General features: G+C 45.8%; 4 protein-coding genes and 2 long non-coding RNA genes across 9 annotated transcripts; 3 read left to right on the top strand and 3 right to left on the bottom strand.

The window, feature by feature from the left end:
• The first annotated feature begins 4291 nt into the window (after positions 1–4291).
• Positions 4292–12138, top strand: LOC109734655 (uncharacterized). Its single transcript, XM_045233026.2, has 11 exons — positions 4292–4437; positions 4544–4806; positions 4890–5020; positions 5384–5616; positions 5753–5929; positions 6453–6553; positions 9313–9471; positions 9665–9717; positions 9804–9861; positions 10869–10989; positions 11491–12138. Exons 1-11 carry the CDS (start codon positions 4425–4427, stop codon positions 11697–11699), a joined length of 1518 nt encoding a protein of 505 aa, XP_045088961.1. The 5' UTR covers positions 4292–4424; the 3' UTR covers positions 11700–12138.
• LOC109734654 (protein DETOXIFICATION 18) lies at positions 12075–15864 on the bottom strand. Its single transcript, XM_020293856.4, has 7 exons — positions 15484–15864; positions 13492–14036; positions 13310–13396; positions 13162–13218; positions 12788–13026; positions 12581–12699; positions 12075–12459 (listed from the first exon to the last, which is right to left on the bottom strand). The coding sequence occupies exons 1-7, from the start codon at positions 15781–15783 to the stop codon at positions 12331–12333; spliced, it is 1476 nt and encodes a 491-aa protein (XP_020149445.1). The 5' UTR covers positions 15784–15864; the 3' UTR covers positions 12075–12330.
• Positions 15865–19895: 4031 nt separating this feature from the next.
• LOC109734653 (glutamate--glyoxylate aminotransferase 2) lies at positions 19896–25319 on the bottom strand. Of its 3 annotated transcripts, none has more exons than XR_012202596.1 (12): positions 24518–25319; positions 24305–24422; positions 23914–23995; positions 23724–23811; positions 23467–23625; positions 22881–23054; positions 22515–22646; positions 21875–21940; positions 21599–21663; positions 21402–21493; positions 21095–21348; positions 19896–20264 (listed from the first exon to the last, which is right to left on the bottom strand). XR_012202596.1 is itself a non-coding variant. In XM_020293854.4 (12 exons), exons 1-12 carry the CDS (start codon positions 24701–24703, stop codon positions 20144–20146), a joined length of 1440 nt encoding a protein of 479 aa, XP_020149443.1. In that variant the 5' UTR covers positions 24704–25319; the 3' UTR covers positions 19896–20143. The 3 variants fall into 3 exon arrangements, 2 of the variants coding, with proteins under 2 accessions (XP_020149443.1, XP_073364612.1); XM_020293854.4 differs by having other exon boundaries at positions 21095–21251; XM_073508511.1 differs by having other exon boundaries at positions 19896–20367; positions 21095–21251.
• Positions 25320–31866: 6547 nt separating this feature from the next.
• On the top strand, positions 31867–37556 carry LOC120973366 (uncharacterized). Of its 2 annotated transcripts, none has more exons than XR_006670053.2 (11): positions 31867–32545; positions 32652–32735; positions 33074–33279; positions 33699–33788; positions 34147–34324; positions 34428–34575; positions 35248–35325; positions 35742–35846; positions 36246–36279; positions 36895–37018; positions 37105–37556. It is a non-coding gene; the product is annotated as an uncharacterized lncRNA (long non-coding RNA). The 2 variants fall into 2 exon arrangements; XR_005768100.3 differs by having other exon boundaries at positions 35747–35846.
• A 1989-nt stretch (positions 37557–39545) lies between these two features.
• Positions 39546–40639, bottom strand: LOC109734642 (protein C2-DOMAIN ABA-RELATED 3). The gene is made up of 3 exons (XM_020293843.3): positions 40357–40639; positions 40155–40250; positions 39546–40056 (listed from the first exon to the last, which is right to left on the bottom strand). Exons 1-3 carry the CDS (start codon positions 40465–40467, stop codon positions 39778–39780), a joined length of 486 nt encoding a protein of 161 aa, XP_020149432.1. The 5' UTR covers positions 40468–40639; the 3' UTR covers positions 39546–39777.
• A 17501-nt stretch (positions 40640–58140) lies between these two features.
• Positions 58141–59519, top strand: LOC120974558 (uncharacterized). Its single transcript, XR_005769932.3, has 2 exons — positions 58141–58774; positions 59109–59519. It is a non-coding gene; the product is annotated as an uncharacterized lncRNA (long non-coding RNA).
• Positions 59520–70434: the final 10915 nt, after the last annotated feature.

Here is a 70434-nt window from a genome sequence, read left to right on the forward strand (position 1 = left end):
AATAGCTTTTTGCGTTGATGTAAATTTTGAAAAATAATCGAAGGTTACCTCAAAGCCTTGATAGAGGCCCTTGAAGGCCTCCCTTATACCGGCCTCTGTGGACCGGTAACTTTGCAGCGTCGTGCCTAGAAGGACGCGGTGCTCGACAACGATGGAGGATCCTGTCATGGATGCCTCCATCTCATCCGTCCACCCTGCAGACGTCTGCTCTTCCGTAGGCCGGGATGGATGGGCCACCTCGGTTCTCCCCATCATAGGAGGAGCGGCCGCCGTGGTAGGCCGTCGGGGTGGCTTCGGGTCGATGGGGGCCGAAGTTGTCGTCTGCCCCAGTGTCCTACTCCGTAGAGATGGGGTTCTTCCCCAGCGGGGTCCTCGGAGGCCTCCGCCTCGGCCATGGAGACATCGGCGCTGCCCCCCCATGGTAGGCAATGGCGGGGCTTGCTAAGAGGTCGCCTTCCCTAGCCCATCATGGGAAAGAGGGGAGGGGTGATGCTCCTCCGATGCGCTGGGTGGAGGGAGCCCACTCGACGACGATTTGGCGCTGATGTGGGAGCGTTGTGGGCTGCGAAAAGACGAATAATCAAATAAATTTAGAGAAATAAGGAACCAGCGTGCATACGACACATACAAGATTAAGGTGTACCTCCTTGGCAGCGTCCTCAGCCGGCGTGGCTCGATGAGGTCGTCCTCCGTTTTGAAGGAGATGATCTCGGCCACAGCAGGGTCCTTGCGGGGTGCGGCGTCGACGGACTTCACAAGGCGACGATGGTTCGGGCGGTGTTGGCCTCCGCGGCGTCTTTAGACGCCACCCTCTTTCTCTGCAGGGAAGAAGAGCCCTCCTCCCCTTCTTCTTTCTCTCTCTCTCTCTTTCCTCCTCGTCGGATGTTCTCGGACTTAGCGTCTAAGGGGTCTCGGATCCGAAGACCCTCCGTTTTCTTCTCCGGCTCCATAGCCTTGGCCGAAGCCTTTGGGGCGCCACAGCCAAAAGGGCATGTAGCTCGGGGGTCTTGTTGTCTTTGGGTAGCGACACAACGCATTTGATGAGTGCCGCCCTGGACGCCCACTTTTGAAAATGGAGGGGGAAGACTTAGAAAAATGCGGAATATGGAGTTATTATTTAACATACGAAATGATGGTTACCTCAGAGGGGCCACATGTGGCGCTATAGCCGCTGTCTGTCCCATCTTCAGGGAATTTGTTTTGGGACGGCTTGAAGAGAGCTGTCCCACATCCCATCTATGTTGGTGTGGAAGAAGTTCCGCAGTGTTGCTAGGTCCTTGGGCTTGTAGAGCCACATAGGGCTAGCCCGGAGCTGGAGTGAGAGGATGTATCGCCGCAGCATCACATCCACCACGTCTACTAGCTTGAATCTCTTCTTGAGGCCTCTGATCCTCTCTTGAAGAGCAGTGACCTCGTCTGGGTTGCCCCATTCTAGGCCCTGCTTCTGCCAGGACATCAACTTCCTCGGCGGTGTACCCTTGAAGGCAGGGACCATGGCCTGGCCTGGGATGAGCGGTTCAGTGATGTAGAACCACTTGCGCTGCCAGATCTCCGCGGTCTCGATGAACATGCCCTCCAGCCAGTCTGGCTTTTGGAGCTTGTTGATCATGGCACCGCTACATTCGGCGAACTCCGCGCCGCTGCTCTTCGGCTTAACGCAAAAGGTCTTCAGCCATAGGCCGAAGTGTGGCTCTACGCGTAGGAATGCCTCACACACTATGATAAAAGTGGTGAGGTGCATGATGGAATTTGGGGCTAGATTGTGGAAATCTAGCCTGTAGAAGAACAAGACCCCCCCCCCCCCCCCCCCCGCATAAAGGGGTGTAGGGGGAATCCCAGACCTGGATGAGGGTGGGATGAAGATGACCTGCTCCCCAGGGCTGGGAGTGGGGACACGTTTGCCGGGCTCTGGGCCCTACGGCAGGAGTCGGCAGGAATGTATCCCGCCACGTGGAGCCCGACGATGGTGGCGTCAGTAACCTTGGAGGCCACCCACCTTCCCTTCAGATCTACATCGGCCATTGGCGCGGGAAGCGGAGAACTGGGGAAAGTGTTAAGCTTGGAAAGGGGATTGGGGGTGTGGAAACTTGGAGAATTTGAGTGCCGGAGTAGAAGGAGAGCGTGGGAGTATGGATTTTCCCCTCCTGCTCTTTATAAGTCAGTAAAAGGCGAAGCGTCCCCTCCGTTGCGCCGCAAAAATTGCCATGTTTCGGATGTCCATGCCATTATGGCCACTTTGGGTGAAATAATTGATTGATGATATCCCCTAAAACGCGGGGCACATCTGTGTTTGGGCGCGACATGCCAATGAGAGGGTTGCCTCGAATCGTGATTCAAATAAGTAATAACTGATGCATATTGTGTCACGGGTGGTGACGCTTTGCAAAAAATTGTCAGTAATTGACTGCTGAACACACCTATGCTTCCAGTCTTCAAGACTACGCATGCCACACACTTTAAATAAGTGAAGATGCGTTTTGGGTAGTGCGTGGTCGGTTGATCTTATCCCTTGTCAGAAGGGCGGTATGATACAATTGGGGATCTACAAGCTTTGTGCAGATGCTTGGCCTGGGGCAGGACCTTCCTACTAAGCCGTAGATCATCCAGCCAAAGACATTATCCAAAAAAGATTATCATCCTCGGCTTCGAAGACAAGTTCGGGGGCTACTGACAGTCCTGGACTAGGGGGACCTAGCCTAGCTGGCCTAGTCCATGGGCCGAGCTGACAACTCGTTAATGAGGAAGGACTCCGGAGGCCTCTAACCAGTGCATATCGAGCTTTACCGAGGACTTGGCGTGTACTCCAAGAAGATCTAGTAGATTTGGCATGTAATCCTTAGATGGCAACCGACCATGCATAACCCTAGATACCCCTGGTGCCTATATAAACCAAAGGGTTTAGTCCGTAGAGGATACTTGATTCATTCATCATCATACCCCTAGGGTTTACACCACAACTCACGATCTCGAGGTAGATCAACTCTGTACTTTTATGCACTCATAATATAAGCAAGAGCAGGACGTAGAGTTTTACCTCCTTAAAGAGGGCCCGAACCTGGGTAAAAACACCGTGTCCTCTATCTCTTGTTACCCATCAATCCGATCTCACAGCTCAGGCCCCCCTACCCGAGGTCTGCCGGTTTTGACATCGACACATACCTTGGCCTTGCCGGCGTACCCAAAAGTTCCCATATGATGTGGGTACTTGTTCAATTTGGCAATTTCGCTGTGTTTCTGACTTTTTCTTTAAATTTCGGCGTGGTCTTTGCCACACAAACTCATCCCACACACATGGCTGAATTTGAAAATAACATTGTAAGGGAGCTGCATTCTGGCAAACGAACTTCGTCGTCAAGGTGGACTTCCATCCAGGGAAATATTCCTAGTGGTAAGAAGAGTTGCTCACCTAACATCCTTCACGTGTTCCATATCTACAAGGAGGTACATCATGATCTCGTTGACGATCGGTTGCCAATGATTATCCGATACTGATTTCCATTTCTCAACGTGCATTGTACTCGATCACGAACCATAATCCCAACAACCTTTTGAACTTATTTATAGCAATATCCGATGACAGTGGAGTGCCCATTGTTGAATTGACATCGGTAATCCTAAATATGGATTCCGGCCTTTGGGCAACTCCTCTACACCCGATCACCGTTTTTTCTCGCATTTGTCTGCATGAAATTGGATATGGGAAAGCAGAAAAGGAAAAAATACAAACCCCTCACTGTCTGAACTTGCTGGGGTGGAGAGTCATGGTGGTGACAGTGGATATGGTAGCGTAGATGCTGTTGGCATTGACTGTGGCGGTGGATGAGGGCAGAAGGAGTCAGCAGCGATGGAGCTGACAGAGATGCAGAAGGAGCCAACATCTTTCTTTTCCTTTTTAGTTTTTCTTCAGCAAATTTTTAATTTTCTTTTGGATTTTTTCACCTTCTGTTTTTTCTTTTATTGTTTTACTTTTTTTTTAATTTAGAAACAATTTTTGAATGCATTTTTTTAGTTCATAATTTTTTTGAATTCATGATTTTTTTTAATTTATGAATATTTTCAAATTAATTAACATGTTTAAATTCACAAATATTTGGCTTGTTCGCAAATGCACCACACGGGACGGGCCATAAAAAAGAAACATCAGATTTGTTTTTAGGCAAAAAAGAAACATCAGATGCAATAGCACCATCTATCAATGTGGGTTGCTAAAAAAAATCTAATCAATGTGGGTGGGCCGCAACAATTGGCCCGTTTCGCAACGAGGCCGCGCGTTGTCGGTCCGGTCCGGGTCCGGTCCAGACAAGAACCAGGTGTCCACCCTTCCCGGCGACAACAACGCGCCGCACACCGCACTCCCTGTTCCGCGCCACCGCCGTCCATCCCCCGCCGCCTCTCAAGCTGACTCCAAACACCACGCCAGCGACATGCCGCCCAAAGGTTGGTACTTTTCCTCTTCTCCACTAGGCACTCCTCCCCCCCACTTCCGCACGAACGACCAACTTGTCGCGCTACGGCTGACCTCGACGCGATTGATTGGCTGCAGAGCTGCCCGGGTTCTACTACGACCCGGACAAGAACCGCTACTTCCCCACCAAGGGCCGCATCCCCGGCGCCGCCACCCGCCCTCCTCGCCCTCCGCCGCCGCCGGCCGAGCCCTCGCCTCCTCCCACAGCACGCAGGAAAAGGGCGAGGCAGTCCGAGCTGCTGCATGCCAGGGAGATGTACGGCGGTGGTGTGATATTCTCCAAGAACAACAAGTCCACCTTCAAGCAGCAGTGCCAGTACACACAGGCGTCGCAGCCGATGGTGCTGATCCGAGCTTCTCTTTTGCTGCAGCTTTCCCTTTCGTTTCTAGCAATATATGCTGATACCATAGCGCTGCTTGGTAGGTTTGGAAGTACCAAGGCACAACCTTAGTGGCTGATAAGGCACTGGAGGAACTGCACGCCATGGTTCAGACACCGAGTGGACTGCGTGAGTCCAAGCTATTAGCGACCGGCAGCACGAATGGTTCAATCAGGTGAGGTTTGCTACAGTACTCAGTTTCTGTCCGTGTAGTGAAAGGCTTTAGAACTTGACAATTGATTGTCGGGAGTATCGATGTACCATCAGCTGAGGTTATCCTGAATTCTTGATACCATACCGCCAGTGTGCTCACTGCTCAAACATACTCCAACGGCTAACAAGCTATGCAATAATGGATTTTGAAAACGAAATTACTAAAACACAAATACAACAATTTCTCTTTTCTTGAAGACAGAACGTGCATGGCTTTATATAAGTTTAAAAAATTGTTGGATTCTTTGATATTCAGTTGTTCTCTTTGAGTATAAGCATGACCATACTGGTGTTTCATGTCGCATGACATATTTTTATCTGGCAGATTATTTGGGTTAGGAACTGCTCTAGAGAATTTTGAGGATGGGATGGAGTTTTTACCTCAGCCTGTTTGGACTCCCTTGGGAAAGCAGATAGCAGCAGTGAATTCTCCACTTGCAAATATCTGGTCATCTGAAACAGCGTTCTCAAACTTCTCATCCAGTATATCTTGCATAAAAAAGTTCGGGCGCAACTTCCATGATGCAGCCAGCACCAACTCATCAGTTCAGCAAGCATTGTATCCTCAAAATGGTTGCTTCTATTATGCATATTACTGTTGTCATAATTACATGTGTTTCGACTTGTGCATTTTATGTTCTGTACTATTGCCTGGTAATTGAACATGAGCTTGGGTTACTTGACATCATAAACATGGTGGCTACTCTTGGATCTGGAGGATCTGGTGGTTCTGTTTATATTATGGATATGTCAACTATTGACTCTGCAACGGTTTCACGGAATGCCCATGAAAGAATTGAAAGAGTTGCTTCATTTGATCGTACAGTATGGACTGCTGATTGTAATTCTGATGGCACACAAGTAGTTTTAGGTGAGTTGGCTGACTGGACTTCAGTTTAGGCCATGCCCAAAGTTCCCCTGTTACACAGAGTAACGGATTTTTTTTTTAATAATCCTTTCAGCAGTACTTACTATGGATCAGAGGTAGTAGTAATAACACTATGAAGTTTGCTGCATTCAGAATCTTTGATAATCTTTTTAATGTATTGATATGGCAAGATCATTCTATAAGAATTTATACATAGAAACTGACTACAATTACACAGAAAGATTAGCTTGCTATTATGAGTATGTATAATTGCTCCCACCATAACTTTGTTATACGTGTTCATTGAATTTTGAAGTCATTTGTTCATTAGGTGGAGGTATTGTAGTAACTTGTTGTCACAACTTAGCTTTTTTAGAACTGTAGCAGCTTTGCAAGTTGTCTATTTTATACAAGGAAAGTGCAAGGTCCTTTTTTCTTGGAATTATGGGAGTAGGCAGTGGAGGAACTTCTTCTGTATCAATTAAGCTTGTGGATTATTAAGCATTTTTGCTCATATTATTTCTAGGTACAAACACTGGCGCTGGTTTGCTTAATTTGGAGACAGGGACGTTATCATGGCTGTATCGTTGTAAAAGTGACATTCTTTCCCAGCAATTTGTGCACTCGGTAACAAATTATTTTAAATGTGTACATTTCAACTTAGTAGGTTTCATATATCCAATGGTCTGTTAGGTGTGTTGTTAGGAGCTAGGGTTCTGCCGGTTCTAGGGCGGAGATTGTAGGGGAAGGACGGAGGAGGAGGAGGACGAGGGCACGGCGGCCGGCGGCTGGGCGCCGTCCTTGCTTGGTGGAGAAGAGGCGGCGGCGGCGCAAGAGGCAGCTAGGGTTAGGTCTCCCGGCTCCCTAAGGGAAGCCGAGCAAATAATGATTGCTTCTTGCTTGATTAGATTGATACATCTCCTCTCCTTATATAGAGAGGTTTACTTGACTCCTAAGCAAACGATCCTAATAATGATAAGATAATTGGGCTAAGCCCCTAATAACGATAAGATAACTTGGGCCACAACCCACTGGGCTAAGCCCCTAATATGCCGGTCATAACACTTCTCCCTGCCTGCACAAACAGCTCGCCCTCGAGCTGTAAGGTGGGGAAAAGCTGGCTGAACTCCTCGAGGTGATCAACCAGCGTCAAACACCTTCACGACAGCTGGGGCGGCCAGGTCGGCGGCGACGGCGTCCTCCTCAATGTAGTCTGCAGCCTCCAGGTAGAAGAGTCGCGGGCAGACGTGGCCGGGCGTGTAGGGCTCGTCGCAGTTGAAGCACAACCCTTGGCGGTGATGCTCGAGTAGCTCGGCCGAGGTGAGCCGGCGGAAGCCTGAGCAGGCCGACCCTGCGCGGGAACATCCGGCCAGGGTAGCGGCCCAGCGGCCCAGGACGGTGATGCCTGCTGGATGGCCACCGCGCGGCGCTCAAACGCGCGGGCGTAGTACATGGCCGTCTGGAGATCCCGGGGTCCCCGAAGCTCCACGTCCACGCGGATGTGATCCGGAAGTCCATCGACGAAGTGGTCGGCCCGCTGCTGCGCCGTTACGCCCGACGCGTGGCATGCCAGGGCCTGGAAACGGTCGGCGAAGTCCTGAACCGTGGAGGTGAAGGGAAGGCGGCCTAGCTCTGCCAGGCGGCTCCCGCGGATCGGTGGCCCAAAACGAAGAAGGCAGAGCTCGCGGAAGCGCTCCCAAGGGGGCATGCTGCCCTCGTCCTGCTCGAGGGCGTAGTACCAGGTCTGTGCCGCGCCGCGGAGGTGGTAAGAGGCGAGCCAGGTACGCTCCGAGGCAAGGGTGCGCTGCCCGTGAAAGAACTGCTCGCACTGGTTGAGCCAGTTGAGAGGGTCCTTCGTGCCGTCATAAGTGGTGAAGTCCAGTTTGGCAAACCGCGACGGTGTCTGAGTCGGAGCGTCATGGCCGACTGGCTCAGAGGTGCGAAGTAGCGAGGATTGGGGCGCCCGGTCAGCATGGCCGCGGCCCGTGAAGTGCCCCACCGAGCCGGAGGGATCGCTGAACTACAGAGTGGGTGCCGGCGGGTCTCCAGCCGATGTGTAGACGGGTGGCGGCGATGATCCGGTCAACCAGGCCGGTATTGGGGACGGCGACGGCAGGAAGCGCACTTGCTGGATCGGTACGCCTCCCTGTGTGGGTGACCCGGGCCCCGTGCTGGATGGTGGCGGGGCCGGCAGCTGCGGCTGCGGCGGCACGGACCCGGGTGGCGTGGAGGGCGCAGCGAGGGCCGGGGCCGGCCACTGTGGCCATGGAGGCGTGGCAGCGGGCGGCGGTGGGGCCGGCAGCTGGGGCGGCGGCTGCCCGGACCCGGAAGGCGTCGGAGGCGCGACGATCGCCGGGCCGGCCACTGCGGCCAGTAGGGGGTGATGGCGGGCGGCGGCTGACCGGGCCAGTGGTGGTGTAGAGGCCCGATCGGCGCCGTGGTGGCCGCGTACCAGGGCAGGGCGGCTGGCCCGGTCGTGGCGGCCGGCGGCAAGGGCGGGGGCTGCCCGTAAGGCCCGGCCAGGTAGAGGCGGATGCCCTGGACGGCGGTGACGAGGTCATTAAGGACCCCAGTGATCTCTGCTGGGGAGTAGACGGCGGCAGGTGGCGCGGTGACGGGCAGCGACTGGCCGGTGGAGGCCCCCGCAGAGGAGCCGAGCGGCGCGGTGGAGAGGGCGGCGGCGGTGGACAGCGGCAAGGTGGGTGGTGGAGCAGACATGATCGGACCCAAGCTACCTGATACCAAGGTGTTAGGAGCTAGGGTTCTGCCGGTTCTAGGGCGGAGATTGTAGGGGAAGGACGGAGGAGGACGAGGACGAGGATGAGGGCGCGGCGGCCGGCGGCTGGGCGCCGTCCTTGCGTGGTGGAGAAGAGGCGGCGGCGGCGCAAGAGGCAGCTAGGGTTAGGTCTCCCGGCTCCCTAAGGGAAGCCGAGCAAATAATGATTGCTTCTTGCTTGATTAGATTGATACATCTCCTCTCCTTATATAGAGAGGTTTACTTGACTCCTAAGCAAACGATCCTAATAACGATAAGATAATTGGGCTAAGCCCCTAATAACGATAAGATAACTTGGGCCACAACCCACTGGGCTAAGCCCCTAATATGCCGGTCATAACATGTGTATTGTCAGGAGAGTCACCAAAACTTTTTGTCTTCTATGAATAGCTGAATAAATTCCCCATGCCTCTGTTTTGCTATATAGAGCTCTAGACGTACATATATTTGTATGAGTTCTCTAGCTGGTTCCTGAACTTAGAGCTTTCATCTGTGATTTGATTATTAAATGGTTGCTGTTGCTACCAAATTGCCACGTTTTTGGCGTAGTTACTACAACATACCTTGCCTGTCTCCACTATGCTCATGTAATTTTGCTCATTTTGTTCAGGGAAATGTGGTGCTATGTGGCCTACGGAATGGGAGCATAGTCCCTGTGGATGTGCGGGAAAGGCACAGTAATCACCCTACTGGTCGATCTTCACCTAGCACTGCTAGGGGGACAGTTCCCATGCTGTCTGCAAGGCATAATGGCAGAGGGAGAAACCAGGTAAATACCACTATTAGCACACAGTGTGTTTAATGTAGCCATCAAAAGTTACCATCTCGGCATTGTTCAAGTTTTTTTTTTTGTACTTTGACATATCACTAGAATAAAATGATATTTTGAATGCCTAACTAGGCAATTCAGCCCTACAATGAATTATCATATGATTGTGGTTTGGGAATAAAAATCCTTGCAGGCTGATAAGGCAAAATCATCTAGGGTTATCTCTATGCCTTCAGCAGTTTGCAGGTAACCATTATTATTCTTGGCTTGCTGACACTCTAGTTTGGACATGGTCAAGTTTCTTGGTGCTAAAAATTGATATTGTTACCCAGCCTGGTTTCTCTGTCGTCGGATGAACACTACTTCTTAGGGAGCTCCATGGATGGATCGGTAAGCTCGTTCTTAATCATTTTTTGTGGTATCAATGAATGAGTAGATGTGCTCAAATTTTCACAGGATTTATTTGCCACTAACTATAATATTTTCTTAAAACTCAGTGCAATTTAACAAGATGATTTTTTTGCGGGGGTAACAAGATGTTAACTGCAGTAATAGATAAAATGAGGCTGAGAGTAGCCCCCCGACACATTATTTTAAGATAGTGAGAATACAAGATACACTGGTTTATTTGCCCCGTGAAATAAATCAATGAGATTTAGTCCTCCCCAAAGGGGTTATTGCCCAGTTCCCAGATGTTAACTAATACTCCCTCCGTCCCAAAATAACTGTCTCAACTTTAGTACAACTTTGTACTAAAGTTAGTACTCCCTCCCTCCCATTATCTAAGGCGTCTTAGTTTTTCTAAAAAATCCCAAAATCTAAGGCGCTTTAGCTCTCTTGTACGGTTAGACTGCCACGATTTTTCCTCACCTACTTTCTCTCGTACGGTTAGCTATCGAACCAACTATTTTTGAGCGCATGAGAGGTGTTGAGGCTGGAAAACTGGATCTGTCAAATGGGTAGTTAGAGGAGATCGTGGAGTCTTTTCGCATGCAACTGTACGACTCAGAAACCACCACTATGCGTTAATTCTCGTGCAAAACACTTAGGTGCCTAATATAATGGGAAGGAGGGAGTACAAAGTTGAGACCCTTATTTTGGGACGGAGAGAGTATTAGTTAAAGTTTCATGTATTAGCAGCATAATGAGTTAAAAAGTCTACATGTTTCCTGCATCTTCATTACAAATATTAGCAGCATAATGAGTAGACGCTTTATTGTATGCAGCGAATTTCAAATTGATACAATTTCAGCATTTTGGGACAGATAAATTATACAGTATTATTTAAAATGAATTATAATTCTGTCTTATCTGAAATTAACAGAGCATTATGCTTCTCTGAGATGGTAACAAATGTTTCATGCAGCAGCTTGACTTTTGTGTTTTCTGTTGTACAGATCAAGCTATTTGATCTCCGTCTCATTCAGAAGGGGGCTATACAGTCTTATGCAGGGCATGTGAATTCACACAATAATTTACCACTTGTTGTTGATCCATCTGAAACCCTACTTATGTCAGGTAAATTTATTATTGGTTCTAGGCATCATTGTGGTTGTTTTTGTCATATACTGCTACAAAGAATGTGTTTTGAGGTTACCTATCGAAACTGAACGTGTTTTTTTGGATCGATAAAAACATTTCGATGTATTATTTGCATTTTCACTCGAGTGCCTCACTTCATACTCCAGTTTGTGAGCATTAGACTTAAATTCGATAAATGTCAGCAGCTATGCTTGTTCATGCAGTGTGCCAGTAACAGATGCATTGGTATTAACAAGATCCCCACTCTGTATGATATACAAGTGTAAGAGGGCTTTGGCATTCCTGGAATTATTACAACATCGAATCATGAGTTTGCGAAAGCTAAATTTCGAGAAAACTATGCTGTTACTAGCTGGTTCATGTTTACTTTATTAGGCTATACAGGACAATGAACAACATAGTGACATCTTTATGAACGTGCATGGCTATAACATTCCTGGCAAATTGCCATTTTCAGCAAATCCTTATTCTTGGCAGGTGGGGAGGACTGTACCGTCCGTATTTGGAGCATCAAAACAGGCGAGCAAATATTTGCCAAGAGTGTGGCTGACACTCTCTTCACTGCACTTTGCTGGCCAGAAAGCAACCTTAACTTGGATGGTTCTTCTTCGCTGTTTGATCTAAACCACAGTTGGGGGGCTTGGATGGGATCACGTGATGGCCTGTTCTACATGCATGGTACTTAAACTGGCTGTGCACTGATACAAACTCTGGAGCGGACGGATGCAATTACTGCTTTTTCTTGGGGAAGACGCATCGAAGACGATTGATCCTGTTGGTTCACCGAAAAGTGTGCTCAAGCTGGTGTCGCTGGAGAGATCTCAGCGGTCGTAGTTGATCCTGTTGTTTCTGGAAGCGAGGGTTAGTTATATGGGATCTGCTCCTCATAGAGTAATAGTGATGATGATCATGTTGTTTCTCTTAGTGATAGGTAAGTCACCTGTCTAGTTGGGTATCTGAGTTACCTTAGGAAAGCAGACCATATTGTATCATATGCTTTTTTTAGCATCGCTAGTTAGTCAGCAATGTGATATTTTCTGCAATGCTAGCAAACAAACATATTTCTGAACTCTGTTTGTATTCTAGCATCATATATTCATATTAGCAAACACTGCTTCGGAGGTATTGGTACACCATTCCAGATCTTTTTTATCACACAAAACTGGTGCAACATTTTATTCAGCTCTTCCTACTTGCTACTAGCTACACCCAGGCATGTTCAGGGTATGTTGCTTGGTACTGTCTACATTTACAGCACTTCATCTCTCAAACTTCCAGTTCCATGTTCAAGTTAAACCTAACGAGCTTTATAAATTCTCAACAGATAAGGTCGCCCTCTTTGCTGTTTGTCGCCAGTTCCAATCTTTCCCACTTTGTTCGGAGCGTGATGAACAGGAGAACGGCATTCTGGCAAAGGAGACCGCATATCTGACCCATCCACAACCCCTGAAACAGGTAATTGCACATGATCAGTGAGGAGAACAGTAGTTTGTACTTTGTAGCGGTGGTTTGTGCACAACAAACATGCCTGAGATCGATGCTGAATTTCAGAAAGACATGTCTGTACCTTAGTATGAAAGCCAAGCTTGAATCCAAGTAGGAGAGACAATGGCAAGCCTATTATGTAGAAGGCCACCAAGTTGGTCCATGCGACCAGGTGCTGCCAACCACAGCCTCTTGAAACCCCTACAAGTTTATCCACAGGTTACTGCCAAATGACCTTCACCTGAAACAATAAGGCTGAAACACTTTTAGAGAGATCCATTGAACTAACCTGACAGGACTCCCTGCGTGGAGTCCAGCACCACTGACCCAATGAGAAATGGAGTCATCGAAGCGAATGCACTTATCACTGCCTCACTCTTGCTGAACAGCCCGGCCCACAAATTATGGCCAAGACCTAGGAGCAGAAGAAATGTCACTCCCAGGAGTAGGGAGAGCGCGAGCGTCACCTTGAGTGCCTTCTTTGCCTTGTCAATATTACCTGCTCCCAGCTCATTCGATACCCTTGTGCTGTTGAAATGAAACAGCACTTTTTAAGTCAGCATTGTCAACTTAATCTTCTTAAAAGGATATTTTTTTTCTTTTTGTTGCAAAATCCTCAAGGGTTGATGACATGGGTGTCATCAGTTATCGTAGCAGTATTACCTGATGGCAGCAGCGAACCCGTAGGTGATCATGTATGAAATTGATTCCGTGTTTGCACTGTCAGGTTGCATCACACTGATGTTAGCATTTTATGGACACATAAACATGATCTTCAGTACTCAATATGAAGGGAGAGAAAGATAGTTACCACATCGCAATAATAGAAGTGCTCATTTGAGAATCTGGCATCAGCCCAGCAAGCAACACCAATATCTCAAACGCCCAGTACTCAAAGCTGCCATTTGTAGGTAACCATCATATATTCTCAGTATGGGGTTATATTAAGAGGCGATCAATGAATGGATCTGGGATCGTCGTAAGTGTACTGACCACACCATCATTGCAGAGGGAACAGCTAACTTGAGGCCGGGCAGCACGTACTGAAACGCTTCTGTTGAAAATCCACCCCAGGTCTGCTTGAATCTCGTCGACAACATCACATAGGATGCGAGCATAATGAAAGATAGCCAGAGAGACAGCGAAGTTGACATGGCTGGGCCTGCGAAGCCGAGCCCCAGGTAGTGCACGGAGGCATGGGTAATCCCGACATGGAACACAAGTGGCAGGAGCGAGAACGCCACCAGTGGCATCACCACGGACTGTGTCTGCAGGAACCTGAGGATACACTGGATGAAGCCAAAGGCAAACTGTGCCGGGATTGTGTATCTTAGGAACACCGCTGCCATTCTTGAGACCTCGGGGTCTTGGTGCAGGAAAATGAGGAGTGGCTCGGTGTAGAGCCACAGGAGCGAGACGAGGACCGAAAAGAGAGCCGACGTGATGATGGATGCCTGGAGGTACACACCCAGCATGCGGTACACCTGTGCGCCATAGCCTTGGCCGCAAAGCGTCTCCAGAGACCCGCTTAACCCAGTCTGCATGGGAACAAGGTAACGTTAGTCAGTTCATCAGTATGCGCTGTTCCCTTGGTTTCTCTACTAAAATCATCTGTATTGACGTAAGGTTATGTAGTAAACTGAAGGGATGGAAACATCTAACTGTTGCATAGTTGAAAATTCAAGGCTGAAGAAATTACAGCAACATACTACACTTTTGCCTCCGTTTCGAAAAATAGTAGTACTAGTACAGTTCAGGATTTGACTTCCTCAGTTGTCTCAACCTGTGACCATGTGCTGTGTTTATTCTGAAACCTGACATATGCTTAATTCCTGGGATCCGGAGAAAGGGCAGGTGCAAATCTGTCTACATTGGGGATAAAAGATCCATGATAATCTTACAATGGTCCTAGCCTGACAAACATTTGCATATTATAGCAAAGTATACTGAAGAGCTGACTATATGCTTCACAGTCAATACTACCTTTGCAACCACAACACACTACTACTGAGATATATATAGCCATGAATATAGGAGTTGACTGATGTACTGAAATGACACAGCATGGCATTGCTTTCATCTCAAGAGAAAAAAGGGACTATAAATTTTTGCTGCACTTCGATGTTTCCTTATGTTGAATTTGAATGCGCAAGGACTTCTCTTTCTGAGAATAAATGCGCAAGGACTAAAGCGACACATTTTAGGTGCTAACATATAAATACATAATAGGGGTTTTAGAATTTGTCTGGTCCAAGTCCTCTGTATCCTTGTCTAGACAAGTCCTCTCTTTGAAACATTCTTCTCAAAAAGAAGTGTCAATGCTGGAAGTTTATATTGCCCTTTGACTGCAAAATAACCTAACACTGAAAGAATATCATGTCAGTTTATTAATGCATTTATTTATTTCTCCTTTAAGAAAGCATGTTCACAATCTAATCATGTGCAATGGCTACGATTCCTTTTACACCAAAGCTCGTGAAAAGCCTCAAGTAAACGTCTCAATCCAAGATTGAGAAGCCATTTGCGTCATTTACACCATAACTAATGTATTCCCTCCGTCCCATAATGTAGGACGTTTTTGACACTACACTAGTATCAAAAAACGTCCTACATTATGGGACGGAGGGAGTATTTAGCAAAGCTTAGGTAACCACTATAGACTCTATATAGTAGTGTAAGTGTTCATTTATTTTAGCTTTGGAGGCAGATCTAGTAAATGATACTACAAAGAATGATGGAGCATATGTTTGAGTACCTCTGGTCCAGTCTATGACAGGGGCAACTTAATTGAGCAATGGAGAGACTATGGAGTGGTGGCAGTAAAATATGAAGAGGATGGCAAAGGTGGGCAAGGAAAAGATGGTAGGTAAACATTGTTTTCGATGCAAACAGGGACGGACGGCGAAAGGGGCAGAGAGGAGGAGTGGGATCAGATCAAATCAATGGAGAAGAAGGATGAGACAAAATATATGGTAGAATTGGTACCATGAGCGCGATGCCTGTGACGGTGGCCCACGAGTTGCCCAGCGTGGCGCCGGCGAGCTCGAGGTCGCCGATGCGGCCGGCGTACATGACGGAGACGAGCGGGATGGCGTAGAAGGCCATGCTGGTGGCCACCATGGGCGCCGCGAACGCCACCTGCCCCGCCGCCTCCTCCGCGTCCCACAGGCACCGCCACCACCTCCTTCTCCCTGCTGCTGCTGCCGCCTCTCCGTCGCCATTATCGCTTCTCCTCGCCTTGATCTTCCCATCCAGCAACGGAGCAGCTACCCCTTCTTCGCCCATTCCCTCCCTCTGCAGGTAGCTTGTGCTTTGTGATGTGCGTGTGGAGCAGCGGGAGGTCAAGCAAGTGCAGGGAGGACAGGGCACGTTGGTGTTGGTATATAAGAGCATCCCCAACCCTTGGCCCCCAAGGCGGCTCGTAAAATCGCCGTCTTGGGGCGAATCGGCGCTAAAATCGGCATGGAGGCTTTCGGGTTCCCAGCCGCCGGCCCCAGGGTCGCCTGGGGAGGCGTCTTTAATATTTTTTAAAAAGAAATTCGGCTAAAATTCGGCAAACGGGACAAAGATTCAGCTAAAATTCAGCGAACATGACATTACTTAGGCGACTTAAATAGTTTTTTATATAGGAAACTACAATACTTAAAGAAAAATAGAGGCCGCAACCACAGGCCGAAGAACGCGCTGAGCGCGGCGAAGTCACCGCCGTCGCCGCCATCGCCGTTGTCCTCGTCGTCCTTCTCCTCCTTCATGCGGCCGCCCTTGCTGGACCCCTGCCCGGGGTCGCCCTGGCGGACCGGTGGCGGCGCGTCGTCGTCGCTGTCGTTGTCGAGGACGACAACGCCTCCCTCGTCGCGGCCACGGCGCCGAGCGGCGAACTGCTCCAAGGCGAGGCGCTGGCGCTCCAGCTCCGTCCATGCCCAGTCTTCGCGCGCCCACTTCAAGACCGCCGCGTCGGAGAACCCTGGCTCCGTCTTCACGGCGGCGAGCCCGGGCTCAGTCTTCACGGCGGCGGTGAATCCTGGCTCTGTCTTCGGCTTCACGAAACGGGGAGGAGCCGAGGAGGAGGCGCGCCCGCCCTCGTTGATGACGATGCCGGCACTGCGGGTGCGCCGGCGGAGCGGCGTCTCCGCGGGCTCGGCCTTGACGCTGAATAGCGCCGGCGACCCGGAGGAGTGTGAGGAGGAGCGAGAGGAGGAGGAAGAAGAGGACGCCGTCCTCTCGGCATCCATTGGTCGCCGCTCCGGACCGGTGCGGCAGGGTACGTCAACGGCGGGTCGTTGCCGCCCTCGAGGTGCCGGAGAACGGCGTGGAGAGTGCGGCCGGGGGCGGCCCTCGCTGTTCTTGGCCCCCGCACCACCGGCGCCCCGTTGGTGGAGGCCAGCCGCTCCGCCTGCCGGCGCTGGAAGTACGCTGCCCACGCATCGTGGTTGCCGGCGGCGTACTGCAGGAGGCCCGCTGCTCCTCCGTCAGCGATGCCCGCACGCGGTCAACCTCGTCGCCGAAGTAGTCGGCGCGCGCGGTGACGTCGGGCAGCGGGGGAATGGGGACGCCACTGGCGCTGAGTTTCCACCGCCCCGGCGCGCGCATGTCGGGAGGTGCCGGGACGTTGGCCTCGAACAACATGTAGGCTTCCCAGTAGTGCAACGAGCGGCGGCCGAAGCCATTGGCCGCCGCCCCATCGTCGGGGAACCTCTCACCCATCTTCGCGGCTGGGCACGGGGAGAGAGGGGAGGAACGTCAGCGGCGGCGGCGCACGGGGAGAGAGAGAGAGAGCTCGACGGTGGCGCACGGGAAGAGAGAGAGCTCGGCGAGGTGCGGCCACAGGCGAGGGGAGGCGCTGCTTATATAGCGCGGGGGGGGGGGGGGGGGGGTAAGCGCCGTGTGTACGCTTGGCGGGAGGTGGTGCGTCGCCGCACCGCGCCGCCCGTAAGGAATCAATGAAAGGCTGACCGGCGGCAGTCTTGGCATTGATTCCCCGTGGAAAACCGAGGCGTTGTAAGGACGACGAGGCGAGTGTCGCTGACTCAGCGGGCCCGCAGTTTTTTCGCGCCAAAATCGCTTGTCCCGGCGCCCACGGGTGCCCCAGCGCACCGGGTTTGGCCTGGGTCTGCCGGCGACAGTTTCGACCCAAACCGACGAAAAACAGGCTCCTGAGACGTGATTGGGCCGATTTTTGGACGTCGGTGAAAAATTATCTGGGGATGCTTGTTGGAGACGCGGCTGGAGATGCGGGTGGCAGTGGCAGGGGCGATGGAACACGAACCAGTCCAGCTACTTGTTCTTTTTTAACAGGAGCGCAGCTACTTACTTTCAGTGATGGTAGAACTAGTTTTTTTTTTTTGAGAAATAGTGATGGTAGAACTAGTAGTAGTACTATAGCACTAGTCTACTGGGCCAGTGGTCCTGTTTGCCTCGAGAAAAGAAGACCCACGTTGGTTGCCTATCTCTTTCGAGATTTGTAACATGGCCATCGATTTTATTTATGAGGAAAATGCTCAAGCGGCCCGTGTCCATGTGAACCTTTTTTTTTTTGCGGGTGATGTGTGAACCTAATTTTCAGAACTTGCACCTTGTTTTGGCTCTTAAAAATTGGTCTAATATTCAAAAACAGGAATTCGATTCTAGATACATGACTGTTTGGCTGCCGCAAAATTAGAATCATCAATTTGAAACACAATTCCAACGAGTTAGGACATCACCAAACGTGCAAACCTATGACATTTTGTCCTGCTCTGTGATTGGTTTTGCACTTCTTTCTTCTCTTTTTTTGAAAAGTTGGTTGAAAACCCTCAACCTCTGCATCATTGTGATGCACACAACCATCTTTATTAAAGTATAGTGAATAGTGTAGGGTTAGAAAGACATGATTTTGCCTTTTTTTTTGGTGTAGCTTGAACCACAATGCATTTCCTCATGAAAATTTAAGGGGATGTAGTACACATCTCTAGGTTCATGTGTAATTTTTTCAGAATTTTTGAAACTTTAAGAAAAAACTGTTTTTGTATTTTTTTTTTCAAAAATCCGAGCTTCATGGAGCTCGGGATCCAAAAGCAATTTCCCGACAACCATGTACTATACATTTAGAATTGCAGTGAATTCACATGGACCTAAGGTTTTATGTTGATTTATTTCTAAGGAGTTGGTTTCGCTTCTTTTCTCAACCCGTGTTGTTTCCAAATATAAAAATATTAGCTAGATGAGGTTTGCGAGTTATAAAGAACAGTTTTGCTAAAGCACATCTAGATGTGCTCTAAGTATTTCACATTTAAGTCATATGTCATTGATTTTACGTGAAGATTCATGCAAGCATTTTCTTTTGTCCTTTTTCTGTTCCTTTCTAATTTGATTGAGTCATTAGATGTGCAATAACTAGTGCATTTATAAAGAATCATGGTTGCAATAAGAATGATAAAAGTCCAAATCCAACTTATAAATTTTGTAACGCACAACCTGGCCACATATCATTGCATTTTTATTTTTACTCCAGTTATTCACGGTATAAAATATTTCCCCTGATAGCGAGCTCAATAGCTATATGTGACTGGTTCTTGTCAAACTGGGGACTGGAACTTGTGAACGTCTAGAAGCAGAAATATTATTCTTTGACTTACCCTGGGTAAGGTACTACAAAGTCGGTACGATTTCTCGTCGGTAACGGTAAGCATCTGCAAGTTGGTGAATGAGCATGCATGTACTGAGCTCCTCAGTCGCCTCCTACAATTTTAGTTTAATTTGCCACCACAGCAACTGCCTTGGTTTTCCTTCCCACAGTACGATACGATGACGACGATGATTGCAACGCGTATGGCTATTATTTTCGCCCACGTTATCTTCAACTATCTGAAATTCTTCACAAGACTTAATAATTAATTGTCCTTGGAGTCGTTCCTTGCTGGTCTTCTTTAGGACTGCCCTTATAACAAACTAAATTAGAAGGACGAGCGTTAGCAGCCAGGCATATGCCATTCAATCAGGGATTGCATATTTTTCTAGCAAAGTCAGAAGCAGGGAGTAGGTATTGCTGTTTTGTATCAGAAAAAACAAATTGATTGATAAGTACGGCAGTATATACTAGTATATGCTTCCTTCGTTTCATAATGTAGTGCATATATATTTTCAGGAAGGGCAAACCTTACAAACTTTGATCATGTTTATAGAGAAAAACTATTTATATCTACAATGCCAAATATATACAATATGAAAATACGTCTTGTGATGTATCTAATGATATGTATTTTATATTCCAGATGTATATGTTTTTCTCTACAAAAGTTTGACTTTCCAAAAAAAAAATCTGTAAGCACTATATTGTGGATCGGAGGGAGCAGTAGGTGCTGTGTGTCAGCATGCATCCATGCATGCATACCGCCTTAGCTAAGCTCAAACAACAAGGGTGATCAAGCTCGGTGTTTAATTATTTATTGTGGATCAATTATTGGAGCCAACAATTACAGTAGTATCATCATATTATGTAGTAAATGGACCGAATATTTCCGCATATATCTTCCCCCCTATACATATCAAGCATAGCAACCAGTTTTCTTCACCATAGTTACAGCTTACAGCTAATTAATCAACTTCAATTGCTGGTAGAAAAGAGCAGCATTGTATTATATGTAGATGCGGTTGTCTTCTTCTCTCTTCACAGCCTCGAGTGGTCCTGGTATTGCTCCATGAACGAGTCGTTGAACTTCTTGAAGCTCGACATGATCGCCGGCATGTCCTCCTCCGCGGGCAGGATCGTCGTCCTCAGATGGAACACCCTGCAAATTGTTCCATATCACAAATTGTTCCAAAGGACAAACGGTGATTGGTTCTGCAGTAAAAAATATGATGATGATGGTGATGAACAGGAGGACTGGTTTCCTACAATGGTTCAATCAAGATGGGAATGGGCTGACGTCACCCATTTTGACACTGGCCCCGCCCAAAATTTCCAGTCCAATGGGTCTTTTGGGTCGGCTTCATGTGGAAACAGGGCCAGCGGAGCCGATCCTCATCGGCCCATCAGGATGAGTGGGTCGACCCAGATTTGGTTGCCCAGGGCTGTAGTATGCCGTTATGATAGTACATACCTTTGCAAGGGTTGTTAGGCTTGTGCTTATAGGAAAGTTTCAAACTATTGACCCAAGATTGCTTTTGTTCCAGAATTGCAAATATGCTAAGTTGTAGACTTGTGGTGCTAACATGTTCACGGTAGTAATAGAAACCAAGTCCAGGCTGGAGCAGGACGGCCCATTCCCATTCTTATCAGGTTCATGATTAGATAAGCCCAAAGTGCAGTGACAGTTTCCATGTGTATCAAAACACTGATGATGGGCCACTGTTCTCGTATGCCCAGTTTATCATGCTTCACTTCTACTCCTCCGTACCTAAATATAAGCCTTTTTAGAGATTCCAATACAAACTACATACGGAGCAAAATGAGTGAATCTACACTCTAAAATGCGTCTATATACATCCGTATGTGGTCCATATTGAAATCTCTAAAAGGTCTTATATTTAGAAACGGAGGGAGTAGCTAGGATCTCTTACACCTTGGAACTAAAAAAATCATTAAAACAATAACTGATGATATCAGAAAAGCACTTACCCTTCTTTCTGACCAAAACCTGAGCCTGGAACAGTGGATATTCCAGTGGCTTCCAGAAGCTTGAGGCAGTAGTAAACATCGGGCGCTTTGCCAGCGCTTTTTGCTACATCCATAGCTCTTTGCGGCAGCCGTATTTGCGGGAAAGAATACATAGCTCCTGCAAAAGCATAATAGCATATAACATCAGAGAGAAGCTTCTTTGTCATTGAAAAAATATGCATTTCGGCGTATTTGCAGGAAAGAATACATAGCTCCTGCTACAGATAATAGTCAGACAAAAATATGCAGTTTAGAGCTTTTATGTTACCTTCTGTGAAATTGCAGACAACATTTCGGCAACTATTGAAACCGTCTGTCATTATTTGTGCCCTCCTCCTCAAAGATTCAAGGATAGACTTACTGCAACATCGATTTGAAGCATGTTAGTACAAGCTGACACGTTAACTTTCTTTCATATGGAAAGCGAGGCGTATAGAAAGAAATGTGCAGGGCGGTGTTTTTAACCTTTCAGCAGAATACTTCAGGTACGAGATGTCTCCAGGTTTAGGAGGGTTCACCATAAGTCCCATCTGTAAATTAAAGAACCAGAACCATTGTATAACTTCTTAAAATAAAGCAAGATAACTGCAAACAAATTAGTATGCTGCAGATCACACCACATAATACAACAGGGAAAATGAGATTCCGATTTTCAAGAATTTCAATAGTAGTTCATGGATTGCCTCCTTCCACCCCACCCAGCCAAAAAACAACAGAATCATAAAATTTCGTTTCACTTACGAAGATCTGCCCAGGAACATTTGGACTCAGCGCGATTGATGCAACCTTGTAAATCTCGTCGACAGTCTGTCAGAACAAATCAGAAGAACAACTTGATTAAGAGAAGTTGTATGTGCTACCATCCAAACTTCAGTGTAAACGTTTGTACAGTGGAACAAATTGCCATCCTTATTTATGTGACTTGTCTTATTTAGACGTTCAATCTCAACTTTCAAAGCTTTGAGATTGGACACAGCTAGTAGCTGTAAATGAACATGACTGGTGACATACATATAACTCCCAAATGCATTGTTCATTACCAAACAGTTTTTGCGGTACCCACTAAGTGCACTCCATTAATAAGAATATCTTGGTGCAGCAAATGTAATTGAAACAACCTAGCTAGCACAGGATGGATGTAGTGGATCATATTGCACACTGTAGTATAAACACAACTGTTCTGCTAACGAAAGAACAGCAGCAAGGCTAGGAAATTCTGATGCAGATTTATATTTTTTTGGTGTGCAATAGGACATGAATTATGTAACATTTTATTTATATATGTGTTTTGTTTTTCTATAGCTGTATTCTTCATACATATTAGTAAGTAACTTTTTCATAATCTTTAAGATAAATCATAAATTCTGTAGTGGCATGTTACCTTGGGAGGTATGTTTGTCATTTCAAAGTACCCACCACGTTGTCCACACTCTCCCCAATATCCTTTGGACACAGTATGGAAAGAAATCAGCTGAACTTCCCTGCTTACTGGAGGACCCATGTCAAACATAACCTAGAACATGTTGAGAAAGGCCATTGTGGTCAGCGCAGTTGATATTTGAGAAAAAAAATCTGATTATCTTTCAGTGTAACACAGCATGAGCCTAATCTCTTGTAGTAGTTTTTCGGCGTGCGGAAGCAAGTACTTGTCAATATGTGTTACTTAAGGGCAACTTAGAGTGCTCACTAGATTACAGACTTGTCACATGAAAACTATAAGCTTGAGTGAAGCTGTAACCATCGGTACCTTTCTTGCACTTATAAACGGACGTTCATCTTGATAAACATTCTGTTGATAAACTTCATCTGCAAGCAGAACCAAGTTTTCCTGATAGCAGAAGTTCAAAAGTTCCCTAATATTTGCTTCACTCAGGCATTGGCCAGTAGGGTTTCCTGGGTTTATTATCACCATTGCTCGAACCTAGATTGGAGGGGAAAAAAAATATGATCAGAGCTAAATACAACTAGTATACATTAAGGATAACAATTTTATATAAGCAGCATGACTACAACGATATAGAAAGAAGAAGAAAATCATGAACTATGAGAAGGTGAAACAAATTACACTGTCAACGCAAAACATCAAAGAAACAATTTTACAAGTGTTTCTTTCATCAAGCTAACTATTAGACTACTAATCTTTCTTCACAAGAGTAGTAGTGGTTTTAGTGTAGAGAATGAAGATAGGCAAGGGTCTGATTGCAGAGAAAACAAGCATAGCATTCTAGTTAGATAAAAAAAAATGTAATCCCCTAACTGGTTACATCTAGTATTTCTGATGAGTATGGAAGACAGGATGAAATATACTCCTAAATTATCAGTAAAACACTTACAGTGATTCCCTTTGACCGTGCTTCTGCAACTGATTGCCGGGTACTGACAAGATCAAGTCCCCAGTTAGCCTCTTCTTCCAAATAATACGGGACAAGAGAACCACCAAAGAGGGAAATGGCAGCAGAATAAAGCGGGTATTGTGGAACAGGGACCAAAATCTGCAAAGAAAGATACATGCATCTCAACCACATTGGATTTACACCTAGTCTTAAGTAAGAATTTGGGGGAAAGATACAGCTTTCAAGGATAAGCATACCCCGTCCCTCTCGTTTCTGATAATGGCGTTGAGCATTTGCATCACACCTTTGCTGGCACCATCAGTGAGGTAGATAAGCTCTGGATCACTGCAATAAGTAGACCATACAATACAATACCAGTGTGAGGAGGGAGGAAGGATGACCAAAAAAAACTGAGATGTTTTAATCGTCGCTCTTGTTCAGTCTGACCTTGGATACCCATCACGCCTCTGAATGAACTCGGCAACTTCCTGCCTAACCCCAGGGATACCTCGGGAGTCACTGTAAGCACCTGGTGAGATAGATTACAAGTTGTGTCAGTCAAACACACACGCATATACAGTATATACGTAAGACCACAGAAACAATGGAACATAGTACTGTAATACATGAGTGAGTAGATAAAAGTGGATAATTATTTGTTATGTGAAGAAATTAAAAATCGTCAGCTCTGCATTTGTTATCCACTTCCACTTGCATGCATATATATGGAGTAAAAAAAAGGCACAAGTGTCAGTGCCTGAAGAAAACCTAGAAACATCCTGGATTAGGAGTAGTAGAAAAGAAGGGATGAATTTTGGGCGGACGAGAAATATGTTACCTAAACCGCCGGGCGCGAGGGAGAGGTAGTGCTTGGCCCTCGCGATGGCATCGGCGGGGAAGATGAGGCCGACGTTGGGATCATCGAGGAGGAAGGGAGCCTGGCAGAGCGCCACCACCTGCGCAGGGACAAGGACACGGACAAGTAAGCACCGACCTCCAATCAATCCTGTTTCCTACTGTAGGTTGGTGAAGAGAAGAAGAGGATAGCAACCTGGCGGGGGAAGGTGAGTGGCTTCTGGCCGAGGGCGTGCGGGTTGCCGACGTTGGTGAAGATGATCCGCTTGCCCTCCTTCTGGAGCTCGGAGGCGCGGAGGTAGAGCTCCCCGCGCACGGCGTACTGCACCTTCTTGACGTTCTCGTTGAGCTCCTCGTAGTCCAGGGCCTTCCTCCCCATCATCTTCTCGTCTTCTCCGGACGGAGGCAGATCCCTCGTGCGCCGCCGCAGAGGGGGAAAGGTGGGTGTGGGGGGTGATGTGGAGAAGAAGGGAACCAAGAAACAGGGGAGCAGGTGGGAATTTGTAGTGTAATGGCAGGGCAGGCAGCGAGATTCCTTGTCGCGTTGCTGGGCGTGCGCAGTGCAGATTAATCAAGCGCGGATAATGTGGAGGAGACGAGACGGCATCCGCTCAATTTTCTTGCGCACGAGAATGGGATTTGCGCCCCCGAAATTGAGTGGGGAAAAGACTAGGAACTCGGGATGGAGATAAGAGCGGGAATGGCCACAGGTTGGGTTATCACCTCGCCTGCGGTGGACAAGGAACAAGCTCCTCTTGCCTGCCTGCCCGCCTGCCCCTTGGCACCTGGAGAGGAGCGCAATAATGCAGCAGCAGCAGCAACAAATCTCTTCCTTGTCTCCATCTATCCATCCATCTATCCATCTTCACACACGTAACTGGCTCTGCTTTGCTCTCCATAGGATAGGAAAGATGCGAAATGGTGCTAGTAAATTGTTTCAGCTTCACAAAAACAAGACTGAAACAGGGTAGTGTTGGGCATGTCCTAGCACCAGCAGCAAATTCAGGCCAGATTTAGTAGTAGCATCTCATATTGCATTGCAACAACACTAGGAACACAAATTACCCCATTTGTTTTCCTCTTTGTATCCGCATCCACTCGAAATTCAGAACCAACTAGGGATGGGTCATGGTGCTTGCTGAGCTAATGTGGTACTCGTTTTTTTTTTGTATATATATATATGCATCTGTTACAAGTTCAGAACTAGGGATAGCTAATCTATACTAGTATCATTTTTCTTTTCAGGTTATATATAGTACTCGACAATATGGGTGAAACAAACAGGTTATTGTCCCCTTTGTCTTGTGCTGCTCTTAGGGCATTTCTAACCTATCCCTAAAAAATAGCAGAGTATCCCGCCGAGTAAACCTCCATTAAGTTTTTTTCAGTTCTAGCCGATCCCCTAAACTTAGCGAAGTAAAACGTAAATTTGCATAAATTCAACCTAATTTCAACCGAAATATGCATGCACTTAAACATAAGTTCAACATAGATAGTCTTGACAACCGAACATTAAACATAAATTCAAACTTAAACTACAGTAAAAACTACTCATCTTCATCGGCCATAGTGGAGGTTGAGCCAATCCTTTCTCAACAGGCCACCTCGATGAGACATGGGTCCAGACCGGTGCCGTCGTCGTCGTAGTCGGGGAAGATGCTCCGCCACTCCTCGACGTCGAACTCCTCTTTCTCGCCGCCCTTCTTGCCGCCTTCCACTACTGGGAAAGACCTTATAGGTGAACTCAATAGAGTGGCGGGCGGGTTGAGGCACCCGCCACAGCAAGTTAGGAGAAGCAGCAGTAGCAGGTAACAAAACGCGACCGCCAGAGCTACCGGCACACCGCACATGAGTGGCGGGCGAAATACATCACCCGCCATAATAAAGCAGTGCTGAGCGTGGCTATGTTATGAATGTTTGTTGTGGCGAGTGGCTTTGCTCACCTGCCACTGTTGTTACAGGTAGCAGTGGCGGGCATAACGAAATCCTCGCCACAGCTAAAAGCCTGCAACCGGTTATATTCTTTTATGCAGATACTAGCTGTGGCGGGCAGCCGGTCGCGCCCGCCACACATAGCTTAGCGGTAGACTGTCCAAATTCAACTTGAAGATTGCCGCCCGCCATCCCAAATTAGCAGTGGCGGGTCATATGGCGCGCCCGTCGCAGGTGATGAGCACTATCTGCACGTGTGCCCCTCCCCCTCCCCTACCTCACCCTCACTCCCCCCATCTCGCTCTCATCGCCTCCCTCACCCTCCGTCGCGACGCTGCCCACGTCCCTGTCGCCGTCTGCTGCCACTGCCGCCGTCGTCCTCGCCCTCCACCGCGTCGCCCTCGCTCTCGATCCGCCGCCCTCGCCCTCGCCCTTGATCCGCCGCCCCATCGCCCCCGCTCCGGCAGGTATAAGGTCGCCGTCCCCGCCTCTCTTTCCGGCTGTCCTCATCGCCACCCACGGCCGCGGCCGCCATGCACACGGACAGCCGCGACAGCAGCCTCGTTCCACTAGGGTTAGGGTTAGGGGTTTGATAGTTGTAGTTTTAGTTTTTAGTTTCTAGGTATAGTTGTAGTTTCTAGCTAGTTTTAGTTTCATAGTTGTATAGTTTTTAATGCACACATTAAAACAAATTGTAGTTGTAGTTTATAGTTGTAATTTGATATTTTTGGTTGTAGTTTATAGTTGTAGCCGTATATATGAACTCAACAATCGTATAGTTGTAGTTTGTAGTTCTTTACAGGGATACATACTACAAGCGCTAAAGTTTTGGCGAAGCGTTGATTTATTTCTGTTTCGCCAAATTTCTAGCACTTAATTTGTTCACTTTTATGAAAAGGTCATGCCAAATTTCTTTGTTTATTTTTTTATTCATATTCTGCTGTAGTAGATGTCTTCAATTCTTTACAGGGATTCATACTATAAGCACTAAAGTTTTGGTGAAATGTTAATTTATTTCCGTTTCAACAAATTTCTAGCTCTTAATGTGTCCATTTTTATGCAGAAGTCATGCCAATTTTTTTGTTTGTTTTAATTCATATTTTGCTGTTGAAGATTTCTTCGGTTCTTTCGCCAAATTTATTTATCTGCATGTTTTAGGTCTTTTTTTTCTTTTCTGAAATGGCGGACAATGATAGGTACCGTGGTGTTTTCCAAAGGCCCTAGGGAAGTGGGGCGCCCAAATCAAAACCCCGTCACAGCAAGAAACAATGGCTCGGCATGTTCGACTTAGCCGAGGATGCGGCGCGCGCTTACGCTGCCATGGCGCTCGAGTAACAGGGGCGAAGGGCCCAGCTCAACTTTCCTCAGGATGCTTGGCGCAAGTGAGATAGCGCCTCCTAACATGAGGATAGTCTCCAAGGCCGAGGAGAAGGAGCACCTGAAGGCCGAGGCGCTCATCAGGGCCCGAGAACGTCAGAACACTGATCCCTTGGCAGAACGGTATCTTCGGGAGGATCCGCATCTGTATGCCATCAACGAGGCGTTCCTGATAACCGCACGCAGCCAGAAGGATGCCGAGGATGACCCGATAGACTGGTATAATATCGCTGAGGAGTTCGACAAGGATGACGAAGACAACTTCGGCTCTGACATTGACTTAGATTAGGAGTTGATCTCTCCATCGTGCCTAATCGTATAACTCCGTGCTTTAGATGTTCGAACCTTTAATGTAGTACTTATGATGATGATAATGAGAGTCAGGATGATGATGATGCTAGCGAGGATGACGATAGCCAGGAATATGAGGATGAGAAAGATGATGAGGGTACCAGAGATGATGATCCATATAATTATGCAATTTTCTCTCAAAGGATGAAAGAGCTTAATGAGGATGAGAAGGCCAATCTCATCGCGATCCTACCATCAAGTGTGCACTATTTGGGGAGGCCATTTGTGCACCGTTTTACCAAGACCAACATCGTGAAACACACCATGGTATGTTTGTATCTTTTCTCCTTTTTTATTCATAACACTATATGATAGAGGCGAGGGTGTCCCGATCTTTCGATGAGATGATAACTATCGATTTGGTGGAGTCGACTTTGACGATCCGACTACAAACGTGCACGACGTTGCGCCTTAGCAATCGCTAAACCAACTTCGAGAGGTTATTGACCACGCCGGAGCACGATCAACCTGACCACGAAGGTCTATTCCTGCACGCAATCGAAGAATAAGCAAGAATATGATAATGCAATCTGAATATTGCGATATAGATGAAGTATTGATAAAGGTGGGGATCCGTAAGCGGTCTTGGTCTGGTCGTTGGACACAAACGAAGTACACGAAGTTGCAATGGCTAACTTTTAACTAAACAAATCCCAAGCAAAAAGCTACTAGATGGATCTACTTATATAGGAGCAAGGGGTGGAGGCCAAGGAGGTGGGAGGACGTCCCAAGGCAGCCTAAAACCAACCCTAGGTCGTACAAGGCTCATGGACCCAAGTGGAGGTGATGCAACACCTTTGGACTTGTTGTTTGACTCGGATTCTGCTGCAGCGTCAGATTGTTTCGTCCATATCTCAACACTCCGGACGAATTTAAAGGTGAATCCAGTTGGGTTGGAAAGAGGACGAAATCTACTTTCCAACAAAAAAAGAATCATCCAATTCGGAGTCCGTATGAAAAAGTTGTTGGCGTTTTGAGTCAGGTATGTCTGTGCAGTCCGAATCTGAATCCAGAACGTGAGAGACTTGGACTATATCTTCTCTTGGCCCAAAAGTGACGTGAGAGGACTTTTTGAACAGAACCTAAACTTCTCCTTTTCCTCTATCTTCATATGTGGATTGTACAAATGTCCCATACACCTGCAATTAGACAAAACACAAAAGTGTGTGAAGTATTTTTGGTGTGGATAACATAAATAGATTATTGAATAATTTGCACTAGAAATCATCTGACAAATATGCATGCATGCAATATTTTTGGTCGTATCCAAGATAGTCATGTCCTCATCACTATATGGCAAGATTTCTAACATTGCGTGCTCTATTTTGCTTTTAATCACGGGGATCATAGAAATTACATATGAAGATGATTTCTGCCGAGGACATCCTTACTGCCGGCATGGCTGGAGTATGCCTTAGAGCAGTAGGTCCTGTCACCAGCGTTCGATACAAGATGGACACAAACGACCGCATATCGTTCCATGACGTCGGCCGACGGGAATTCCTGAAGGGAAAGAGACAACGACTAATGGTTGACACAACATTGGTCATCATGATAAGGAACAATAGGAACAACAACTTTCAGATGATGGTTGTTGTAAATCTTATTTAGAAATAAGATCTAGTCAAATATTGGGCTTTTCACTGTTCTGACCCATTTGCTGAAGTTTAGCACGATTTGATCCGTGTTTGAAAGTTTTTTCGGATCTGACCCATTTCGAGACGCCATCAACCGTGACTTCTTGCTTGCACTGAAGACACCATGAACCCCGACGTTTGGCCCTGGCCCATCTCCTGGTCAGTCCAGTTGACCGTCCGACGCGGCAAATTTGGCCCCGACCCTGGACGCCAAGGACCTGGGCGTCTACCTAGCTTTTATTTACAGCTATATGCATGCATACGATTTTTAAATTTTAATCAGAGCAGATGACACGTGCGTACCAAAGTCCAACAATGAGGCACATAGCCATGCAGCGAGACTTATCAGCACCGCATAAATATCTACTGTCTTATATGGTTCTCTCATATGATAGTAATAGCGCAGTACAAAAGCTAGCTCGTCTACGATGCAAGAAAATGCAGCTTACTACGACCTAGTGGGCAGGCCACGTACATGCGTTAAAAGCAACCGAGTGACAAGATGGATGCTACATTAAAATTGCCGCTCCTCATCCTCCTCCTCGCGCTCACCTAGACGCTCCCCCACGGTCGGCTCCTCCTCCGGTGCCCGGTCCCTTCACTGCGCGAGGTAGGCTGCCTCCTCCTCCGCCGCCGTGTCCATCCACACGGTCGACGCGTTGACCCACTCCCGTACGACGCCCTGCCACTGGTACTTCTCCGTGGCTGCGGGTGGTGCCGGCGTGGGCTCCTGTTGGGGCGGCACTGGTGCATGCGGTGCGGGTGGTGGCGGTGGCGGTGGCGGTGGCAGGCAGACGCAGTCGTCGGCCGCGGAGAGCTCGAGTGCCTCCTCTAGGCTAGGCCAGTGTGCATCTTCCTCGCGCTAGGACTCTTCGAAAGGCGCGTTGGAGCGCCTCCTCTAGTGCAGCCTAGTACTCCGCCTCCGCCTCCACGTCTTCCTCCTTCACCACCAGCGGTGGCGGTAGAGGGCGGGCCTCGACCTGGACGGTGCCGCAGCGGGACACATCGTGCTACGTGGCGAACCAGTCGTCCCAGTTGGGACCGTCTACCACGTACGTCGGGTCACGACGTTGCTCCGTCGTGAGGAGAGCATGCCACCCGCGGATCACCTCCGCCCTCGTCCGCTCAGACTGCAGCATAGTTGGCACCGGAATGCGATGGGGTCGAGGTGCCAGACGTGGGGGAGGTTGATGTCCGGCCACGGCAGCAGGACACGAAACTCCCAGTGGTACTGCACCTGGTGCACCGGGATGTACAGTCGGTCCCGTGAACGGCGAGTCCTTCTCCTCCCCCTCCCCTCGCGGCACCAATGCCCGCCTCGTCGGATCGCACGACGAGCTGGCCTCGGCGTCGTGCTTGGCCTCGCCCTTGCCCTTGCTGAAGAAGCCGGTCGTGGCGTCTAGGGTTTCAGTCTGTCGGCGAGGGGGCATGCGTGGCCAGATCTGGACGGGAGTGGGGAAGAGAAGTGGATGAGCCCCCCCCCTCCAATTTTTTTAAAAGTGTGGACTCCGAACGCTTTCACTGGCTGCCATACGTGCCCAAGTTAGGTGGGCGGCATTAAATTTGACCGCGGTGGTGGTTGGGCGGCCGACAAGTGGGCCCGAGGCGAACACCGAGCAGACGAGCGGCACGTCCGTCTCGTGTCCGCGTGGACGCACATTTGCGCCAGAAATGCGTCCAGACAGACAACACGCGAACATGAATTAAGTTTGGATCGGCGCGTTGGACCAGCGTTTTCATCCATTTTGACCCAAACAGATACATGCGGACGGAATGCGTCAGCGCGATGGAGTTGTCCTTAAGATCCGTGCATGCTAATCATTAGCAGGCTTCTTCTATGCTAACCAAGAAGGTGATGAACTACTACACTTCTTAGCCCATGCCCACGTACACTTGCATGCATCGATGCACTGGATGTACGTAGCCTGCCCACTAGCTCGTAGTCAGCTGCATTTTCTTCCATCGTAGACGAGCTAGCTCTTGTAGTGCACTATACTACCATATGGTACGCACGCGTCATCTGCTCCGACTAAAAATCGTATGAATGCATATTTATTATTACCTTATAAAGGACGCTGGGTGCTAGGCGCAACGACGGCCTCCAAGTCCGCAATGAACAGTGCCACGAGCGTCGCGTCCCGCGCGAGCAAAGAAGCAAGCGAGCTAGAGAAAAAAAAAGAAGCGAGCGAGAGAAAAAAAGAAGAAGCGGGCGAGCAGCTGTAGCGAGCGATACCTAACCCGCGTCTCCCCCACGACCCCCGCCTCCTCTCCTGCCGCCGCCGCGCCCTCCCCACCCGCACGCGTCCCATCCTCCTCCTCGACCTCCCTCGCTGCCTCTCCTTCTCTTCCTCCTCTCTCTCCTGTGCCGCCGTCCTGCCCCATCCACCCATGCTGCACTCCGACGGCGACGATGACCTGTAAGCGAAGGGCGACGACGCAGAGGAGAGGGAGGTGCGGCAGCATACGGGAGAGGGTCACCAGCTAGCGTCGGCCTGTGCTGGTGAGGTCGGGCTCCACCGTTCCTGTCCCTCGTCCTCACGCGGCCTCTCTTGGTCACCGGCGCTGCAGTTGCGCGGGGCGTGAGAATAGCAAGGAGATGTTGGCCCTCGTCCAGGAACGCGGCGTCCATGGCCGCTCCTCTCCTCCCGATTTGCCTCCTCTTCTTTGTGCGCGCCGGCCGCTGCAGCTCCTCGCGCCGCCTCCGTCCATCCCACCTCTCTTGTTTTCCTCCTCTCTCAGATCGGGCGCCTTCGCTCGCCGTGGTTCCAGATCGGGCGGATTGGAGGAGCAGGGGAGGGCGAGGCCTGGAGCTCCATCTGCAGCACGCGCTAGACTGGTGCCATGCTGCATCTTCTCCTACCTCCGTTCTGGTGCCTCCTCCTACTCGCGTAAACAGCGAGCGGAGGGCGTAATCACGGAAGTGCCAGGTGAGCTCTTCCTCCACCCTGCAACTGTGAATTCTTTCGGTTTCTATGAAGATCATTCACATCTATTTTTTCATTCCTCCCATCTGGATTTCTGATTTGATTCCAGAGTTTGGAGGTGGATGTTACTTCAGGAAGGAAGTTGGTTACAATTTTCATTTGTTTGATGCAGCAGGGACAAACTAATTTGCAGGTAAGCTTTCTTTCAGCGATTGGTGGGTTACAGGTCAACCTGTCACACCTCACTAAATTTGGAACTCATGATTTGTTTTCTTGCTTGATATTAATTCTTGATATTTTTGGCACATCCTTATAGGGATATCATGTGCATATGTACGAGTTTCATTTGCTTCGGTTGGAGATATGTGTGTGCCTGAAGATATAATCTTAAATGCATTTTCTGTATGATATGAGCACTCTTTCGTTCTCTGGGTGTACGTAGGTTGCAAGAATGAGAAGGCTTAGGGGATTATTGTAGAGTTTTGATTCGCATGGATGCTCTATTCATGACTACTCTTTCTTTATTTGCAGAATTTCTTGGTGTTGCGATCTCTCCCCATCTTAGCATTGTCTTTCGTTGAAAGGGGAGGAAATTTGTGTATATCACACCTATCAGCTGCATCCCACAAAGAGGAATTTTGTGTCAGACATTGCCATTGGAGAAGCTTTGACAGATATGGCCCTTCTTTCAGTAATAAGGTTTACACATGTACTGATGCAAAAGATTTGATTCAGAGGTTAGTTCTAATGGAGCGACACGTATTGTGTTTGTGGTCTTCCAGTTTGCCTTTCTTCCATGTATATGAATGACTCATACTTCCTTTCCTATTGCGATTTCATCCAGCCATTCCTTTCCTTGCAGCTTTAAATTTGTGAAATCTAAAGTATTTGGTTAAGAGAACATTTGCCACATAATTGTACTAATATTCTATGAATAATTACACTTTTGTGGCTGTGCTAATAGATGACCCTTAGAGACCCTGCGCATTCTCTAATTTTCCATACATGAAGATTTATTAAATGAATGTGGTGCTTTATTCTGGCTTGCAAGAGGAGCAACAAGAAATTCCTATTTCACATAAGTGAAGAATATTTATATCCCTGATTGTTATAGTTGGTGGTCCGGATTCCAGTTTATTTCTCTAATTTGATGTAGGAAATGGATTGTAATTTGCACGTGAGGTGGGGCTTTTGATTGGGCCTTGTGGTGGTTGGATCCGCTAACAGATAGGGAGAAGCATGATAGGTTAATACTGCTGCACCTATTATTTAATTTCTCGCAATGTTTTCGCAATCAGTTTATCTAAAGCATGATTTTAATATGCAATTTTATCAGTCGGAGATTATTTGAATGATTCGAAATTAGAATGTGAGGATCTCAAAGAATGTTTCACAAAAAAAAACTAATATTGATCATTTCCAAACTTGCTCGGTGATAGAGGTACTATAGAGGATATCAATAGAATGAAAGCAAGAGCAACCTGACAACATCATTTTCCCTAGAATATTGATAGTCAACTTCATCAGCAGCTTCACACGTGTATGTATTTTTTTTGTTCATTTTCATCTTTGTGGTATTTTCTTACTTCCCCTTGTTGTTTCAGATCGGGCAGAGATCGCAGGTCGCGGCCATGGGAGAGCAGGGGAGGCGTGGTTTACGTGATGGATATGTAGTAGGGGAGGGTGAGGAGGACGGGCATGTGGGAAGGCACAGCAATGCCGGAGCTAAAGCGGGCGCTTGTGTCACGGTGGTGCTTGCTGGTCATCGTCCCTAATCTCCAAGTTAGGCTGCACATCTTTGGCCCCGCCATCTCCTTCCTCCAAAATTTGCCTTTTAATAATCTCATTTTGATTTCTCGATTTATGTTTTTTCTGAACAAAATAGGTGCAGATTGGACGATGAAGAGACGAGGAAGGATGTTAGGAAGAGTGAAGAACAAGGCGGACCTTCTCTGGTGGAAGAACAAGATGAACCCTCTTTTGTGGGTCCTGTTTTTGGCAAAATATGTGGGGACTCGAATGACAATGAGCAGGTATATGCTCTTCTTGTTCATTCCTGTTCCTACCATGTGACCCTCAACCTGTTTGATAGTGGTACTCCTAAAACAATGTTCTCAACTTGACTTCTATGGTTAATTTGTTATGGATCTCGAGTGCAGATTTGTTGCTACTGGAATGGACAAAGGTTACTATGAGATGCCGATTTTTTGTCTTCGATTCAAAGATTTGAAATTCTTAAAACTAGAGTTGACGTAATTTTAGTGGCATCCTTGGGGATCTGATTATCCTGCTGTTAGCTACATAAATAATCGATTCTTTGTGTTTTGAGATCAAATGCATGAAATTCCATCAAGCAATATATTATTTTGACCTTGATGGATCCTTAGTACATGAACGGACTTGATGGGTCCTTCGTTTGTTCGCAGTATTTGAATTGGACTGACAAGGCAATATATGTATAAAATTATATCGATTGGAACTTCAATTAGTCTTGCTTGCAGCGATATTATTATGATTTCCTTTTTGTATTTTCTTCAATTTATCTTCCAGCTCATCTGAATGATTTGCACACATATTTTTCTGGCAAAGTATACCTGCGATTGGTTCATAGAACATTCAGTTTTGTTCAGTTCTGGTAAGCAGCTTACTTGGCTGCTACACATGTGGACCACAACTTACTTCCCTTTTATTATGTCACTAAACAGGTGCCATTAATTCCTACAATGGCCTTTTTCTTCTTCTCAGAAGCCAGATAATGTTCAGTTGGAAGAGATGGATATGAGGTGCGTGCAAGTACAAATGTGCAATGATAGGTACCCTATCTTGCACATGTTTTGCTCATAAAAAAGCGCACATGTTGTTCTTGATTTGGTTTTCTTTTCCATGTGCAGTTTTAATTTTTTGTTGCTCAAAGTGACATTAAAATGAAGATCCTATAACTGAAGTTGGATCTTCACTCCTACACAACACATAGTTTTTAGCTGAATAAATGGCTACAACTTCACCACATATGACCGTAATTAAATCTCATGTTTCATGCTCTGACTTATGTACTACCAATTTTTATGTTAAACATGATTAAATTCTTTCTGATTGTATTTAATATATCGCTGTATACTATCTTCAGCTATCATACAACTGCATGTAGGTAAAATATTCATGTTCATTGGTTGAATATCAATTAATGTTTTTTCTCTAGAATAGGTGGCGGAATGGCAAGGCGTCTGGTCAGATGACCTGTGTCTGTGGTCAGTTGGTGGATCTCGACTACAGGAACATCACCGATGCAATCCATAGTAGATTGGTAAATTGCTCACACAACATGTTTAGAATTGGAAAATATTAATTTTGTTCTTCTGTTTTATTTTTTCTGACTAAAAGTAGCAGTTTTGCTTCTGTATTAAGATTTCAACAAGAATTTATAAAGGCCTCTAAGGAAGCAGAGGAAAGAAAGAAAACACCTGATAGTGCAAAGTGCACTTTGGCAGTAAGGTCAACATGTGACTACTAATGAAACACCTCCATCAGGAGGCCAAGAACAGTTTCTATTATGCTGACTTAATGTATATCCAGTTTAGAACAATTTATCTGACATTTATTTTATGATTGTGCCTGCAAGTTGAAATTTTAATTAATTTAACAAATGACAGGAGAAAGTGATGCGTGTTAGCCGTGAACTTAATGGGTTGCTTGTTCCTTGCAGATGAATCCATTCTGATGAGCTTTGTAAATATTAGGTAAATGTCGTGAAACTTAAGATAATCTCTCAAGCATATAATTTAGGCATTTCACTCCTAAGTGTAATGATATATGACACTGAACCATTCGATTGAATATCTTCTCAGTGTTTCCAAAATAGCCTAATTATTATAACATGATGGAAGAGTGGTAATAAGCTATTAAATGACACACATCGGGAATAAACTGAGCATTTACTTAATTTGGTCGTAAATATGAGCTTGGGTTTTTCAGGTTGCATCTTGTACAAATCAAATTATATTTGGTGCTAAATTTACTGGATTTGAAATTGTAGTGATGGTGATCTATTATTTAGATGGGTGTACTTCAGTGCTCCTATTTCTCACATGTCTTACAAGTTATTGCTGCAATATGTGGAATATAGAGCGGTACTGGTAATCTGTGATGTGACTGATGCAAACTAAAAAACTCACTGCAATACAAGTATTCTTTTTTAATTGTCTGATGGGAAAATAGGTAAATAGCTTGTGAGCAGACATGGATACACCGAGCCAAATTATTTATGCTAGATAGGTTTGTGTATTTTTTTATAATAGTTTAATTCAAGCTTTGCCTGTTGTACTTTGTTTTACCTGTTATACTTTGGTTAGCAGATAAAATTTGATGTTGTCCCCTTGAGATTAAACGGATGCGTCACACTATCAGATGAAATGCGTGTTACATCAAACAAAATCCATGATCGAGCTACCTTGGACCCTACTGCTTCAAGCACTATCTGTAATCTCAAATAGACTCTTATGGAAATTCATGATGTTGTGGTTGCGCTTCAGAGCATGACTAGCGTGGCATGTCTCTCATTGCAGAAGAAAGGCATATGATCCAGACTCAGATTCAAGCTGCATTGAGGGTTATGCTTGAGACATGGATGATGGCTACAACCACTATGTGCGACCGTAGGCTACGGCGGAGACAGGCCCCAGGCAGCCTGAGCCGATGCCTGGGGCATGAGGCTGATTCCCTTCGTACACTGTAGAGAACACTGTAGCTACAGTGTTGCAGTGCTTCCTAGGCCGGCCGGGGGCGTGGCTGAATCCTGGCGCCGCCACTGACCATAGGCATGCCTGCTTAGACGATGAAATTATGTTCAATACTGCTGGGACATGTAACGATGACTCAACTTAATACCACCACCTTCTCGCGTCTTGGTCCTTGCTGCGAGCAAGACAATGCATCTCTGGCCTTTGCTAATATAGCTTACTTTTATAAAGCCAATGTATGCCATTATCAAGTGATATGAATATCTTCTTTTAAGCTACCAAGTGCCATGTAATGGAACATAAACATCTATTAAGTTAGTTCTAAATCAATCTCATATGCATTGTTTGAATACTTGGTTCGCTCTCACTTTTTGCGCCATGGGTATTCCTTAATTTTTCATATGAAAGGTTTAGAATTATTACCCTCAGTGCTTTCTAAAACTCGAAGTTACTAACAAATGTAAAGATTTCTGTTATAAAAGGTTTAGAATCATTACCCTTGATGCTTAAATTTGGACCATGCACCTTACTTGGGTAAACATAGAGCCAAATGGCACATTGTCCAAATACACGTTCAAAACACTTCTGGTTTGACATGGTCTCTATCCTTGATCAAACATAAAGTTACTAAAAAAGGCAAATATTATCAATGCGGACATGGTTTCAAATGGGTCTCTGCGCCATTTGGCGCACCGGGTCATCTAGTAGCTGTAAATGAACGCATGTAGCTAGGTAGACGCCCAGGTCCTTGGCGTCCAGGGTCGGGACGGAATTTGCCGCGTCGGACGGTCAACTGGGCTGACCATGAGATGGGCCAGGGCCAGACGTCGGGGTTCGCGGCGTCTTGTCAAATCCGAAAAAACTTTCAAACACGGGTCAAATCGTGCTAAACTTCAGCAAATGGGTCAGAACAGTGAAAAAGTCCCAAATATCTCCAAGCTGATGAACTCTTAGTTACTTAGTTAAGATGCATGTGATACTTTGATGTTGCTTTGTTAACTAGAACAAATTTGAAGTGTTAGTAATTGTTACGAAGAGTACGAATTACCTAATGAACTTGCATGCCTAAGCTTACAATGCATGCTTTATTTGAATTAAGTATTGAATTTCTTATATTGGATTTATGCAAAACGCAGCCATGGCAGCATAATTGGTGTTGTGGCTGCAAATTTTTTAATTCGCAAGAATAAGCTTGCAGTGGTGGGTGTTTTAGTACACCTGCCATTGCAACATGAATAAATAGTGGCGGGCAGGTAAGCACTGCCCACCACTGAAGAAACCCAACAAGTGGCGGGTCCGTAAGCATCGCCCGCCACGCCACTGGAGGCCTCTACTAGTGGCGGGCGCCCGCCCGTCATTGATGTGGTTATAGCAGTGGTGGGTGCCTCTGATAGCCCGACCCGTTGATGCTGGCGTTTTTGCGCCTGCCACTGCTAGGCATTCCTGCAGTATCGCTCCTCGCCGCCTTGCACCTCGTCGTTGGAGATGACGATGACCTCCTTGCCATTGTCGGCGAATATCGTCTGCTCCGCCTCCACGAGCTCCGGGTGCTGGCAGCGGAGGTCCTCCATGTACGCCTCGTCGGCGACCTCCACCTCAAGGCGCTCCCTCGCCTCTTGGTCCTCCCGAGCCATCGACGCGCTCACCACTCCCGGCTTCGGCGAGACGAGGTGGACCGGCACCGTCCCGATTGGGAAGTTCAGCCTTGCATCACGGCCGTGGAACTGGACTTGCCACCAGTCATACTCCATTGCCGCGAGCTCCGCCGTGTGGAACAACCTGACCCACTTCCTCTTGTGGGTCTCCCTGTCGGTGATCTCCGCCACCCATGTCCCCCACGAGCGCTACCGGAACCCGAGGTAGGTCCTCTACGGTAGCCGCAGCAGAGGGAGTGCCGGGAAGTCGGCGAATTGGGTAGGGGCAGGCGGATCGGGCGAGTGGCGGCGGCTCGAGGATGCGCCGCTAGACGACGACCGGTAGGAGTGGCGGCGCGGATTTGCGCTGTGGATCGGCGGTGGGGACCTCCGGCCACTACGTCCGGCCGTTGGGAGGAGAGGGTGCGGGCGGGAAGGATGGGGGACGCGTTGGCGGCAGGGCAAGGGGGAGAAGAGGAAGCAGAGGAGGGGAAGAGAGAAAGAGAGATTTTTTACTCGGTCGCGGAGCGGTGGAGTAAATATAGGAAGATTTACGGCGGCCGAGTAAACTTTTTACTCCCCATGGTCTATTGGCAATGCGGTTAGGTCCCGATTAGAGGAGTAAAATCGAGATTTTACTGCTCTAATCGGTTATCGGGATCAGAAATGCCTTTACAAACAATGTCCTGGACTGTCACCGTTTAGAAATCCATTTTCTTTTCTTACTACACACAGCAGAGCGGGGCGGGGTGTAATCCGATAAGTTAATTTGCTGGTTACAATCCGACATGTGCAACGGACGGATGGATGGATCGATCGAGATACTGTGCTCTGCATGCATGTGCATGTTGTTGATCATGCCGGGTCACTTCTTCATATTGACCCACTCCAGCTTCAGCATTATTTCCCCGCTCTCGACGTTCCGGAGGCGCAGGATCATGTCCTGGACGAACTTGCCGTTCTTCCAGCACACGCGGCTCTCCTCGGCGAGGCAGTTCCCGCTGCTCGGCGCGACCGACCGCACCACGGTGCCGTTGCGGATGCCCTCGGTGTCCAGTTCCAGGACCTCCGTGAAGGGCAGCACCTCGATGTCCGCGTTCCCCATTGGGTCGTCCTTGCTGAAGGTGTCCTTGTCAAACACCGCCTGTACGGTACAGCACACCACACCACAGCACAGTTTTCTTCAACGTAGACGGAATGTGTTTGTTAACAGATTGCAAGAGAACAGTAGGTAGTACTCACAAGCTTGATTGGTGCATTCGGGTTCGTGATTGACAGGGTTAGCTCCTCATGCCAGATAGGGTTCACGGATCGCTTCTTCACGCTGGTCTTCAGTTTCTGCAATAGCACAATTTTTTTGAACAGAAAACAGTACGAGAACAATTAATAGTAATACAGAATCATGGACAAGAAGAAGAAGAAGAAGCAATGAGAGAGCGGACACCTGCTTGCCGAGGCGAAGGACAACATATGGATCACTGCCTCTTGCGTCGCGGTAGGCAAGGTTGATCCCACGCACCACACGCACCTTCAACAGCCCAACCAAACCATCCATGCCCGATCTCGATCCGATCGATACTCAGTTTAATTAAATTTATGCTATGCTATTATTTTGCGTACAGAGGAATGTGGTCGGTCTGGTGTGGTGTGGCGTGGGACGAAGAAGCGCCTAACCCAATCCTCGAATTAGAATCAGGCGGCTTCTTGCGCCCCGCTTTTTTCTTCCCCCCTCTCTTCTCATAGGCATAAATAGAGTAGCCTCACACATGAGCCTATATATAAGAGACAGACGGTCTCCGCCGTAGGAATTGTGCTGACCATTTCTCATGTGTCCTGCGTCCAATCAAAACCAGCTGTTGCCATTTTTGGCATCTCTCTTGCATTGCATTGCATGGGCAGAAAGTGGTACTCGTTTTTTGCAAAATAAAAATAGAGCAAAATTGGTAGTAGATTTTTTGGCTGTCAGTTAAAAGTGTTTGTTCTGTGGGACACATACTTGTAAAGTGGTATTTTTTGTTAAATACTCGGAATTCTATAGTATGGCTGACTTGATTTTAGTGACCCCCTATCTAAGACATTTAGAATAAATCATAATGTTTGGTTTACCAGGGTTTCATAAGGCTCAACCGATTTGCCAACTATTTGGTTTACGAGGGTTCAGAAACGGTTTCATCTAAACTCTATCTGATATCAATTAGTTCATAGGTCTTAAGTATTTGCAACTTGAATACTAAAACAAAGGTAAAAATAACCAATCCCAATATATCCTAGAAACCAAGTTCTTCTGCTGAAACATGAACATGGGCTACTACCATATTCTGAAAATAACGGTGAAGTTTAATTTGATTGGTGGTACTGAAGTAGAGGTGCTTTTCTAAATATAACGATGAAGTCAAATCAAAGTTTGGATCCTAGAGTGCAGTCATTTATTTGACAAAAGCCTCATGTACAAGTCTCTCTGATCCTTGTAGCAATATCATTACTCCATATATCTATTCTTTCAAGACATGGATGTAATAATGCCACATAAACAGATCAACACCACACAGACTCCATATATTACTTTCAGAGATGTGCTTGTGGATTTGTTCAATAAACGTGCTTGTGTGCCTGACTTGAGCTTGGCTATTTCCATGGGAGCTTAGCAAATGTACATACTGTAGATATGATTTCTGTTGTCACGTTTTGGCTTATTTCCATGGGAACTTAGCTGAGATATAACTGAACTGAACTGTTTGAAGAACTGTATTGTATGTACATATGTGATTTTAGCTGTTAAGAAACCCTTTTCCATATAAAAGCGATTGTCCTAGCTTTGCCACTGCTTTTTACCAGTGGGCTCGAGTGGAAAATATGTGAATGGTGCGAGTCTTTTGTGCATTTGTAAACATTTTTTTTGATTTTTTATCTAAGAACCTAAAGCATCATAGCTCAAGTTCGAATATGAAGTTGCTTACCGCACATACCGTATGGTTTTAAACTCTTGGTTAGATAAGAGGTCAAGCAGACGCTGTTTACCGAAAAAGGTTTTCGCCCCGCTTTATAGATAAAGCAAACCGCCCGAACCAAACAGCCAACAGAGTTCACACACACACACACACACTCAAAGTCACAGCTGCACACACCGCACGGTACCAGTAGGGTTAATGCTGAGGGCACAGCTCAACAAGCCCTAAGAACAAAAGGACACACACAAAGACCGCCACGGACGAGTCCAGCCTAATCAGGTTCCGGCGGCGGTGGCGGAAGCGGGGGCGCCATGCGGAAGGCCATCGATCGAAGGTCGGTGAGGAGGGTGTCGATGACGCTCCGGTCCGGGGGGCGGCTAAGCGGCCGCCAAAGCTGCAAATAGCCACACATTTTGAAGATCGCGTCAGTCGCACGTCGCAGAGGCACTTTCTGAATAACGAGCTTGTTGCGAATATTCCAAAGCGTCCATGCAAGGATCCCAATGCACAGCCATCTAATATGGCGGTAACGCGGGGAGGAGGCATGGATCTCCGCGAGTAGGTCAGGGAAGTTGGAATTGCACCACTGTCCGCCGACCGTTTCACGGAAGCACGACCACAGGAACTGGGCAGTGGAGCAGTTGAAGAAAATGTGGTTCGAATCCTCCACCGTGGCGCACAGGGGACACATCCCGTCCCCAGGGCCATTGCGCTTGCGGACTTCCACCCCAGAGGGGAGACGTCCCCGGATCCACTGCCAGAGGAATATCCGGATCTTGAGGGGGAGACGAATGTCCCAGATCAGGCTAAAGGGCTCAGGGGCCAGCGAAGGGGCGATGGCAGCATACAAAGACTTCGTGGAGAAGCTTCCCGAGGGCTCCAGACGCCACGCCATGGAGTCGGTGGCGCCCTCTACATGCATTGGCAAGAGAGCGATGTCCTGTAGAAGGGCGTCCCACGCGTCAACCTCCTGGGGGCCAAAGGAGCGCCGAAAGGCAAGGCGCCCTAGGTCAATAAGGGCCGTTTCGACGGAAATTCGTGGGTCTGCCGCAATGGCAAATAAGCCCGGGAAGCGGGCGGCCAGAGGGGAATCCCCAAGCCAGCGGTCGAACCAAAACAGGGTCGAGGACCCGGAACCCACCGAGATGGAAGTGCCAATCCGGAGCACGGGGAGGAGCTGAATCACAGCCTGCCAGAATTGGGATCCCCCAGAGCGCTGGCAGAAAGCAAGAGGTTGTCCTCGGAGGTACTTATTCTGAATGATGGTAAGCCAGAGGCCGCCCTCCCTGTTGGCAATACGCCATAGCCATCGGGTCAGGAGAGCAATGTTCATGCGACGGGAGGACAAGATCCCCAGACCTCCCTGGTCCTTGGGTTTGCAAATGTCCGGCCAGCTCACCATATGGTATTTTTGCTTGTCCCCCTCGCCAGCCCAGAAAAATCTGGACTGATATTTGGCCACCTCCTGGTGAAGCGTCTCATGGAGTCTATAGAAGCTCATGAGGAACCAGAGGAGGCTAGCCAGCGAGGAGTTGATGAGGATTACCCGAGCCGCCTTCGAGAGCCACCGGCCCTTCCAGGGCTCGACCCGGTGTTGCAACCGGGTCACGGAAGGGCGGAGGTCCGCTACGGTGAGGCGTGAGTCACTAATGGGGATCCCCAGATAGGTCGTGGGGAAAGAACCCAGGCGGCAATTAAGCCGGTCCGCAATGCCCTGGGCCTCCACCGGTGGGTATCCCAGCACCATCACTTCACTCTTATCGAAGTTGATGGTCAGACGCTGTTTACTGCAACCTTTAAATCTGTTTTTCATTTAAAACTCACTATATATTCAGCGCTCTGCAGGTTGGTTTATATATGCTTGCTTAGTACACTTAACCAGCAAAACATGATGGTATGGTCACGATGCAAGAACTCCCCAGTATGGATGAGCCGACTCCAAATGCTGATGAGCCCACCCCGGCACCAGCTTCAGACAGCTACGAGATGTGAGTTTTTGGGAAGATACCTAGTTGGGTGACACTCCATTAGGCCAACTTCAACGCACGACTGCCGGTTTACTAAGATTTGGGTCGTTAGTACTCCAGACTTATGCACATGCAGTAGTTGCATTCCCGACGACAAGGCTTGCCGGAGGACAACCAAAGATAAATTCAAGACCAGAATGTTAGAATATGTATAGGATAGTTTCATTCAAATTGTAATCTATCTCTATCTCTATCTCCTTTCTTTCCTCTCCTCGTTAACCTCCTGTACCGAACCGAACCAACCTGAGATCGATCTCTTGATCTCTTCTTGTACTCCAAGGCATTGCCAATATATATAAACATGCGGCCCGAGACAAAGGGTTCAACGCTTCCAACCCAATTTACATGGTAATCAGAGCATCTTCCTCTTAGATCGAAGATCGCATCTAGCTACCTTCCCGCGGCCGAGATCATGTCTTCCTCCGCAGCCCTATCTTCCACCACGAGCGCGCTTTCCTCCTCCATGGCCTCCACCTTCGCATCATCATCTAGCAGCAGCTCTATTCCTCTCGGACCGCCCCCACAGGAGAAGCTAACAAGGGGAAACTTCCTCTTATGGAAGGCCGTCGTGCTCCCGCAAATCCAAGGCGCACAGATGGAGCACCACCTTGACGGGAAGAGCCAGGAACCACCGGCCACCCTCACCATCACCAAAGATGGAAAAGACGAACAGGTCGTCAACTTCGCCCGAACCCTCTGGTACGCGCAGCAGCAGCAACTCCAGGGGTATCTGATGGGATCTCTGTCCCGTGAGATCCTTGCTCAAGTTGCCACCCTTCAGACGCCAGCAGAGGTCTGGAGCGCCATCAACGCTATGTTCGCCGCCCAGAGCCAGATTCAGGCCATCAACACCCGCATCGAGCTCACGAACTTGAAGAAAGGTAACATGTCCATGGCAGAATATCTTGGCAAAATTAAAACCCTTACAGATGAAGTTGCATGCTGCACCGGAGTTCCTCTTCCCGATCCAGAGATAGTCTCCAAGATCATGGCTGGCCTCGATCTGGACTATAATCCAGTCGTGTCCGCTCTGTCTGCTAGGGTTGAGCCGGTCTCGGTTCAGGAGCTGTACAGCCAGCTCTTGAGCTTTGATGCTTGCCTCGCCCTCCTCCACGGCACCAACATCAGGCAGTCCTCCGTCAACTCGGTGGCTCGCGGGGGCGGCCATGTGCGCAGTCATCAGGGACAGAACTGCAGCACCAACGGCGGCGGACGCGGCCGCGACAACTACCAGGGCGAGGGTGCTCGTTCTGGTGGTGGCAACAACTCCGGAGGCAGCGGCTTCAACAACAACATGGGAGGTGGCGGCTTCAACAACAACAACAACCGCCGCTCCTCCTCAAATTGCCGTCCTCGTTGTCAGCTGTGCAAAAAGTCAGGCCATGAGGTCATGGACTGTTGGCACAGGTATGATGAAGACTTCGTCCCCGACGCTCGTCATGTTGCTGCAGCCATACGTGAAGAAGGAGGAGGAGGAGACAGCGTTTGGTACGTGGACTCGGGTGCAACAGATCATGTCACCAGCGAGTTAGAGCAACTTGCACTTCGTGAGAGATACCACGGTGGCGACCAGATTCACACTGCGGCAAGTGGTGGAGGTATGGATATTTGTCACATTGTACAAGCTTACATTAATTCCCCCAACCTTAAACGTGATCTAGTTCTTAAAGACGTGCTTCATGTCCCACAAGCTGATAAAAACCTTGCATCCATGTCTCGTCTAGCCACTGATAATAACGTCTTCTTTGAAATTCACCCTCGTTACTTTTTTATAAAGGACCGGGCAACGAGGGAACTTCTTCATCACGGTAGATGCGTTGGAGGGCTCTACCCCATCACATCCGGAGCATAGTCGCAATCGCCATCAAGTTTATTCTGCCACTAAACCCTCCTTGGAAAGGTGGCATCAAAGATTAGGACACCTATCATCAATCATAGTTAAGCAAGTAGTCAATAAAGACAAACTTTCTTTGTCACATAGTCAAAATAGTGAGTCAGTTTGTGAAGCTTGTCAGTGTGCCAAGAGCCACCAACTTCCTTATCCCAAGTCAAATAGTGTGTCTCATGCTCCTTTAGAGCTTATTTTCAGTGATGTATGGGGTCATGCAAGAGATTCTTTTGGAAGAAATAAATACTATGTTAGTTTTATTGATGATTATAGCAAGTTCACTTGGATTTATTTACTCAAATATAAATCTGAGGTTTTCTCTATCTTCCAAGAATTTCAGAAACTGGTTGAAAGATACTTTAACAGAAAAATTCTAACAGTCCAAAGTGACTGGGGAGGGGAGTACGAAAAACTCAACTCTTTCTTTCGTAGCATAGGCATTCAGTACCATGTGTCTTGTCCTCATGCTCATCAACAGAACGGTTCTGTCGAGCGCAAACACTGTCACATTGTTGAAGTTGGCCTCTCCCTACTTGCTCACACGTCTATGCCTCTAAAATATTGGGATGAAGCATTTATTACAGCAACATATCTCATTAATCGCCTTCCAAGTAAAGTTATTGGCAACTCTACTCCTTTGGAATGTCTCTACCATCAAAAACCAGACTACAACTCTCTCAAAACTTTTGGGTGTGCTTGCTACCCCAACTTACGTCCGTATAATCATCACAAACTTGAATTCCGTTCCACTCAATGTGTTTTTCTTGGCTATAGTAATCTACACAAGGGATACAAGTGCCTACAAATTTCCACCGGACGTATATATATTTCTCGAGATGTAGTCTTTGATGAAGCTCTCTTTCCGTTTGCCAAGCTTCATCCCAATGCAGGCGCTCTTCTCCGTGCCAAAATAGCACTTCTTCCGGATCTTGACACACTATCTGATCACGGGGGTGAATTATCTGAAGCTGACCATGTGAACAAATCCGCAGAAAATTGCAGCTCTAATGATATTTGTACAGATGCAGCTCATGATTTTATGTGTCCAGAAACAGCCAATACAGCCGTTGCTGATCGCGAGGAGGATTCTGGCGGCAGCAGGCGATCTGGCGTGCGATCCCAGGTGAATCCTGGCGCCAGCGCCAGCGCAATCATTGGCGCACGATCCGAGGAGGATCCTGCCCAGCTGCATGCGGAGACGGCGCGTGACCCGGTGGCCGATAGCGACCACGCGGAGCCCACCAGCCCAGGCGGGGCCGGGGCGAATCCCCGCTTGCCACGAGCCCACGGTCCGCGGGTTGGCCGACCAGCTGCCCGACCGGGCGACCGCGGCTGGGTCCAGCCCACGGGCCCCGATGCGCACGTCCACCCGTGTGGAGTCTTCAGGCGACACACGGCCCGTTTCTGCTGGTGGAACAATCCTGAGGCCGATCCTGTCTGCAGAAGATCTGGCGCGCGATCCCGCGGCCGCTGGGCATGTGCAGGACGCTGGATCTTCTGTGGCGGCCTCCTCTGCTGCACAAATTATTCCTCGACGTCACACACGGTCACAATCAGGTATTACTAAGGAAAAGGAATACAAAGATGGCACCATTAGGTATGATAAAAAACGTGCTTTTCTCACTACTATTGGTGAACCAGTTAATCTTGTTGATGCTCTTGCTCACAAAGATTGGAAAGAGGCCATGGATAGTGAGTATGATGCACTTATGAAAAATAAAACATGGCACCTAGTACCATCAAGAAGTGGAATGAATGTTATTGATTGTAAATGGGTGTACAAGATAAAAAGGAAGTCAGATGGAGGTATAGACAGGTACAAGGCTAGGTTAGTTGCTAAAGGTTTTAAGCAAAGGTTTGGGATTGACTATGAGGATACTTTTAGTCCAGTTGTTAAATCAGCCACCATTCGAGTTGTCTTGTCTATTGCTGTTTCCAGAGGTTGGAGCTTAAGACAGCTAGATGTTCAGAATGCGTTTCTTCATGGTGTTCTTGAGGAAGAGGTGTTCATGCGGCAGCCACCAGGTTATGAAAACAAAGGTACACCACATTATGTTTGTAAGTTGGATAAAGCTCTATATGGTTTAAAACATGCGCCAAGAGCTTGGTATTCACGATTGAGCATGCAACTACAACAACTTGGATTTGTACCATCCAAGGCAGACACATCCTTGTTCTTTTACAATAAAGGAAATGTCACTATTTTTGTGCTAGTTTATGTTGATGATATTATTGTTTCTAGCTCAAGTTCAAGTGCCACTACTTGTTTGCTTAAAGATCCTAAGTTGGAATTTGCTCTCAAGGATTTAGGAGATCTTCATTATTTTCTTGGCATTGAGGTCAAACAGATAAGAGATGGTATACTTCTGACACAGGAAAAATACACAGCTGACATACTCAGGACAGTAGGTTTGGAAAAATGTAAACCTGTGAGTACACCTATCTCAACTTCTGAAAAACTTTCTGTTGAAAGTGGAGAGCCACTTGGGTCAGAGGATGCAACAAATTACAGGAGTGTTGTGGGTGCCTTGCAATATTTGACACTTACACGCTCTGACATTTCTTATGCTGTCAACAAGGTATGTCAGTATTTACATGCTCCTAGCACTACTCATTGGGCTGGAGTTAAGAGGATTTTGAGGTACCTTAAGTTTTCAGAGGGACTTGGACTTCAAATTACCAAGTCTTCTTCTATGCTTGTTACTGCCTACTCTGATGTAGACTGGGCAGGATGTATTGATGATAGAAGGTCAACTGGTGGATTTGCTGTATTTCTGGGATCCAATCTTGTGTCATGGAGTGCAAGAAAGCAGGCTACAGTTTCTGGATCAAGTACTGAGGCTGAATACAAAGCTTTGGCAAATGCCACAGCTGAAGTAATGTGGATACAGACACTGCTTTATGAACTTGGAATTAAGACTCCAAAAGCAGCCAGATTATGGTGTGATAATATTGGTGCAACCTATCTGTCAGCTAATCCTGTCTTTCATGCACGCACAAAGCATATTGAAGTTGATTTCCACTTTGTCAGAGAAAGAGTAGCTAGAAAGCTCCTCGAAATTCAGTTCATTCCTACTGGAGATCAACTTGCTGATGGATTCACAAAGCCTCTCACTATGAGGAGGTTAGATGAGTTCAAGTACAATCTCAACCTTGGTCGAAGTTCATGAGGTTTAGATTGAGGGGGAGTGTTAGAATATGTATAGGATAGTTCCATTCAAATTGTAATCTATCTCTATCTCTATCTCCTTTCTTTCCTCTCCTCGTTAACCTCCTGTACCGAATTGAACCAACCTGAGATTGATCTCTTGATCTCTTCTTGTACTCCAAGGCATTGCCAATATATATAAACATGCGGCCCGAGACAAAGGGTTCAACGCTTCCAACCCAATTTACATAGAATACAAAGGTACAAAGAAGATCTCTGAGACAAAGGTCAGAAATACTGAAAATCCACCAAGTTCCAAGCACGGCAAGCTCCGAGCCCGACAAGAATCCCACTACCTTGCCACGGCTCCACCTCATCAATCAGGTTGTCACTTGGCGATTAGGTGTTGAGCAGGCATGTAGTTAGGTGAGTCTATGGGCACGTGGTAGCTCGCCGCCGAAGGCATAGCTTTAGTGACAGCCGTCCAGGCGATGTGTCAAGGAAACAGGAGGTAGATGGGCAAACGACACAGAAGGAGAGACCATCCTTGCCGGGGAGCTCCATCCAAAAGACAACTCACAGCACAATTAATGTATTTGTCCTAACCTGTCAGAGTTAGGTATTTGGCACTGTAGCCACTATTTACGGTGCGTATTTACCATTTTGCCACTCTAGAGGCCCCTGAGTCTATAAAAAGAGGCCCATGGCTACCTTTACAAAGGTGGAAACTCTGTACATTTGCACGCGTAGCTGCACTCTTCGAGCACCTTGCCGGGACGTGCGCACCTTGTAACTGAACATATACACATCCAATACACAAAGCAGGAGTAGGGCTTTACGCTTCACAGCGGCCCGAACCTGGGTAAACTTCGTGCGCTCAGTTAGCTCTGCTCTTTGTGCTCATCGATCTCCTCAGTCAAACCGCAAAGGGGCCATTGCTGGTCCCATAGATCGTCGTACGCATGACAACGACCCCATCCTGTCCGCGTTTGTCCGTTTGGGCCAAAACAGGCAGACCACACGGCCCAACGTGCGGCCACATCCTCAAATTTTGTCCATTTGGCGTCCGGCCTGCCTCATTTTCGGCGCAAACCTACGCCTTGGTTTGTGTCCACACGGACGTGGAACGGACGGGTATGTGCTTGCTCTCATCCGCCTTGGGGACGCGTGGCGGCCGTCCAACTACGTCCACCGCCCAAAATCACTGCGCACGCGCGGCGGGCTCGGGCTGTCAGCCACCGCGGCTGGTGGGTCGCCGTCCTACTTAATGTGGAAGCCGTGGACCGGCCAGTCCACAGCTTCCACTTCCTAGCCGGCCTGCCTCCTCGAGCCCTGACATGAGCAAACCCTAGCCACCGCTGTCGCATCCGACTCGCCCACCTCCCCGCCGGTGCCATGGGCTTGCATTGCATCAACAAGGGGAAGCACGACCATGAGGCCGACTCCTCCTCTGATCGACGCCGCTCCAGCAGGTCCACACCACCCGCACCACCTTCTCCACACGCACCACTGATACGTCTCCAACGTATCTATAATTTTTGATTGTTCCATGCTATTATATTATCTGTTTTGGATGTTTAATGGGTTTTAATATGCTCTTTTATATTATTTTTGGGACTAACCTATTAATCGGAGGCCCAGTGCCAGTTTCTGTTTTTTGCCTATTTTAAAGTTTCGTAGAAAAGGAATACCAAACGGAGTCCAAACGGAATGAAACCTTTGCGATGATCTTTCTTGGACCGAAAGCAATCTAGAAGACTTGGAGTCGAAGTCTGGAACTCCACGAGGCGGCCACGAGGCAGGAGGGCGCGTCCAGGGGGGTAGGCGCGCCCCCACCCTCTCGGGCCCCTCGTAGCTCCACCGACGTACTTCTTTCGCCTATATATACTCTTATACCCTAGAAACATCGCTAAGAGCCACGAAACCACTTTTCCACCGCCGCAACCTTCTGTACCCGTGAGATCCCATCTTGGGGCCTTTTCCGGCGATCTGCCGGAGGGGGAATCGATCACGGAGGGCTTCTACATCGACACCATTGCCTCTCCGATGAAGCGTGAGTTGTTTACCACAAACCTTCGGGTCCATAGTTATTAGCTAGATGGCTTCTTCTCTCTCTTTGATTCTCAATACAAAGTCCTCCTCGACGTTCTTGGAGATCTATTCGATGTAATACTCTTTTGTGGTGTGTTTGCCGAGAACCGATGAATTGTGAATTTATGAACAAGATTATCTATGAATATTATTTGGTTCTTCTCTGAATTCTTATGTGCATAATTTGATATCTTTGCAAGTCTCTTCGAATTATCGGTTTGTTTGGCCTACTAGATTGATCTTTCTTGCAATGGGAGAAGTGCTTAGCTTTGGGTTCAATCTTGCGGTGTCCTTTCCCAGTGACAGTAGGGGCAGCAAGGCACGTATTGTATTGTTGCCATCGAGGATAAAAGACGGGGTTTATATCATATTGCTTGAGTTTATCCCTCTACATCATGTCATCTTGCTTCATGCGTTACTCTGTTCTTGTGAACTTAATACTCTAGATGCATGCTGGATAGCGGTCGATGTGTGGAGTAATAGTAGTAGATGCAGAATCGTTTCGATCTAATTGACACGGACGTGATGACTATATTCATGATCATTGCCTTAGATATCTTCATAACTATGCACTTTTCTATCAATTGCTCGGCAGTAATTTGTTCACCCACCGTAATACATGCTATCTTGAGAGAAGCCACTAGTGAAAACTGTGGGCCCCGGGTCTCTTTCTTATTATATTGCATCTCTTTTATTTACATCGCATCTCGTTTACTATTTTGCAATCTTTACTTTCCAATCTATACAACAAAAATACCAAAAAATATTTACTTTACTATCTTTATTAGATCTCACTTTTGTGAGTGACCGTGAAGGGATTTACAACCCCTTTATCGCGTTGGTTGCAAGGTTCTTGATTGTTTGTGCAGGTACTAGGTGACTTGTGCGTTGTCTCCTACTGGATTGATACCTTGGTTCTCAAAACTGAGGGAAATACTTATGCTACTTTGCTGCATCACCCTTTCCTCTTCAAGGGAAAACCAACACATGCTCAAGAGGTAGCAACCACCTGCTTCGCCCGTGTTCAAGATCGCGCCTGTCGGTGTCAAAACCGGCAGATCTCGGGTAGGGGGTCCCGAACTATGCGTCTTAGGATCGAAGGTAACAGGAGACAGGGACACGTTGTTTACCCAGGTTCGGGCCCTCTTAATGGAGGTAATACCCTACTTCCTGCTTGATTGACTTGGATAAGTATAGGGGTTACAAGAGTTGATCTACCTCGAGATCGTAATGGCTAAACCCTAGATGTCTAGCATGTATGATTATGATTGCCTCTACGGACCAAACCCTCCGGTTTATATAGACACTGGAGGGGGCTAGGGTTGTACAGAGTCGGTTTACAGAGAAAGGAATCTTCACATCCGAACGCCAAGCTTGCCTTCCACGCCAAGGGGAGTCCCATCCGGACACGGGGGAACGCCTTCCATCTTGTATCTTCACGGCCCACAAGTTCGGCCCACATTACATAGCCCGGACGTCCGGGGACCCCCTAATCCAGGACTCCCTCAGTAGCCCCCGAGCCACTGGTCGGGTGGCAACACCAGATTAGGGGATCGATGTGCCCCTTTAATATTTATAAATAATGAGCGCGAAGCCCAGTAGCCCCCGAGCCTTAATGTGGGCATGGGTGGCCGAATTAATGATCGATATCCGTTGACAGAAAAATTCGTTGTGTTTAACACAAACTTCTCAAAAAGATAATAAGATCTCTTAAAGGAGCTTAGAGCTGGTCGAAATCCGAGCTCGCCAAGGTAGGCCCCAAGGGGTTTAAAAGATGGGTTGCAGTAAATGGATTTTACTCACAATTTTTATGTGTAATGATTCTATGTATCCAAGTACTTTACATCATTAATGCTCGGATCCGCATTGTACAAAACTTTGTTGACCGACCATTGGCTTCAACCTCCTCGGCCAGTAGCCGGGGAGTGTTTGTCCTACTTTATAAAGCCTTTACAAGGGCAAAATTTTATGGCAAACAAGGCAATCCGGCCATACGGTTTTATGAACAAAGGTATGTGGAGAGATATGCTATATGCTATTAAATGTAAAAAACATCTTCCAAAGAAAATAGTCCCGCTATCGGTTCCTTTCTTTGGGTTGTCATGCTGATCATGATCATGAAACCTCACCTCCGATCAATGTGGGAGGAAAATATTTGAGGATTCAGTTTGGGGAAAGTTCCCGAACTATGTGGTCTTTAGCGAACCTAAATTTTCACTTTCGTCGTTGCCGACCAATTATATTCTTTAAGATAGCTAGCTTTCGGCTTCACCGAGTCTGAGGTACTAACTCGGATGACCTGGTAGTAACAATCACAAAGGTGCTCCCTTTACCGCCTAGCTGAACGATCGGGAATGTAGGGGTAAGCACATGAGCCAGGCAACCCAGCTTGGCCAAAATCTTAAGTCAAATGGTGCATATTTATGGCTTTATAACAATAATTACGGAAGGCAGCGCTTGTATAATAAATACAAATGCTCATGAGATATGTTTATTTTGACTCCGTTGTGACCGTTTATCATTTGAAAGTGGCCCATTGTCGACTTCTACCCCTTTGTAGATGCTATACAGGTGTTTCCGCAGTAACAAGACAAGCCGGCCGCCAGGCACCGCAATAGGCCGCATGTCCACGCCGATGTCTACCGACACTACTGGGAGACCGCGACGCCACTGCCGTGGGGAGATGTCCATGATGCGGCTTGAATTACATCGGTATTTCCCCAAAGATGAAGAAATGATGCAGCACACCTATGGTAGGTATTTCCCTCAGTGATGAGACCAACGTAATCGAACCAGTAGGAGAACCACGCAACACTACGTAAACGGTACCTGCACACAAAGAACAAATACTTGCAACCCGACGTAAAAGAGGGGTTGTCAATCCCTCCCGGGTAAAAAGATATATAAAATTGTAGTAGATTGGATAAATAGATGTCGCCAGAACGCGAGATAAAATCAATAAATTGCAGCAAGGTATTTTTGGGTTTTTGGATTAATAGATCTGAAAATAAAAGCGAATAAAAATAGATCTTGAAGGCAAATATGATAAAGAAGAGACCCGGGGGCCGTAGATTTCACTAGTGGTTTCTCTCTCGAGAAAAATAGCATACGTCGGGTAAACAAATTACTGTTGGGCAATTAATAGAGCTTCAAATAATTATGACGATATCCAAGCAATGATCATTATATATGCATCACGTCCAAGATTAGTAGACCGACTCCTGCCTGCATCTACTAATATTACTCCACACATCGACTGCTATCCAGCATGCATCTAGTGTATTAAGTTCATGAAAAAACGGAGTAATGCAATAAGAATGATGACATGATGTAGACAAGATCTATTCATGTAGGAATAGACCCCATCTTGTTATCCTTAATAGCAATGATACATACGTGTCATGTCCCCTTCTGTCACTGGGATTGAGCACCGTAAGATCAAACCCATCACAAAGCACCTCTTCCCATGGCAAGAAAAATCGATCTAGTCGGACTAACTAAACCAAAGATTCGAAGAAGAAATACGAGGCTATAAGCAATCATGCAAATAAGATATCAAAACTCAAATAACTTTCATGGATAAAATAGATCTGATCATAAACTCAAAGTTCATCGGATCCCAACAAACACGCCGCAAAAAGAGTTACATCAAATAGATCTCCAAGAGACCATTGTATTGAGAATCAAAAGAGAGAGAGGAATCCGTCTAGCTATTACTACGGACTCGTAGGTCTACAATGAACTACTCATGCATCATCAAAGAGGCATCAATGAGGATGATGAACCCCTCCGTGATGGTGTCTAGATTGGATCTGTGGTTTCTGGAACTTGTGGCAGCTAGAATTGTGTTTCGTCGACTCCCCTAGGTGTTTTGGAATATTGGGGGTATTTATAGAGCTAAGAGGCGGTGCAGGAGGTGGCCGAGGTGAGCACAATCCACCAGGGAGCGCCTGGGCCCCCAGGTGCGCCCAGGTGGGTTGTGCTCCCCTCGGAGCCCCCCTCTGGTACTTCCTTGGCCCTACTTGTGTCTTCTGGTCCAGAAAAAATCTCCAAAAAGTTTCGCTGCATTTGGACTCCGTTTGGTATTGATTTTCTGTGAAGTAAAAAACAAGCAAAAAACAGCAACGGGCACTGGGCACTATGCCAATAGGTTAGTCCCAAAAAATGATATAAAGTTGCTATAAAATGATTGTAAAACATCCAAGAACGATAATATAACAGCATGGAACAAAAAAAATTATAGATACGTTGGAGATGTATCAACATCCCCAAGCTTAATTCCTGCTCGTCCTCGAGTAGGTAAATGATAAAAATGGAATTTTTGATGTGGAATGCTGCCTAACATGTTCATAACATATTCTTTTCTTTTGTAGCATGGACATTTGGACTTTTATGTTATTCAAAGCAATAGTCTAGTTTTGAAATGAAGATTTCAATACTCAAGCATATCAATTAGCAACCATGTCTTTCAAAATATCAAAACTAAAGCAAGTTATCCCTAGCTCATTATGCTCAATCATTGATCCATTCATGAAACACACTCGCATATTAGCTACATCCAATGCTCAAGTACGATCATAGTGCCCCTTAGTTGGTGCTTTATAAGAGAAGATGGAGACTCAAATAAAAATAAAAATTGCATATAGTAAGTAGAAAGGCCCTTCGCAAAGGGAAGTAGGGATTTGTAGAGGTGCTAGAGCTCAAAGCGAAAAAGATAGAGATAAAACATTTTGGGTGGCATGCTTTTCCTGTCAACAAAAATGATTGAGTAGTTCCCAATACTTTCCATGATAGATATATCATAGGCGGTTCCCAAACAGAAAATAAAGTTTATTCCTTTTTCCACCATACTTTCACACTCCACGGCTAACCGAATCCACGGGTGCCGTCCATACCAACACTTTCCAAGGAATCTATTATTTGACAACATAAAGTAAATCCATTTTTTCATTTCGGAACTGGGCATCCCTAATAGCTTTGCCGTACTCTCGTGCAATGACAAGTGAATAAACACTCATCCTGAGAATAACACATCTAGCATGGAAAAATATCAGTCACCCCCTACCGTTTCATGAGCGGTACAAGCACACAAAAAGGAAATTTATTTTGAAGATTAGAGATGGCACATACAATTTTTCTTAGAACGACAAAAGAATACCACATATAGGTAGGTATAGTGGACTCATATGGCAAAAATGGTTTAAGGATTCTGGATGCACAAGTAGTAATCCCACTTAGTACAGGTGAAGGCTAGCAAAAGATTGAGAAGCATCCAACCAAAAAACAAAAAATCTCATAAGAGAGCATTAAGCATAACTAACACCGAATAATGCACCATAAGTAAGATGTAATTTCATTGCAGAACTACTGACTTTCATCCTTGTATAGGGAATCACAAACCTTAACACCAATATTCTTACTAAAGCATAATTACTCATCAACATGACTCACATATTATATCATCATACCACAAAATTATTACAAAGAATCAAGTTTATTTTTTCCAATGATCTTCATGACAGTTTTGATTATATCCCTCTTGAATATCTATCACTTTGGGACTAATTTGATATGTTGCTTTTGATAGCTCAAACAAATCTAAGTGAAGAACATGAGCATAAAAAGTTTCTTCTCTCAAAATAATTTAAGTGAAGCATGAGAGAATTTCTTAAAAAATTACTAACTCTCAAATAAATATAAGTGAAGCATGAGAGCATTTCTTCAAAAATACTAAAGCACAAAGATATAAATGAAGCACTAGAGCAATTCCATAGCTCAAAAAGATTTAAGTGAAGGATAGAGAGCAATTCTAACAAATCACAACATAATTTTGGCTCCCTCAAATAGGTGTGTCCAGCAAGGATAGATGACACAAAATAAAAAACAAAACAAGCAAAGACTCATATAATACAAGACGCTCCAAGAAAAAAACTCATGATATGTGATGAATAAAAATATAGCTCCAAGTAAAATACTGATGGTCGTTAGAAGAAAGAGAGGATGCCACTCGGGCATCCCCAAGCTTAGTTGCTTGCTTATATTTTAGATAATAGCTTGGGATGCCATGGGGCATCCCCAAGCTTAGGCTCTTCTTACTCCTTATTCTTTCATCCATTGTGATCCCACTCAAAACTTGAAAACTTCAATCACACAAAGCTCAACAAAACCTTCGTGAGATCCATTAGTATAACAAAGCAAATCACTACTCTAAGTACTATTGCAAACCCATTCATATTTTATTTTTGCATTATATCTACTGTATTCCGACTTTTCAATGTCTCATACCCCATGATGGAGTCCATAGATTCATCAAAATAAGCACACAATGCAAAGAAAACAGAATCTGTCAAAAACAGAATAGTCTGTAGCAATCCGAAAACTTAGAATACTTCTGTAACTACAAAAATTCTAAAAATTTAGGACAATGTAGGCAATTTGTATATAAATCTTGTGTAAAAAATTCAGAATTTTATCACGCTTCTGTAATTCTAAACAATTATGTTTCTGGCGCACAAAGTTTCTGTTTTTCAACAAGATCAAATCAACTATCACCCAACATGATCCCAAAGGCTTTGCTTGGCACAAACACTAACTAAAACATTAAAAACACAATCATAACAGTAGTATAATTGTGTAAACACTCAATAACAGAAAGAAAAAGACAAAAATAAATTGTGTTCATTGGGTTACCTCCCAACAAGCGATATCGTTTTATGCCCCTAGCTAGGCATAAGATTTCAATGATGCTCACATAAAAGACAAGAATTAAAGCACAAAGAGAGCATCATAATACATGTGAGAAACACATTTAAGTCTAACATACTTTCTATGCATATGAATTTTATAAGCAAACAAATTATCAAGACAAGAAATATCTAGCATATGCAAAGGAAAGGAGTAAAACATTGACAATCTCAACATAACAAGAGGTAAATTAGTAACATGAAAGTGACTACAACCATATTTTTCTCTCTCATCTCTACTATTAAAGGAGGATGGAACGTCGTGATGGTTCGACCTCCTTCGATACCCCCACCTCGTTCGCTACCCCACCCTCAATCCCGCACCAAGAAAATCGCTAGGAAAAAAATCCACGTTCCGAACCATCGTAAAGACCGAAGAAAGAACATCATCCACATTTTCTCGGACTTGCCATCTCCCCATCCCCACGTCTCTCTCAAACCCAAACCACCCGGAGGCCCATCTCCCACGAACTCGCCCCCCTCTTGGCTACGATGTGGCCTCAACCTGCGACGCCGCTCCCCGTGCCGCCGCGGATCACGGTTCCCATCGGCGCGGGCCAACCATGGTCTTAACTCCAGACGTGATGTCGCCGTCCCGCGGTCGCAGCGATATTGAGGGCGACAACTTCCTTGATCCTCCTCTTCACGCGTCGCCGACTCCCATGTGATGTGCCGCCAACGATCTCCACCGGCGCGGTGCCGGCCGCGACCTCCCCACACGAATAGGACGACGAACACACTCTTCTTAGGATCTAGGTGGTGACATCGACCATGCAGTGGCTGGTGCAAAAGCTGGAGGAATCAGGAGAGGCACATGTCAACAGATGCGTGGGCGTGGGGCTGTTCAGGGACGTACGCGGCGGGCGACGGCCGGCGGGTCACTTCCAATATGGCGGCCTTCCGGCGTGGTCGCTGCACTAGAGGAGAGGAGTAGCAGCGGAGGCGCCTAGCTGGAAGTACCTGACCAGCCGCTTGACGCTATTCCTGAACCATGGAGTGGTCATCCTCTGCTCCCAGGTACGTTCTCCATCCATTCATGTCCACTAATTCATCTTCTTTTTTTCATTTACTTATACTCTAAATCTTTTTGCAAATTAAAAGTGCACTCTCCTGAGTAAATCATATTTTACTGTCAGACCTGGAACACACACACATCTACTAAATGATCCACTGCTGATATATGAAGTTATGAAAGTGCAGACAGATTCTTTTTGCAGACAAACTAAGCCTCCCAACACTACATCCCGTCGTTATTGATTGTGACTTCTGCAGCTTGCTGCGTGTTTTTATTCAAACTACCTCACATTGTTTGTGCCTTTGCATTGCCCTTACTGCTGCACCGTGCCCCCAGGTCCTCCTCTCCCATGGCAGGGGCCAGCGAGTGGCAACGGATGAGCGGCGCAACAGACAGCAAGAAATCGGCTGGGGGCAACGGACGGCAGGAGGCGGCGGGACCGTGCGAGGAGCAGGTAGCCGGAGGAGGTCGCTGGTGGAGATCTGGGAAGTGGCGGCAGCATACAGGGCTTATGGTTTGATGTTTGTCTTTTTACCTATAGCACTGAATACTTATAGCACTGAAGTTCATGTATAGGTTGTGCTGATCATAAGATTGCCGAGACATTGCTTCATAAAAAACACCCAGGTCTGCTTTTTATTGTGATTATGCAAATTGCACACAACTTGAGCTGTCCTATTTTGTAGATGAAGTGGAACTGAAATCTTGTGTTACTGTGAAGAGTTGAAGACACAGTGGGTTGCTATATATCTCATAAAGTAATTGGCTTGCATTATAATTATATATTCAACTTCTGCCTACGCACCCACAATGATTTGCCCTCTTGATGCAAGCATGCACACTAAGCGTCGAATCAAGAGTAAAAAGGAAAACATAGTATACCTTTCTATTTACTTTGGGATGGAGATTTCCTATAGTTAGAAATTCCGAGCTACACTTTTTCCGTTCAAAATCTTTTTTCTGGCGAATTGTACTGCTGGTACTGCTTATGCAGAATCATGTTACAAGGGCATAACCCAGTGGGTGAAAATCAAGCACGAAGAGCTTTTGTACTCTGAGGCAATCTTTTGCAGTGTGAGCCACGATTTTGTTGCTTCCCCAATAGCAGGTGCGGCTTGTCTCAACCACTATTTTATACACATATTTATCCGGTAAAACTTTTTTACCATTTGCATCAGATATGTAGGGAAAAGGCATTGTAAGTTTGGATAATTTCATTGTAGCAAAATAGGTTGAGCCCACCCCAAAATATTCATGTTTGCATCAGATACAATTTTCCAGTATATAAAATGATTCTTAAAAATGGCAGGGCATGGTATTTGGCGTGTATAACAATACTGTTACAATCAATTTTCTTTTAAGAAATTTATGATGATAGGTCTCCATGTTTTATTTCCAGCTTCAGGACCATGCGTGCTTCTCATGTTAATTCAGACACATAGTATTAACCAAAGGGGTTAAAGTTTCCACACTAAGATATACTCCCTACGTAAAGAAATGTAAGAGCATTTAGATCACAACTTTATTGATGTAAACACTCTTATATTTCTTTACAGAGGGAGTACATCATCTAAACTCACGTGGATATGCTAGGTTTGCCTTTCTCTGCAGTTTAATACTTTGTTTTGGTAGGTATCAGTCGCCTCGTGCTAAACTTGGTGCTTAATGATCAACTAGCTAGAACAAAGTTTCATAGCCTTCCAGATTTATCAAATCGACATTATTAATAGGATAATTCCTGCTAGACATGTTATTCTACTGGTACATGTCATACAACAAAATTCTTATGTTTTGGAATGAGAAAACATTGAATGGAGGAATTATGCAATTCATGTGGCATGGTCATCAAAGGTTTTTTTCTTCTTCATCATGACATGTGTTAATGTGCAAATCACAATGTTATTTTCAAGGTTTGGCTGGTTTGCAAATAAAATTAACCTGGATATATCACATCTACGGAATACATTATTTAAACTTAGTGAGCATAATAGTGTTTTGTTACTGTAAGGATAATTCTCCACTGTTTTGCACGTAAATCACACACCTTAAATCATGAAAACCACCAGCTAGCTAGCAGACTTGACTGTTGAATATAACCAATGTGACACGATGATGTGAAGAAACATAAGCATAAGAGTAGTGATATGCAAAATCAGTCAAAAATAACAATCGGACAAGCTTTTGTTATTGTCATAGTAACTAAAAATATTTTGGTTTACTTGCATCATATAATTAGCTACTCCCTCCGTCCGGAAATACTTGTCATCAAAATGGATAAAAGGAGGTGTATCTAGACGTATTTTAGTTCTAGATACATATCTTTTTATCCATTTTGATGACAAGTACTTTCAGACGGAGGGAGTACTTTATATATTCCTTATATATGTTGTTCTGGAACATGGAGTTACAACTCGTCTTGATTGGATTTTGTTACAATTCCGTTTGTCTTTAACAAAATAGTTCGAGTGTTTTGCTTTGTTTGGCAAAGGCTGCTCCACTGGACAACAGTTGTAACCTTTCAAGTTTGGCCGTTGCTCTATTGTTATATATTCTACTTTTAGTTGATTCCTTTTTGGTCCTTATTACGGTTGTTCTTGCGAGAAGCTTATTCGATCAAGATGTAAGAGATATGACATTTGCCTTTGTTGCTCTTGGATTTCAATACATGGTTATGCAAAATAAAGGTTTTTATTTTCTTACTTATGCTGCCCACCACATCTTGGTTTATGCATAGTTTTTGCTGCTTGCATGTGACGGCCAGCAGCAGGTGGGTTCTATTTTTTCTCTACATTCAGTTGGATTCTATTCTGTTGTATTTTGAAGTACCAAATATAGGTCATTCACGAATGTATGATGCAACATCATATTGGCCTTCGTACAAGTTTGTTATCCAAGTATCTGGTGTCTTCATAACGTACACATGCCTCTCCTTCTCCCGGCCTATGTCTATCTATAACCTTGGTAATGTCACTCCTTCGATTTAATATTCAAAGTGCTTTATCTAAATTTGTATGAAAAATCTTAAATATAAACCAACCTTCTATCGGAGAATGATGTGTGGGCTTGGGGTGAAGCCAAGCGAAGTGTAGTCGAATTAGGCTTCCTTATATAGTGTCCGAATTCTACCCTTTTATTCTGAAAATAAAAATTGAAGATAAGATTGAAAAAAGGAGAGCTGTGGTCACATTCCCTTTCTGGTGGTAGTAATTAAGGATTCCAGAAATTGTGATCGCAGAAGTGCTTAAGTAATGGCAACACTGGGCAAAAAAGCGAAGTTGTTGCCAACCGACCCTCCTATACACTTGTCCCTAGCAATAGTGCGGGTATATTTTTGTCGTAGCATCATAAGCGACAGCTTATCATGTTAAAAGGGAAACTATGTGGTTAGACGTAGAGCGATGGCACCAGAGCTTGAGCGAAGGAGTGGACCGAGATAAAAGACATGGAAGGGATAACAACGTTTGTCTGGTGGAGAGAAATAAGATTGTGTCGATAAAAAAGTAGAACCAATGAAAAATGGGATGAAGCGGAACAAACATGCTGAAATATTGCTCGCTCTTTTTGACGTCGGACTCATAGATGGAATGGCTGGAGTATGAATTTAATATGTCACCTAAATAAAATACATCTAAAGCAGCAGTATTATCTTGTCCCGTGACAACGTACGGGCATTCAACTAGTAATAATTACATGTAGGATCATAATCAAATTCAACAATATAGCAATCATATAAAATTTTCTCTTCATGATCCACATGCATAAAAGTTTTATAATCTTCCAAGATAGTGGGATTAACATCAACTAAAGTCATGACCTCTCCAAACCCACTTTCATTAAAAAATTCATAAGATTGAACACTCTTCAAATATGTGGGATTATTTTTACCTAAAGTTGACACTCTTCCAAACCCACTTTCAATATTATTGCAAACATTATTATCAATATCATATTCATCATGAGGCTTAAATAAATTTTCAAGATCATAAGAAGAATCACCCAATTATGATCATTGCAATAAGTAGCAGACATAGCAAAATTAGCATCCCCAAGCTTGAGGTTTTGCATATTATTAGCACAATTGACATTAATAGAATTTATAGTAAAATCATTGCAATCATGCTTTTCATTAAAGGAGCTATCATGAACCACTTCATAAATTTCTTTATCACAATTTTTAGATTCACGAATCTCAAGCAAAACTTCATAAAGGTAATCTAGTGCACTCAACTCACTATAAATTGGTTCATCATGATTGGATCTTTTAAAAAGATTAGCAAGTGGATGGGGAACCATATCAATAGATTTTTAGCAAGCAAAGATGCAAGCATAAAGAAGGCACATGGCAACACAATCAAAGATGGCAAACAAGAGATCTGACGAGAAATAGGCGAACGAAAAAGACGGCAAATAAAAAGGCAATTTTTGTGAAGTGGGGGAGATGAAAACAAGAGGCAAATGGCAAATACTGTAAATTGCAAGGAGATGAGATTTGTGATTAGGAACCTGATAGATGTTGATGATGTCTCCTCTGCAATGGCGCCAGAAATTCGCACGTTGACGGGAGACTATCTTGACTTGATCCTCCCCGGCAACGGCGCCAGAAATTCCTTTTGATGCAGCTTGAACTACGTAGGTATTTCCCCAAAGAGGAAGGGATGATGCAACACATCTACGGTAGGTATTTCCCTTAGTGATGAGACCAAGGTTATCAAACCAGTAGGAGAACCACGCAGCACTACGTAAACGGTACCTGCACACAAAGAACAAATACTTGCAACCCGACGTAAAAGAGGGGTTGTCAATCCCTCCCAGGTAAAAAGATAGATAAAACTATAGTAGATTGGATAAATAGATCTCGCCAGAATGCGAGATAAAATAAATAACAATAAATTGCAGTAAGGTATTTTTGGGTTTTTGGATTAATATATCTGAAAATAAAATCGAATAAAAATAGATCTTGAAGGCAAATATGATAAAGAAGAGACAAGGGGCCGTATATTTCACTAGTGGATTCTCTCGAGAAAAATAGCATACGAGGGTAAACAAATTACTGTTGGGCAATTGATAGAACTTCAAATAATTATGACGATATCCAGGAAATGATCATTATATAGGTATCATGTCCAAGATTAGTAGACCGACTCCTGCCTGCATCTATTACTATTACTCCACACATCGAACGCTATCCAGCATGCATCTAGTGTATTAAGTTCGTGAAAAAAATGGAGTAATGCAATAAGAATGATGACATGATGTAGACAAGATCTATTCATGTAGGAATAGACCCCATCTTGTTATCCTTAATAGCAACGATACATACGTGTCATGTCCCCTTCTGTCAGTGGGATTGAGCACCGTAAGATCGAACCCACCACAAAGCACCTCTTCCCATGGCAAAACAATAAGCCCCTATCTTTCTATGTGTCCGGTTGAAACATTTTGCTCATGTGTATGCGGTGAGTGTTAGCAATGATAGAAGACTATATGATGGTTGAGTATGTGGAGCTCTTACTTAATCTTTGTTGAATAAGATGAATCGCAATTGCTTGGTGACTAAGAACACAGGTTGTTGAGTTTCAAGAGAGTTCATTGTTTGAACCTTAACATGTGAATTGGTTGCCACTATAACATGAGAAGTTTTATAAGAAAGGATTGCTGTTATGATGCTAGGAAAAGTGATTGAAATTATCATTGATCAAACTTATGCACTTTGCTAGCATTCACACTTCATAAATTATTTCTTTTATCATTTACCTACTCGAGGACGAGTAGGAATTAAGCTTGGGGATGCTGATACGTCTCCAACGTATCTATAATTTATGAAGTATTCATGCTGTTATTTTATCATTCTTGGATGTTTTACAATCATTTTATAGCAACTTTATATCATTTTTGGGACTAACGTATTGACCCAGTGCCCAGTGCCAGTTGCTGTCTTTTGCTTGTTTTGTACATCGCAGGAAATCAATATCAAATAGAGCCCAAACACCGCGAAACTCCTCGGAGATTTTTGATGGGCCAGAAGACTTCCATTGGGCCAAAGAAGCACCTGGGGTGTGCCCCGAGGGGGGCACAACCCACCAGGGCGCGCCAGGCCCCCCTGGCGCGCCCAGGTGGGTTGTGCCCACCTCGGTGGCCTCCCGCACCCCCTCTTTGCACTATAAATTCCCAAATATTCTGAAGCCCTTCGGGGTTAACCTAGATAAGAAGTTCCACCGCCGCAAGGCTCTGTAGCCACCGAAAACCAATCTAGACCCTTTCTGGCACCCTGCCGGAGGGGGAATCATCTCCGGTGGCCATCTTCATCATCCCGGCGGCCACCACGATGAGGAGGGAGTGCTATCTCTTGAGCATGCGTTGGTTTTCCCTTGAAGAGGAAAGGGTGATGCAACAAAGTAGTGTAAGTATTTCCCTCAGTTTTTGAGAACCAAGGTATCAATCCAGTAGGAGATTACACACAAGTCACCTAGTACTTGCACAAACAATCAAGAACCTTGCAACCAACGCGATAAAGGGGTTGTCAATCCCTTCACGGTCACTCGCAAAAGTGAGATCTAATAAAGATAGTAAGATAAATATTTTTGGTATTTTTGTTGTATAGATTGGAAAGTAAAGGTAGAAAAATAAACGGCGACAGAAATTGGCAAGTTGACGGGAAACTAATATGATGTAAAGTAGACCCCGGGGCCATAGGTTTCACTAGTGGCTTCTCTCAAGATAACATATATTACGGTGGGTGAACAAATTACTGCCGAGCAATTGATAGAAAAGCGCATAGTTATGAGAATATCTAGGCATGCTCATGAATATAGGCATCACGTCCGTGTCAAGTAGACCGAAACGATTCTGCATCTACTACTATTACTCCACACATCGACCGCTATCCATCATGCATCTAGAGTATTAAGTTCATAAGAACAGAGTAACGCATTAAGCAAGATGACATGATGTAGAGGGATAAACTCAAGCAATATGATGTAACCCCCATCTTTTTATCCTCGATGGCAACAATACAATACGTGCCTTGTGATACGTCTCCAACGTATCTATAATTTTTGATTGTTCCATGTTATTATATTATCCATCTAGGATGTTTTATATGCATTGATATGCTATTTTATATGATTTTTGGGACTAACCTATTAACCTAGAGCCCAGTGCCAGTTTCTGTTTTTTCCTTGTTTTTGAGTATTGCAGAAAAGGAAAACCAAGCGGAGTCCAATTGACCAGAAATTTTACGGAGATTATTTTTGGACCAGAAGAAGACCACAGAGTATCGGAGATGGACCAGAAGAGTCTCGAGGCACCCACGAGGGTGGGAGGCGCGCCCTACCCCCTGGCTGCGCCCCCTACCTCGTGGACGCCTCGGAGACCCCCCTGACTTGTTCCCGACGCCAAAAGTCCCTATAAATATAGAAACCCCCGAAAAGAAACCTAGATCGGGAGTTCCGCCGCTGCAAGCCTCTGTAGCCACCAAAAACCAATCGGGACCCGTTTCCGGCACCCTGACGGAGGGGGATCCATCACCGGTGGCCATCTTCATCATCCCGATGCTCTCCATGACGAGGAGGGAGTAGTTCACCCTCGGGGCTGAGGGTATGTACCAGTAGCTATGTGTTTGATCTCTCCCTCTCTCTCTCTCTCGTGTTCTTGATTTGCCACGATCTTGATGTATCGCGAGCTTTGCTATTATAGTTGGATCTTATGATGTTTCTCTCCCTCTACTCTCTTGTAATGGATTGAGTTTTCCCTTTGAAGTTATCTTATCGGATTGAGTCTTTAAGGATTTGAGAACACTTGATGTATGTCTTGCATGTGCTTATCTGTGGTGACAATGGGATATTCACGTGATCTACTTGATGTATGTTTTGGTGATCAACTTGCGGGTTCAGTGACCTTGTGAACTTATACATAGGGGTTGGCACACGTTTTCGTCTTGACTATCCGGTAGAAACTTTGGGGCACTCTTTGAAGTTCTTTGTGTTGGTTGAATAGATGAATATGAGATTGTGTGATGCATATCGTATAATCATACCCACGGATACTTGAGGTGACATTGGAGTATCTAGGTGACATTAGGGTTTTGGTTGATTTGTGTCTTAAGGTGTTATTCTAGTATGAACTCTAGGATAGATCGAACGGAAAGAATAACTTCATGTTATTTTACTACGGACTCTTGAATAGATCGATCAGAAAGAATAACTTTGAGCTGGTTTCGTACCCTACAATAATCTCTTCGTTTGTTCTCCGCTATTAGTGACTTTGGAGTGACTCTTTGTTGCATGTTGAGGGATTGTTATATGATCCAATTATGTTATTATTGTTGAGGGAACTTGCACTAGTGAAAGTATGAACCCTAGGCCTTGTTTCCTAGCATTGCAATACCGTTTACGCTCACTTTTATCGCTTGCTACGTTGCTGTTTTTATATTTTCAGATTACAAAAACCTATATCTACCATCCATATTGCACTTGTATCACCATCTCTTCGCCGAACTAGTGCACCTATACAATTAACCATTGTATTGGGTGTGTTGGGGACACAAGAGACTCTTTGTTATTTGGTTGCAGGGTTGTTTGAGAGAGACCATCTTCATCCTACGCCTCCCATGGATTGATAAACCTTAGATCATCCACTTGAGGGAAATTTGCTACTGTCCTACAAACCTCTGCACTTGGAGGCCCAACAACGTCTACAAGAAGAAGGTTGTGTAGTAGACATCACCTTGCTGCCCCTACTGTCACTGGGAAAGGACACCACAAGATTGAACCCAAAGCTAAGCACTTCTCCCATTGCAAGAAAGATCAATCTAGTAGGCCAAACTAAACCGATAATTTGAAGAGACTTGCAAAGACATCAAATCATGCATATAAGAATTCAGAGAAGAACCAAATAATATTCATAGATTATCTTGATCATATATCCACAATTCATCGGATCTCGGCAAACACACCGCAAAAAGTAGTACGTCGAATAGATCTCCAAGAACATCGAGGAGAACTTTGTACTGAGAACCAAAGAGAGAGAAGAAGCCATCTAGCTAATAACTATGGACCCGAAGGTCTGTGGTAAACTACTCACGCTTCATCGGAGAGGCAATGGTGTTGATGTAGAAGCCCTCCGTGATCGATTCCCCCTCCGGCAGATCGCTGGAAAAGGCCCCAAGATGGGATCTCACGGGTATAGAAGGTTGCGGTGGTGGAAAAGTGGTTTCGTGGCCCCCCCTGGTGTTTTTAGGGTATAAGAGTATATATAGGCGAAAGAAGTACGTCGGTGGAGCTCCGTGAGGCCCACAAGGGTGGGGGGCGCGCCTACCCCCCTAGGCGCGTCCTCCTGCCTCATGGCCGCCTCGCGGAGTTCCAGACTTCAACTCCAAGTCTTCTGGATTACGTTTGTTCCAAGAAAGATCCTCGCGAAGGTTTCATTCCGTTTGGATTCCGTCTGGTATTCCTTTTCTGCGAAACACTGAAATAGGCAAAAAAATAGAAACTGGCACTGGGCCTTCGGTTAATAGGTTAGTCCCAAAAATAATATAAAAGAGCATATTAAAGCCCATTAAACATCCAAAACGGATAATATAATAGCATGGAACAATAAAAAATTATAGATACGTTGGAGACGTATCAAGCATCCCCAAGCTTAATCCCTGCTCGTCCTCGAGTAGGTAAATGATAAAAACAGAATTTTTGATGTGGAATGCTACCTAACATAATTTTCAATGTAGTTCTCTTTATTGTGGCATGAATGTTCAGATCCATGATTCAAAATAAAAGTTTAATATTGACATAAAAACAATAATACTTCAAGCATACTAATAAAGCAATCATGTCTTCTCAAAATAACATGGCCAAAGAAAGTTATCCCTACAAAATCATATAGTCTGGCTATGCTCTATCTTCGTCACACAAAGTATTTAATCATGCACAACCCCGATGACAAGCCAAGCAATTGTTTCATACTTTTGATGTTCTCAAACCTTTTCAACTTTCACGCAATACATGAGCGTGAGCCATGGACAAAAAGGAGAAGGCCCAGTGCGTGAGCCATGGACTATAGGTGGAATAGAATGGTGGTTGTGGAGAAGACAAAAAGGAGAAGATAGTCTCACATCAACTAGGCGTATCAACGGGCTATGGAGATGCCCATCAATAGATATCAATGTGAGTGAGTAGGGATTGCCATGCAACGGATGCACTAGAGCTATAAGTGTTTGAAAGCTCAACAAAAGAAACTAAGTGGGTGTGCATCCAACTTGCTTGCTCATGAAGACCTAGGGCAATTTTGAGGAAGCCCATCATTGGAATACACAAGCCAAATTCTATAATGTAAAATTCCCACTAGTATAAAAGTGACAACATAGGAGACTTGTTGGAAATATGCCCTAGAGGCAATAATAAAATGGTTATTATTGTATTTCCTTGTTTATGATAATTGTCTATTGTTCATGCTATAATTGTATTAACTGGAAACCGTAATACATGTGTGAACATGGCCCTAGTGAGCCTCTAGTTGACTAGCTCGTTGATCAATAGATGGTTATGGTTTCCTGACCATGGACACTGGATGTCATTGATAACGGGATCACATCATTAGGAGAATGATGTGATGGACAAGACCCAATCCTAAGCATAGCACATGATCGTGTAGTTCGTTTTGCTAGAGCTTTTCTAATGTCAAGTATCGTTTCCTTAGACCATGAGATTGTGCAACTCCTGGATACCGTAGGAATGCTTTGGGTGTACCAAACGTCACAACGTAACTGGGTGGCTATAAAGGTGCACTACAGGTATCTCCGAAAGTGTCTGTTGGGTTGGCACTAATCGAGACTGGGATTTGTCACTCCGTATGACGGAGAGGTATCTCTGGGCCCACTGGGTAATGCATCACCATAATGAGCTCAATGTGACCAAGGAGTTAGTCACGGGATCATGTGTTACAGAACGAGTAAAGAGACTTGCCGGTAACGAGATTGAACAAGGTATAGGGATACCGACGATCGAATCTCAGGCAAGTAACATACCGATAGACAAAGGGAATTGTATACGGGATTGATTAAATCCCCGACATCGTGGTTCATCCGATGAGATCATCATGGAACATGTGGGAGCTAATATGGGTATCCAGATCCCGCTATTGGTTATTGGTCAGAGAGGTGTCTCGGTCATGTCTGCATGGTTCCCGAACCCGTAGGGTCTACACACTTAAGGTTCGGTGACGCTAGAGTTGTTATGGGAAATAGTATGTGGTTACCGAAGGTTGTTTGGAGTCCCGGATGAGATCCAGGACGTGATGAGGAACTCCGGAATGGTCCGGAGGTGAAGATCGATATATTAGACGAAGGGTATTGGAGTCCGGAATTGTTCTGGGAGTACCGGGTGACGACCAGCATGACCGAAAGATGTTTCGGAGGCCCCGGCAAGCATTGGGGGGCCTTATGGGCCAAGGGGAGGGGGCACACCAGCCCACTAAGGGGCTGTGCGCCCCTCCCAATTTTTTTATTTGGGCCTTTCTCTCTTTTTTTATGGCCTCTTTTTATTATATAATTTTTTCGTCCGGAGTCTCATCCCGACTTGTGGGGGAATCATAGTCTCCATCATCCTTTCCTCACTGGGACAATGCTCTAATAATGATGATCATCACACTTTTATTTACTTACAACTCA

This window comes from Aegilops tauschii, chromosome 2, assembly GCF_002575655.3.
Source record: "Aegilops tauschii subsp. strangulata cultivar AL8/78 chromosome 2, Aet v6.0, whole genome shotgun sequence".
NCBI classification, from domain to species: Eukaryota; Viridiplantae; Streptophyta; class Magnoliopsida; order Poales; family Poaceae; genus Aegilops; species Aegilops tauschii.

Excerpts from the sequence above, each read along its gene's own strand:
- LOC109734655 (XM_045233026.2), top strand. Across the intron at positions 5,617-5,752 it reads CTCATCAGTTCAGCAAGCAT|TGGTGGCTACTCTTGGATCT; the intron begins TGTATCCTCAAA and ends ACATCATAAACA. Across the intron at positions 5,930-6,452 it reads TGGCACACAAGTAGTTTTAG|GTACAAACACTGGCGCTGGT; the intron begins GTGAGTTGGCTG and ends TATTATTTCTAG.
- LOC109734654 (XM_020293856.4), bottom strand. The coding sequence starts at position 15,783 with ATGGGCGAAGAAGGGGTAGCTGCTCCGTTGCTGGATGGGAAGATCAAG. Across the intron at positions 13,219-13,309 it reads ACTTCTATTATTGCGATGTG|TGCAAACACGGAATCAATTT; the intron begins GTAACTATCTTT and ends GCAACCTGACAG. Across the intron at positions 12,700-12,787 it reads CACGCAGGGAGTCCTGTCAG|GGGTTTCAAGAGGCTGTGGT; the intron begins GTTAGTTCAATG and ends ATAAACTTGTAG.
- LOC109734653 (XM_073508511.1), bottom strand. The coding sequence starts at position 24,703 with ATGATGGGGAGGAAGGCCCTGGACTACGAGGAGCTCAACGAGAACGTC. Across the intron at positions 23,055-23,466 it reads CACGGTCAAAGGGAATCACT|GTTCGAGCAATGGTGATAAT; the intron begins GTAAGTGTTTTA and ends CCTCCAATCTAG. Across the intron at positions 22,647-22,880 it reads CGTTTATAAGTGCAAGAAAG|GTTATGTTTGACATGGGTCC; the intron begins GTACCGATGGTT and ends AACATGTTCTAG.
- LOC109734642 (XM_020293843.3), bottom strand. The coding sequence starts at position 40,467 with ATGGATGGTTTGGTTGGGCTGTTGAAGGTGCGTGTGGTGCGTGGGATC. Across the intron at positions 40,251-40,356 it reads TCCTTCGCCTCGGCAAGCAG|AAACTGAAGACCAGCGTGAA; the intron begins GTGTCCGCTCTC and ends GTGCTATTGCAG. Across the intron at positions 40,057-40,154 it reads CGAATGCACCAATCAAGCTT|GCGGTGTTTGACAAGGACAC; the intron begins GTGAGTACTACC and ends TGTACCGTACAG.